Source organism: Peromyscus leucopus, chromosome 8a (assembly GCF_004664715.2).
Source record: "Peromyscus leucopus breed LL Stock chromosome 8a, UCI_PerLeu_2.1, whole genome shotgun sequence".
Classification (NCBI taxonomy): Eukaryota; Metazoa; Chordata; class Mammalia; order Rodentia; family Cricetidae; genus Peromyscus; species Peromyscus leucopus.
The window spans coordinates 56,601,601-56,673,689 of NC_051085.1; the positions used below are offsets into that span (position 1 = coordinate 56,601,601).

A 72,089-nucleotide genomic window follows, 5' to 3' on the forward strand; every position below is an offset into this window, starting at 1 on the left:
GTAAGCCACGAGCCATGTGACAAGGTATAGATTTGTAGAAATGGATTAATTTAAGCTATAAGAACAGTTAGCAAGAAGCCTGCCATGGCCATACAGTTTCTAAGCAATATAAGTCTCTGTATTTACTTGGTTGGGTCTGAGCGGCTGTGGGACTGGCGGGTGACAGAGATTTGTCCTGACTATGGGCAAGGCAGGAAAACTCAAGCTACACACACATGCACATACAAGTAAAATGTACACATGTTAGGAGTACTATCATAACCATCCCCCACACAATAAGGCACACATGTAGGCCACATCCATAAACATTTTCATACATGCGTGTAAAGTACATAAAACAGAGCAGCACATGAACTCATTCATGTACACATACAACCCTGTCTGTATTTCATCTCTGAGTTTACAGAGATTGAAAGAAGCCAAGAACTGTTGCAGGATATTTGATCACACTATGAACCCCAAGATTGCATTACTTACTAGAAAAAAAAAAAACTGCTTCTAGCTGTGGTGTGGCTCATCCCTAGCACACACCTTTAATCCAAGAGCTTTCTGCTTGAATACTGTAAACAGGATTAAATAAAATCAACCATGGGTCAAAATGTGGAGCAAGCAACCAGTTGATAAGAAAAAAACCATAGAGAGTAAGAGGAAGTCAGAGGATGTGGAGAGAGATGTATAGGAAGTAGAAGGGAGTGTCGTGCGTTTGGAGGAGTTTTTTTTATTTCAGATGGTGTAGGAGAAAACTCTCTTTCTGGGACAACAGCCGAGGACATTCAGCTGGGTGCTTTCTCTGCCTTTCTGAGCTAGCAGGTTTACACTCCAGCATCTGGCTCCCAAGTCTTTATTGATAAAATATAATGAAAGAGACTTAACTAAAACAACAACAACAACAACAAAAAAGTCAAGGGAGGAGCCTGGCAGGAGAGTAAAGAAAAGTTATTCTCAGGTAACTGCAGAATCCTCTTCCCTGGCCCAGTGTGCTGGCTAGTCTTATGTTAACTTGACACAAACTAGAGTCCCTTTAGAAGAGTCCATTTTCTCAGTCTTTCAGCTGAGAAAATGTCCCCACCAGGCTTGCCTGTGGGCAAGCCCATGTTGGATTTTTCTCAACTATTGATGTGGGAGGGTCCAGCTCATTGTGGGCAGCACCACATCTGCGCTCGTGATCTTGGGTCCTATAAAAAAGCTAGTAGAATATGCCATGAGGAGCAAATCAGTAAGCAGCACTTTTCCATGGCCCCTGAATTAGCTCCTGCCTCCAGATTTCAGTCCTATCTGAGTTCCTGCCCAGACTTCCTTCAGTGATGGACTGTTACCTGGAAGTGTGTGAAAAAATAAACCCTTTCTTTGCCAAGTTGCTTTTGGTCATGGTGTTTTATCACACAGTAGAAACTGTGACTAAAACTCCCAGTTATGCCTTAAATCTCAGATAATTCTCCCTTAGTCCCAGATATAGTGGCATTCCTGCTGAGCTGCACCTGGCCTGGCTCCAGAGAGTAGCACCTAGCCCTAATCCACCTTTTGTTTAGCAGATGTCTGTCTTGGAGTTTCCCAAGTTTACAAAGGCCTATCCAAAACTTGATTCAGGAAACCCAGAAAACCATGGTACCTGAGAAATCAATGAATTTGCACTTGGCATTGTATTGTTGGGAGCCCCTTTCAGGTTGTTTTGAGCATATGGAAATTAACGGGCTAAACTGTATTGGAGAGAAATAAAACTGCCCTAGGCAAAGGGTTAGTGCTTCAGTTCTTCGAGGCTGGCCCTCCTGCAGCTGTCAATAGGTCAAAAGGCTAAATGCATTCTTAAGATGCCTCTGTGTCTTCATTCCACAGACCCCCGTAAACCCACACATCCATGTAGCTACCACACAGCTACACCCAGACTTGATTCTCTAATATTTTTTTTTTTTTTAAAATAGGGTCTTTCTATGTAGTTCTGGATGTCCTAGACATTCACTATATAGAACAGGCTGGCCTTGAAATCACAGAAATCTACCTGCCTCTGCCTCCTAAGTGCTGGAATTAAAGGTGTGCACCAATATGCCTGTCTGGCTATGATTCTCTAATAGTTTAACTGTAGTGATCTCAGACTTACACCTTTCCAGGGATTGAAATTTCACAAAGACCTGAGTATGAGTTCTCTAATGCCCTCTTGACTTTTTCTGCTTATGGAGACAAACTTTATTACACCAGGAAGCTAAATATATAAAGTATATATTTATATATATAAATAAATAAAGTAGAAACAAAAAACATGGAAGGGATTTGTGTGGGAAAGAACAGAGAGACATCTTTTGATCACCCAAGGAACTGCTTTTTTATTGTTGTTTGTTTTTATAGCTCATTTCAAATCATGTAAATGGGAATTTGTAGTAGTGGATGCATGCCCTAATCCCAGCACTCAGAAGGCAAGCAGGGCAGCCTGGTCTACAGAACAAGTTCCAGGACAACCAGGGATACACAGAGAAATCTTGTCTTAAAAAAAGAAAAAGAAAAGAAAAAAGAAAGTGGGGCTAATCATTTTATACTCTTGAATTTAGAAAAATCAGGGCTGGAGAGATGACTCAGAGGTTAAGAGCACTGGCTGCTCTCCCAGAGGTCCTGAGTTCAATTCCCAGCACCTACATGGTGGCTCACAACCATCTGAAATGAGATCTGGTGCCATCTTATGTATACAGCAAGCAGAATGCTGTATATATAATAAACAAATCTTTAAAAAAGAAAGAAAGAAAATCAGTAAACTTGTCAGAAGTTTTAGTAGAATAAGTGGGAAGGTGTTTAAAGGCTACAGTTGTCTTCCTGTGATTGTTGAGGTGTGGTTTTATTGCTATTGGTTTTCTCATCCTTCTTGAAAAGATAGGGCTTCTCCGCTGTGTGTGTCCTCTGGTGCCTGATGAGGACTGACTTCCATGTAAAGCCCTGCCCACACTCCCTGCAAACATAGGGCTTCTCCCCTGTGTGTGTCCTCTGGTGACAGATGAGGACTGACTTCCATGTAAAGCCCTGCCCACACTCCCTGCAAACATAGGGCTTCTCCCCTGTGTGTGTCCTCTGGTGACAGATGAGGACTGACTTCCGTATAAAGCCCTGCCCACACTCCCTGCAAACATAGGGCTTCTCCCCTGTGTGTGTCCTCTGGTGACAGATGAGGTATGACTTCCGTGTAAAGCCCTGCCCACACTCCCTACAAACATAGGGCTTCTCCCCTGTGTGTGTCCTCTGGTGCCTGATGAGGTGTGACTTCCATGTAAAGCCCTGCCCACACTCCCTGCAAACATAGGGCTTCTCCCCTGTGTGTGTCCTCTGGTGACAGATGAGGACTGACTTCTGTGTAAAGCCCTGCCCACACTCCCTGCAAACATAGGGCTTCTCCCCTGTGTGTGTCCTCTGGTGCCTGATGAGGTCTGACTTCTGTATAAAGCCCTGCCCACACTCCCTGCAAACATAGGGCTTCTCCCCTGTGTGTGTCCTCTGGTGACAGATGAGGACTGACTTCCATGTAAAGCCCTGCCCACACTCCCTGCAAACATAGGGCTTCTCCCCTGTGTGTGTCCTCTGGTGACAGATGAGGTATGACTTCCGTGTAAAGCCCTGCCCACACTCCCTGCAAACATAGGGCTTCTCCTCTGAATGTGTCCTCTGGCTCTCATTGGCATTTGACTTATCACTGAAACGTTGTCCACATTCTGTTTCAATTCTTGAGATTTCTGATCCAATAAGTGATTTGACTGTGTCCTTTGTATTTGTTTTCTGGCCTGTTCTGAGTGCTTCTTCCATAGTTTTCTTACTTTCCTCAGATCTAATTTGTTCTTTGAGTGTGCTGAGAAAGGCTGTTGAAATCTTCTCTCTTGTCCATTTATGCATGGGTTTGGACTTTCCTTTGCACTCTTGACTTCTGGCCTTGTCACTTTCATTGTATGAATCCAAATGTTGCTGTTCCTGAAGTTGATCTGGATGAGGATCCCCTGGTTTGGAGTTTATCCTTGAAGATGCTCTTGAGAAGATTTGAGTTCGATGATTCCATTGCATATGTAGACTAAGGAATTTTGGATTTGAGAAGGCCAAAGAGCACAAAAGACACGGATGGATCTCTGTCCTTAATTCTGTGGAAAGATGAAAATTTGGTTAGAGTGAATATAATAAATTGCCTAGGCATCTGATTTTTCATGTGATCAGGCCTATTCCACTACTCAGTCTTCATGTGTTAACAACACAAACTCAGCTGTGCTTGATGGTTCATGTCTGATCACTTTCAGTTCAAGGACAACCTGGGCTATGGGGTGAAACTTTGTCTCAAGACAAACAATAGCCAACACAAGCTGCAAACAGTGCATTCCCTTATTCCATTTTTGTTTACTATATCTTTTATAGAAATCTATAAAAGCTCACATTGGGTCCCTTTTCTACATGTCAGCCAGACTACAGTTCTCCAAGTAGGATCAGGGACAACTTTACTTCTGGTATAAATAGTGCAGCAGTGAGCATGCCCTACAAACAAGTAACTTCTAGGTTATATCCTACTTTACCCAGCAAACCTAATGCCTCATCCAGTTTCACTTACTCAGATCTCTGAGCACCTTTCCCCACACGCTTTCTGCCTCTATTCATTCTGTTGAGACATAGCAACACTTCCTGACTTAGATGGAATTTCCTTTAATGGTTTTTCCTAAGAAGGGAAAGGGATATGTTAAATTGGAATCCATCCAGCTAGAAGATCAACAGCTATGGGCAACTGGGTAGATAAAGGCAGCACATGTAAGTCTAAATTGTCTTCTCATTCAAAAATGCATATTCAACTGGGGATTCTCCTTAGTAGGATTCAAGTTAGAGAAGGCAGAGTGTTCTGGGTCCTATTGACTGAAAGACCCCGGCTTCTGCTGCCACAACTTGTCTTTCTCAGTGATCCACAAATCTTAAAATGAAAGTTAACTCCTTCCTCAGGTCTCACACAAAGTATTCATGCTTATTTCATTTACTCTTAGCCCATTCCAGATATAACAGAAAACCCTGTTTCAAAACATATCCATAGTCAGATATCATCTCTGACACCTAACCCATTGTATGCCGTCCTCCTTCCCTCTGGAGACTGAAGCAATCTCTAAGGTGATCACACACTGCATTAATTTTCTAACCAAAGCATCATTTTAGAAGAGAACTGAAAACCCCACAATTGTTTCATTCTCCACTGTCCTGGCACCAGTCACAAGCTCTATGTTAACAGGTTTATATGCATTTCTCTGGCATCTGCTTCCTTCCATTAAGTGATTTCAGCCCGTTCTCAAAGGTCCAAACCTTTCATGCCTCAACTACTTCCTCTGTCTGGGACCCTTTGACCAACTGTTTGCCCCTCCCAAATGCTATCTTCCTTCAATATCATTTATATTCACCCCTACTCCACAGGTCTCTAAACACTTTTCCTGGATTAATTTTCTTCAAAGTCGGAGTTACTTCCTGACTCTACACAGGTCTGTACATGTATGCATGTTTCCCTAGCTCATGAGTGTTTTTCCCTCCTAGCACAGAGTCACAATTTACTTGACAACTAATTGATATGATGCATGATGACATATTCATATTATTTACAAATGTGAAGGAAATTAAACAGAATCCAAAAGGATCAGAACAAACCAGTTCAGTAAAAGAGTTGGTGGATACTTGAGGACTCTTCTTTTGCCTCTACACGTATAGCACTATATGTTATATATTTTGCTCATAAAGTATTTAAAAATAAATTTAGGGCTAGAGAGTTGGCTCAGCTGTTAAGAGTATTTGCTGAGCCCAGTGCCACTTTGAGATCTTTGGCAGCAATTAACCATGCAGCTCACACACTATTGAGCCGGTATGATGAGTATTAGGAGACAGGTAATGCCTGGGGGGCACTCACCAAACTAAGACAGAGCGCCTGTGTGGCCTGGGCAGGCATCTCCATGATGGGTAAGGTGACCTGCTGACGTCCCACACAACCCAAGTCAGAAGCTTATTTTTTAATAAAAGGGGGACCTGCAGGGCCCTGGCCCCCGTTTTGGGTAACTGTTGCCTTGCTTGCAGACCTTGACTTTGATATCCTCCCAATGCTAATTCCCTGCCAGGTTCCACTCTCCTGAATGCTTAAGGGAAGTTCCTTGTCTGTGTATCCTGCATAATGGGCGTTAACAGCTTAGATGCAAGATTGTAAAACATCAGTAGTGAACTTCTGCCCTCCAGGGTCCTCCCATTGTGCTGTAAGCCTGTATTTAACCTCCTACCCCCTTCAAGAAATGACATTCAACATTTAAAATTAAAATATACACACACACACACACACACACACACATATACATATACATATATATATAATTGAATGAATACTTCGAATGTAATCTATGAATACGACAAATGTGATTAATATCATGAGTGTAAGTAATGAATATCATGAGTGTAATTTAAAAAATAAAAAAAAAAAGAGTATTTGCTGCTCTTGCAGAGGACTTGGGTTTGGTTTTGGCACCTACATGGTATCTCACAACTGTCTATAACTCTAGTTCCAGGGGATCCAACACTGTCTTCTGGCATCAACAGGCATTGCACACACATACATACATGCAAGCACTCAAATATATAAAATAAATACACAAATTCTTTTTTAAAAGTTAGAATATTTACCATTTTACAATCTGTCTTTGGAAAAAAGTTAGAATATTTAAAAACACATAAAAAATTTTCGGGCTGGTGAGATGGCTTAGTGGTTAAGAGCACTGGCTGCTCTTCCAGAGGTCCTGAGTTCAATTCCCAGCAACCACATGGTGGCTCACAACCATCTGTGGTGAGATCTGGGGCCCTCTTCTGGCCTGCAGGCAGAACACTGTATACATAATAAACAAATAAATCTTTAAAAAAAAATTTTCTACCGTAATTTATTTATTGAGAATTTCAGATCATGTACCCCAATCCGCTTATTTTCCAGTCCCTCCATATCTGCCTCTCACCCCTGTAGCATCACCCCTCAAAAGAAAATTTAAAAAATATTAATTAAAAAAATAAAAACAGCCGGGCGGTGGTGGCGCACGCCTTTAATCCCAGCACTCGGGAGGCAGAGCCAGGCGGATCTCTGTGAGTTCGAGGCCAGCCTGGTCTACAGAGTGAGTCTCAGGAAAGGCGCAAAGCTACATAGAGAAACCCTGTCTCATAAAAGAAAAAACAAAAAAGAAAAAAAAAAGAAAAACAAAACCTTTGTTCTATGTTTTCTGTCTCTTCAAAACCTCATCATTGGTCTTAGTGGCATTAGGAGCTGTGGTGTGTCACACAGTAGAACCTTTTGTTCACTTAGCTTTACTTGCAAGTGTTCATTGCAATGAGTTGTTGGTCTGGTTCAAGGCCTCTGGCTTCTGGAACACCATCATTACTGGACCCTCACCGAAACTCCTCTAGGATATTCTGCTGTTACCCTGAGTCATGGAGATCCTGCAGCTATGGTTCTGCAGGACCAGTCCCTTCACACATTCTGGCAGGTCATAGATGTTGGGGTGGGCCAACTCAAAGCTCTGGATGTGGGTCTGGGTGGTAGCTGATTTTGTCAGTCCTGGCCACTGAGAGCACCTCCCTCAGGTGAGAGGTGGAGCCAGCTTCTCTCTCTCTCTCTCTCTCTCTCTCTCTCTCTCTCTCTCTCTCTCTCTCCTCTCTCTCTCTTTTTCTCTCTCTCTTCTCTCTTTCTCTTCTCTCTTTCTGATTTATTTATTATGTATATAACCTGTATGACTGCAGGCCAGAAGAGGGCACCAAATCTCATTACAGATGATTGTGAGCCACATATGGTTGCTGGGAATTGAACTCAGGACGTCTGGAAGAACAGTCAGTGCTCTTAACCTCTGAGCCATCTCTCCAGCCTAGAGCCAGCTTTTCTATGCCTATACTATCATGGACAGCTCTCCCACACTGGTGGTGAGGGGCCAGGCCATCTCTCCCGAATGTAGAGAAAGCTCTCCTGTGAGGGGTGGGGCCAGCTCTTGTGCTGTAGTGGTCAGTGAGGGGCAGATCCAGTTCAGCAGGGCCGTCAGATTTCAACATGCATGGTTCCTATGGCTCCCTGTGGTAATATGGGCCACAGAGAGCAACATAGACCCCAGCTACAGCAGAACCATAGACTCAGCAGCTTGTGCCTGGATGTTGCCATGGCCTCAATGCAAGCCACCCAGATCAGTATGGCCCCAGTGGCAGCATGGCCCTCAGACACCAACATGGCCACAGGTGGCAGCCCAGACCTTGGCCATCTGCGTGGCCTTTGGTGGCAACACAGGCCACAGACATCTACATGGACCTCAGTTGTAGTAGGAACATGGATTCAGACATGGTCCTGAGCAGCAGCCCAGGCTGAGATGTCACCGTGGCCCCAAGTAGCAGTATGGCCCTCGGACACTAACATGGTCCTAAGTGGCAGGCCAGAACCTGGGCATCCACACAGCCTTCGATGGTAATAGGAGCCATGGACATCAACACAGACGCTGGATGCAGTAGGGCCACGGACCTAGATATGGCCCTTGTTTGGCTGCAGCTCAGACTGGACGTCACTGTGGTCCCCAGTGGCAGTGCAGGCCCCTCAGAAATGTATGGCCCCAGTTGCAGCCTGACCCTCAGCAGGCACTGAATGGACATACACACATGCAAGCAAACACTCATACGTATAAAATAAATACATCAATTCTTTTTTAAAATCATACTATTTAAAAACATAAAAATTTTATAGCACTTAAAAGCACATAAAATAATCTTTAATTTTAGAAGTACTTGAAAATGTACTGAATTTCTATTTTCCTTTCACTCTGCTTAAGAATTGAAACACGCCCGGCCCATCTCCCCCGCTCCCCACCGGTTCCCTGAGGCCCTGCCGGGTTGGGCTGCGGGCGGCCGGGCGCCGACGGCCAGCCGGCTGGGCGCACGCGAGGGTGGGTAGTCGGACGCGCCGAGGGCGCCGGGCACGCACAGCCCAGGCCGGCGCTGCAAGGCCCTCCCGGGAGGGCCGGGGCCGCGCTCAGAATTCTATTTGGCTGCTACTTTGAAATACAAGCCCTAAAGATGCCACCTTGTTTGGACTTAGAGGATGACCTGGATAAGTGATAAAAATTAAGACATTTTGGTTTTCTTATTGTTCACTTTGCATATACTTCTGGAATAATACACCATGGTTTTGGATGACCTCCCAAACTTTGAAGACATCTATACTTCCCTGTGTCCATCAACAATGGAAGACTCAGAGGTGGACTTTGACTCTGGACTAGAAGATGATGACACAAAAAGCGATAGTTTTTTGGAGGATTCCACAATTTTTGTAGCCTTCAAAGGAAATATAGATGATAAAGACTTCAAATGGAAACTGGATGTAATATTAAAGAATGTGCCTAACTTGTTACACATGGAATCCAGCAAGCTAAAGGTGCAGAAAGTGGAGCCCTGGAACAGTGTGCGTGTCACATTCAACATCCCCCGGGAAGCAGCGGAGCGGTTATGGATCCTGGCTCAGAGCAACAACCAGCAGCTTCGGGATCTGGGGATTCTCTCCGTTCAGATTGAAGGGGAAGGTGCTATCAACCTGACTTTGGGTCAGAACCGGAGCCAAGATGTGAGAATGAATGGACCCATGGCATCTGGAAATTCTGTTAGGATGGAGGCAGGATTTCCCATGGCAAGTGGTCCAGGATTAATAAGGATGACGAGGCCTGCCACTGTTATGATGCCCCAGGGTGGGAACATGTCATCTTCCATGATGGCACCAGGCCCCAATCAAGAACTGCAGCCCAGGACTCCTCGCCCTGCTTCTCATTCAGATGCAAAGGATCCACTTCTCTCTGGACTCCATATACAGCAACAGAGTCATCCCTCAGGATCTTTACCTCCAGCACATCACCCAATGCAGCCTGTTCCTGTGAATAGGCAAATGAATCCAGCTAATTTTTCCCAGCTGCAGCAACAGCAGCAGCAACAACAGCAGCAGCAGCAGCAACAGTTGCAGACAAGACCTCCACAGCAACATCAGCAGCAACAGCCACAGGGGATTTGACCACAGTTTACTGCTCCAACTCAGGTGCCTGTTCCTCCAGGCTGGAACCAGTTGCCTTCTGGAGCCCTACAGCCTCCGCCAGCCCAGGGCTCTTTGGGCACAATGACTGCAAATCAAGGGTGGAAGAAGGCTCCCTTGCGTAGCCCAATGCAACAACAACTGCAGGCAAGACCTTCCTTAGCCACCTTCTCACCCTCCCCCTCCTTATCGCTTTGGCAGCCAGCAAGCCTCACAAGCCCATACAAACTTTCCTCAAATGAGCAACCCAGGCTAGTTCACAGCTCCTCAGATGAAGAGTTTGCAGGGAGGGCCCTCCAGGGTCCCAACCCCCCTGCAACAACCCCACCTCACCAACAAGTTTCCTGCCTCCTCACCCTCCTCCTTCCAGCAGGGATACCCTGTATCCTCCCCAACGGTTAACCAAACTCAACAGCAAATGGGACCAAGGCCACCTCAAAATAACCCACTTCCCCAGGGATTTCAGCAGCTTTTCAGCTCTCCAGGTCGGAGTCCCATGGTTCAACAGGGAAATGTGCCACCTAACTTCATGGTGATGCAGCATCAGCCACCAAACCAGGGGCCACAGAGTTTACACCCAGGCCTAGGAGGAATGCCTAAACGCCTCCCACCTGGCTTCTCAGCAGGACAGGCCAATCCGAACTTTATGAAAGGTCAGGTGCCTTCCACTACAGCAACCACCCCTGGGAATTCAGGAGCCCTTCAACTGCAAGCAAATCAAAATGTCCAGCATGCAGGTGGTCAAGGAGCTGGTCCTCCTCAAAACCCGATGTCTCACGGGCCACCAAACATGATGCAACCCAGCCTCATGGGAATTCATGGCAACATAAACAACCAGCAGGCTGGTAGCTCTGGAGTTCCTCAGGTGACCCTGGGCAACATGCAAGGCCAGCCACAGCAGGGCCCACCATCTCAGCTGATGGGCATGCACCAACAGATTGTACCCTCTCAGGGCCAAATGGTCCAGCAATAAGGAACTTTGAACCCTCAAAACTCTATGATCCTTTCAAGGGCCCAGCTTATGCCACAGAGCCAGATGATGGTGAACCCTTAGAACCAAAATCTTGGGCCTTTACCCCAAAGGATGACCCCACCCAAGCAGATGCTTCCCCAGCAGGGCCAACAAATGATGGCACCACATAACCAGATGATGGGGCCTCAGGGGCAAGTTTTGTTCCAGCAGAAACCAATGATAGAGCAAATAATGACCAATCAGATGCAAGGGAATAAGCAGCAATTTAACACTCAGAACCAATCAATGTCATGCCGGGACCAGCACAGATAATGAGGGGACCAACTCCGAACATGCAAGGAAACATGGTGCAATTTACAGGACAGATGTCAGGACAGATGCTGCCTCAGCAAGGGCCTGTAAACAACAGTCCATCTCAGGTTATGGGGATTCAGGGGCAGGTTCTGCGGCCACCAGGGCCCAGCCCACATATGGCCCAGCAGCATGGTGATCCTGCTACTACAGCAAACAGTGATGTCAACTTGTCTCAGATGATGCCTGATGTTAGCATGCAACAAGCCAACATGGTTGCCCCACATGTACAGACCATGCAGGGAAACAGTGCTTCAGGAAACCACTTCTCAGGCCATGCGATGTCTTTCAATGCACCATTCAGTGGTACACCCAATGGAAACCAGATGTCTTGTGGTCAAAATCCAGGCTTCCCAGTCAATAAGGATGTAACATTAACAAGCCCATTGTTGGTCAACTTATTGCAAAGTAACATTTCTGCAGGCCATTTTGGTGTAAACAATAAACAAAATAATACCAATGAAAATAAACCGAAGAAGAAGAAGCCACCTGGGAAAAAGAAAAACTGTCAGCAAGATCTAAACACCCCAGATAATCGTACAGCTGGTCTAGAGGAGGCTGACCAACAGTCATTACCTGGAGAACAAGGAATCAACTTGGACAACACAGGCCCTAAACTGCCAGAATTTTCAAACCGGCCACCAGCGCCTTCACAGACTTTAGTCCCAAAGGAGATTGCAGCCACAGCACTGCAGGGGCCTGTTGCCAGACCAGAACTTGAGGCAAATGCTGCCATAGTCTCTGGACAAAGCAGTGAGCCAAAAGAGATAGTTGAGAAGTCCAAAACCCTGAGCCGAAGAAACTCTCGAACTGAGGAGCCAACTGTGGCTTCTGAGAGCGTGGAAAATGGACATCGAAAATGATCCTCTCGGCCTGCTTCAGCCTCCAGCTCTACAAAAGATATAACTGGTGCAGTGCAATCCAAGCGAAGAAAATCCAAGTAAGCAAGCTGGAAGATGACTTGATACTTGTAAATGTGTGTGAATTTTACAAAGAGCAATTTTCAGCTGTGACTTTTTAAATCTATTTCTGTACAGTTAGTCATTTTAGTAACTCAGTCCTTTTCCTAGTCCCTGAAACCTGTCTCATAAAGTGCAATGGGGAGCAGCCCTTTTGGTGTTGCAAAATGAAGTTCAAGGCTTCTAAAATGTTGCCATGTATTGAAAGGAGCTAATGCCATTATAAATGTTATTAGTTTCACATTTCTTAAGCAGCCTAGTGCTGTGGGATGTTCTGTATGTCCTGTGGGAGCCCTTCTTGGGTTCCTTGTGGCGTTACCCAGCAGGTCCGTATAGAGGATGATTAGGACCATGGGCCTGAGTGCAGGTGTTTGAGATGGTCTGCACTTGGCTGTACTGGGGGATGGTCTGTATGTCAAGTTGTTCTGATTGATCAATAAATAAAACCTGATCGGCTGTGACTAGGCAGGAAGGATAGGCGGGACTAACAGAGAGGAGAAATAAAAGGACAGGAAGGCAGAAGGACTGGCTGCAGCCGCAGCCATGACCAGAGACACTGCAGCCGCAGCCATGACCAGTAGCATGTGAAGACGCTGATAAGCCACCAGCCACGTGGCGAGGTATAGATTTGTAGAAATGCGTTACTTTAAGATATAAGAATAGTTAACAAGAAGCCTGCCACGGCCATACAGTTTGTAAGCTATATAAGTCTCTGTGTTTACTTGGTTGGGTCTGAGCGGCTGTGGGACTGGCGGGTGACAAAGATTTGTCCTGACTGTGGGCAAGGCAGGAAAACTCAAGCTACAGCCTAGAGTACAGGGTGAGCATTTGTAGATCTTCTAATGATATATTGTGCTGTGGAAGTACTGTGTGTGAATAGCAGTAGTGGGGCAAAAAGCAATCCTGTCATTTGGAAATGTAAATAATTTTATTATATAGTGTTTTGGATGTATTTGTTGTAGAAACGGACCAGTGAATAAAGAGAATCTAAGGGTTTGTACAATGTGAAAAAAAAAAAAAAGAATTGAAACACAAGGAGTCCCATGGACTCTGAAACTTCACGTAGCAGACACAGCAGTGACTAGCAGGGTGTCCTGTGATGCCAGAGTGCACCCGCTTTCCTAGGGGATGCAGCTGTCTGCTCCAAAAAGGAGCCTCCTCCCACACCGGCTGTAAAGCCAGCTGCCTAGAGGCCCAGGAAAAGCACTGCTCCTGCTATTCTAATATTTTGAAGGAGCTCATGTGTTTAGGAGGATGTGAGCACACCTTCTGTAGTGATTGTAAAAGTGACTGTGTTGGAACAGGATGCCCAGTGTGTTATATCCCAGCCTGGGTCCTAGACCTTCAGACAAACAGACAATTGGACAACATGATGCACCTGTATAGTAAGCTTCAAAATTTGCTTCATAATAATAAACTTTTAGATCCAAAAGATGACACATCTAGGACAATATTATTTGGTGATGAAGAAAGGAAGTAGAATTCAATAAAAATGTGGTTTAGTCCTTGAAGTAAGAGGGTCAGATATGCTATGAATAAGTGTCAGCACTAACCCAGCCTCAAAAGGCAAAGGATGACAAAGCCCACCAAGGATCAGTGTATGAATTTGTTTCTACAAGTCCTCATGAAGTTGTTTCTAAGAGGGTTAAAACAGCTTTCAGAACATCTGCAAAAAGGCAGAAGAAATCTTTAGCTGAGATCAATGAGGAGTGGAATTTAAGGCCAGGAAAGAAGATAGTTAATTTGATTCCAAAGAGGAACTGAAGGAGAGCCTCCTGTAGCCAATCACCAGTTGTGAGAGTCCACCAGTAAATGGTGAAATAGATTTCTTAGTAAGTGACTCTGCTGCAGAATCTGGATGTTCTGGAAGCTTGACTAAAGTCTCTTTACCATTGGCTGGGCATATAGTGTCTCCAGACACTGTGAGCAAGAGTGAAAAGACTTCTGAGAGGAAGGAAGGTCTATGTAAAAGATCTTCATTCAGCAGGGCATAATGGAAATCTCCAAGGTTGCAGCAGGTCTCCCAATCCTACTTCTAAGTGATGTGGAAGCAACATTCCAAGCACCACCAGAGATTTAGAAGGCCAACAGTGCTTGCAGAAAACATACTGGTGACTGTTCTTCACTGCCTTCGGGCAGACTTCAAGTTGACGTCACACTCAGGAGAAATAGTAACGTATCAGATGACTCCCTTAGTCGTTCACCAGGCACACCCCCACCTCTGCTGCATAGCTCAGCTCACAGACAAATGATGTCAAACCCCCCACACAGTGAAGCTGTCACCCAACATTATGGCCAGGAAAAAAAGTCAGAGGAGAGACTTTGCTTCATATCGCTTCTATGAAGGGCAATATACCTTCTGTTGAATAATACTCTTTTTTTAAAAAATTTGTTTATTCATTATGTATACAGTGGTCTGCCTGCATGTATGTCTGCAGGCCAGAAGAAGGCATCAGATCTCATTATAGATGGTTGTGAGCCACCATGTGGGTGCTGGGAATTGAACTCAGGACCTCTGGAAGAACAGCCAGTGCTCTTAACCTCTGAGCCATCTCTCCAGCCCTGAATAATACTCTTGCAAAATGGAAATGACCCAAATGTTAATGATCATGTGGGATGGACACCATTGTATGAAGCCTGTAGTCATGGTCACTCAAAGGTAGTGGAATTCCTGTCCAGCATAAGGCTTTGGTGAATACCACTGGGCTATCGGAAAAACTCAGCACTCCATGATGCAAAAAGAATGGGAACATGGATATAGTCAAGGTGTTACTGTCCTATAGTGCCTCCAGGAATGCTGTTAACATACTTGGTATGTGGCTCATGGGTTATACAGACTGTCTTAGTCACTGTTCTATTGCTGTGAAGAGACACCATGATCAAGGCAACTCCTACAGAAGAAAGTATTTAACTGGCGGGGGGGGGGGGGGGGGCCTTGCTTACAGTTTTAGAGGTTAGTATATTATCATCACGACAGGGAACATTGTAGCAGGCATGGCAGGCATGGTGCTAGAGAAGTAGTTGAGAGCTACATCTTGATCAGCAGGCAGAGTAAGAGATACTGGGCCTCACATGGGCTTTTGAAACCTCAACGCCCAGCCCCCAGCAACACACTTTTTCTAACAAGGCCACACCTCCCATCCTATCAAAGAGTTCCACTCCTTGATGACTAAGCATTCAAATATGAGAGAATGGGGGCTATTCTTATTCAAAACATCACACAGACAATATGTGATCATTACTGATGCTACCAGAAAATAAGTGATTGGCCATGAATGCTAGGCAACAAAAGAATGGGCCACTGATGCTTACAGGCAGAGTACTTGCTTCAGAACAACAGAAAACGCTCAGCAAACTTGAGAAAGTTTTTTTGTTTGATTGGGGTTTTTTTGTTTTGTTTTTTGAGACAGGATTTCTCTGTGTAGCTTTGGAGCCTGTCCTGGAACTGGCTCTGTAGACCAGGCTGGCCTCAAACTCACAGAGATCAGCCTGCCTCTGCTTCCCAAGTGTTGGGATTAAAGGTGTGTGACACCACCGCCCGGCGGGATTAATTCTTAAGGCGTTTGACAGTACTATAATGCCTGTAATTGTTGCTGATGATGAAGCTCAAAGTACTTTGATGTGTATGTTTGGGATTCTCAAATGGATGCTGGCTCCTGAAGTTTGATTGGGTGAAAGCCTGGCTATAAAGTACATGAACAGGAAGAAAAGTACAAAGTTCCTGAAAGTCCACAGAGGAACAGGCTCAACAGAGAGCCAGAGCTGTTTGATGGATCTTACTTCTTTTGGACAGGAAACCAAACATCATCCACAGAACCACCTCCTTGAGCTCATGGCTGCAGCAGGGGCAAAGGCCTCAGTAGAAGCCCAAGTCAGACTGACACGACTCTGAAACATCAATACAGTTGCATACCATGGGAATCCTGACTCTGATCAGCACCTTTGTACGAAACCATCATCTATGAAGATCTCTTCCATGGTCATTTGGAAAGGGATCAGCAGGGCAAAGTCTGTATGGCTCCTTCATGTGACTCATCAGCTGTGTAATGGCCTTTGAATTGTTTCCTCTTGACAGTTGAATATCATACCAAGTAAACATTTTAATTTAAAGATACATGGTTTGTTAGAACCCAGCCATTGGGGTATGTTTGGTCATTCATATTCTTATGGATAGGTAGAACCATTCACATTTCCCCTCTTTTAATTACAAAATAAAACAACTGATACTAGATTAGGAATTCATTTAGATACCTAAACTGCTTTTAAGACTTTTTTGTTCTCATGAGGGAGGATGGAGCTCATTGGTAGAGTCTTCATGAGCCACAGTTTCCACACTGGGAACTACAAAGATGTTTTCATTTTACAAGTGGTCTTGTGGTTTTTTTTATTGATCATGTGTCCTAGTTAGTGTTACTATTGCTGTGATGAAACACCATGACCAAAACAACATGGGGAGGAAAGGATTTATTTCAGCTTACACTTCCAGGTTAACAGTCCATCACTGAGGGAAGTCAGGGCAGGAACCTAGAGGCAGGAGCTGATGGAGAGGGAGGGCATTGGGAGGAGTGCTACTTACTGGCTTGCTCTATTTGGCTTGCTCAGCCTGTTCTCTTATAGAATCTAGGACCACCAGCTCAGAGGTGACTCCACCCACAATGGACTGGGCCCTCCTGCATCAGTCACTAATTAAGAAAATTCCCTACAGGCTTGCCTGCAACCTGATCTTAGGGAGGCATTTTCTCAATTGAAGCTCTTGCCTCTCTGATGACTCTAGCTTGTGTCAAGTTGACATAAACCTAGCCAGCACATCATGTCTTTCAGTTTTATCAGCATCTATCAGAGATTAATAAGTAAGATGGCATCAGAACTACTTGCTACCTCTGTAAGTGGTCTATTATTAATTTAGCATCCTTTAGTAAACAGAATATCATCAAATGATTTTTTTCTGCCTTTGTTATAATGATAATAGAACATCCATCTAAATGTGCCAGTATAGGTGAAAAGTTCTGTCTGTAGTTATCTTTTTCTCACATTGTGTTTTAGTCCCTTATATTTTCTTGGTCTTCCTTTGTGTTTATTCATTTTTAAAAATCTTGTGTACGTGTTAGGAAATCATGATTTGAACCATTGAATGCCAGTGGCAAAATCAGCAGTAAGCTCATGGTGCATGCTTTTATTGTGCACATTTTCTGTCTAGTGTGTATTTGTGCACACCTCTATTTCCTGTAACATATTTTAGTGTTGCTATTTCTTAGAAGATCTTACCAGTTTAGAAATTTGTCAAACACCAGTTCATCAGATTAGAATCCATCTGTTTAGGGTAAATCTTTCTGGGCATTTCTAAAATATGTAAAGATTTAATCCCCTCTCCATTAGTTTTTCTTTTATTTCTTTCCCTCTCTTTCTCTTTTCCTCACTTTTATTTGCGATATTGGTTATGGAAGTTAGGGTCTTGTGCATGCTAGGCAGTTACCTACCAGGGTATATACCCAGCCAAGTTTTGATTTTTTTTTCTTCTTTTGAGAGTGAGGGATGGGGGCATTGCACATGCCAGGGGCATTGCACATGCCAGGCAACACACATGTATTTATTTTGAGACAGTTTTGTTAAGTTAGCCAGCTTGGCCTTGAACTCACCCAGTTTTAATTTCTTTATAAAGTTGTTAGTTTGGTGGGTAGGCAAAAGTTGGAGACTGCTCAGCTCACAACATTTCACCATATCCTACACAAAGGCCATAAAAGTAAATATAGAGGTGTGAGTGAGAAGAGCTCCCTCTTGATACCGAAGTAGTCAAGGCAGAGCTGGGAGTGAACCACCTGAGCATGTGCACACTGGCAGCTTACCCTGTCTGTCCTACATGTTCTCATTGTGAATGGACAGAGTTATACTTTTAAAATGTTTTTAACAAAGAGGATTGTTTGATGAATCTTCCCAGAAATCAAAGTGTTTGTAGCACTATGATTTGTAGAAGGAGGTGCTGAGAAACCACTGGTTTTGTTGTCAGGAGCAGAACAAGGCAGCTGGACAACCACTGGGTAGAAGTGCCCCAATTCAGAACCCCAGGAGGTTGGGAAACCAATCATTTCAAGTTCTACTTACTAAAAAGTCTGAGATTCTGCTCATCATTGAAAATATACCTTGCACTAATCCTCCCTGACATACTACTTGTTCATGTTAACAGGTATATTATATGAACAAAATGTTTTCCTGACATTGGCCTTTCAGGGTGAACAGTTCTGAATGTCTACAACTCTTATCTGTGTTTTACTCACATTTCATTCTGAATCTGGGGTGGGGTGGAAAGAGTAACATCTGGATGAAAACATGTAAGATCTGGGAATTTGAGTTGTAGGTTTTTTTGTTTTAAAATTTTTTCCACCTCTGAGTTGCTTTCTACTATATTCCTGGTGAAGTTTGTGTCTGTTCCTTGCTGTGGATTCCTGTGTCTAAAAATGCCTTTGAGTATAGCATGAATCTTAGAAGGTCTTATTAATAAAATCAAACCTGAGCCAGGTATTGGGGTGAACTGGAAGATTAGAGAGACAGAACAGGCCACAGCCACCTCACCTCGCCAGTGCCTCAGCTGATCCTGTTTCCTCAGACTGGAAGCCTCTAAGTCCTCATCCAGAATGAATCTCAGCTGAACTGCTGCTCCAAAGCCTGAAACCTTAACCAGCTAAAAGCTTCTAGTTTTTGGCCCTCACGCCTTATATATCTTTCTGCTTTCTACCACCACTCCCTGGAATTAAAGGCTCGCTTTCTGGGATTAAAGGAGTGAGTCACCATGCTTGGCTGTATCCTTGAACAGATGGATTTCTGCCTCTGGAATGCTAGGATTAAAGGCGTGTGCTACCACTGCCTATCCTAAGTATCTAGTGGCTTTTCTGTTCTCTGACCCTAGATAAGTTTATTAGGGTGCACAATATTTTGGGGAACACAATACCACCACATTTGAGGGTTCATGATTATATTTCATTTTTTCCATTTTTTCTTTTTGTTTCCCTTTCTCTCCTTTTCTTACTTTCTTTTTCTTTTTTTTTTTCTTTTCCGAGACAGGGTTTCTCTGTGTAGTCCTGGCTATTCTAGAACTCAATCTGTACACCAGGCTGGCCTCGAACTCAGAGATCTACCTGCCTCTGCCTCCTGAGTGCCAGGATTAAAAGTGTACTCATGTTTCATTTTTTTTTTTTTTTTGCCTCACCCCACCTCTCCCATCCCCCACTTTTCACTACAGTATTACTATTTCTGGGTACTCTGGATGCTGACTTTTATGCAGTTCATTTATGATAAGCTTTTAACACTTGAGGCTGTACTTCCTATAGAGGAGCTTGCAATTTTCATTTTCTCTAATGGATTTAAAACTTCACTTTATTTTAACTATAAATAATTAAAGAACAAAGAGTTGAAACAAAAATTTTCAAGGAGAATTCCTTCTTTTCTTTGTTTTTTAAGGAACCATAGTAGTGCCCACCTTTTCCTGTTGTGAATCCATTCTTCCTCTTGCTTCCCCACTGAATGCCCAGTTCCTGGCCGTACTCATCCCCATACCAGACCAGAAGCTCACAACCTGGTCTGATGACCCGACAGGTTCGATAGAAGATCTGTCTGTGATATTGAAAAGCCACCAGATTCTGCTCCTCATCATCCCGGGCACAGTTCACATACCTAGAGTAGAGACAAAAGGAAGGAAATATCAGGTAAGCAGTTCCATATCTGCATCTAGCTCCTTAATTGTGCCCAGTGCCTCCATGTTCTGATGTTTTCACTCCCCCTCCTACTTTTCAAAAAACATTATGTTCTCATCTATCTTTTTCATAATGTACATCCTAGCTCCAAGTCCTGCTCATCTGTACCAGAGCCCTTTCTTTCCACAAGAGCCCAGTTTTCAAAGCTCTATTTCAGACTTCTAACTTTACTGATGACAAAACAGTGACTTTCTGCTTCATTTATACCTTGGAGTTTGGCACTATTCATATACTCTGTTTCTAGATTCTTATATTTCATCCTATACTGATCCCAAATTTGAAAGTTCTCCACACTACCTGCCCAGTTTACCATAGAAACTTAGAGGTCTCTTAGCCAGACAACACAGAAAAGAGGGCTAAATATATTGTTCAGTTGGAAGAATACCTGCCTAAATACACAAAACTCAGGGCTCTTGCTGTGGGATGTCTTTCTGTATGCTGTGAATATGTGTGGCTCCCATTCGATAATAAATAAAGCTCTTTTGGCCTATGACAAAAGCTTACAGCTAGGTGGGAAATCCAAGCAGAGATACAGAGAGAAGAAGGGCAGAGTCAGGAGAGACACCAGTCCACTGCAAAAGGAGCAACAAGATGTCAGCAGACCAGTAATACCACAGCCACGTGGCAACATATAGATTTATAGAAATGGGTTAATTTAAGATGAAAGAGCTAGCTATCAAGAAGCTGAAGCCATAGGCCATACAGTTTGCAATCAATATAAGCCTCTGAGTGATTATTTTATAAGCAGCTATGGGACAGTGGGTGGGAGAAATTCATCTGGACTGCTGGGCAAGGCAGGACAGGAGAAACTTCCCTCTACAGGCTTCAACCCCAGCACCACATAAAACTGGGTATGGTGGTGGATGCCTATAATCAGGAAATGAGGTCAGGGGGATAATAAATTTAATTTCATCCTCTGCTGCATAGGGAATTTGAGAAGAACTATGTTACCTTGTCTTAAAAAATAAAGACAACAGAAAAAAAATAGTTTATTTATATTTTCTGTCTTTTAATCACAGAAAATACTGTGCACTACAGCCCTCACAGAAAAGGTCCAAACCAGTATCCTTCTAGAACCCAGTATAGATGTCTCTGAAGCTAAGGACATTTCCTGCCCTCACAATCTAAAGGTCGTTTGTAAGTTGTTTCAGCACTGTGTACTTCTCAAAAATAGGAGACTTACAGTCAAACTTTCCTGTAGTAAAATATCTATAACATGCCTCTTGTAAGGACACAAGTTGTATGACCTGCTCAAGTAATCAAATCTGTTTTCTGAACTGGAACACAAAATAAATGCTTCATAAATATTGAATAAATTGTAAACCCAGTGTTTTTCTTTTTCCTCTCTCTCTCTCTCTCTCTCTCTCTCTCTCTCTCTCTCTCTCTTTCTTTTTTTTTTTTTTTGTTGTTGGAACTGAGGACTGAACCCAGGGCCTTGCACTTGCTAGGTAAGCACTCTACCACTGAGCTAAATCCCCAACCACAATCTCAGTGTTTTTAATGAATGTAAGCTCCTTAAGGTTTGCCTCAGTATTTCAATTTTGCTGAGCAGACTTGTGCTTTGATAAAAGTTAATGACAATATTAGTAATTTTATTTTTTGGTTTTTTCGAGACAGGGTTTCTCCATGTAGTTTTGGTGCCTGTCATGGATCTCACTCTGTAGACCAGGCTGGCCTTGAACTCACAGAGGTCCACCTGGCTCTGCCTCCCAAGTGCTGGGATTGAAGGCATACGCCACCACTGCCCGGCCAGTAATTTATTTTTTTCCTGACTGTTCACAATATGAAAAAGTACTATGCAGAGAAAAAGAGAAGCAGAACATATGGGAACCATAGAGGGAGTCATGATGAAAGAGAAAAAGACAAGTCTGTGAGTGGCAGGCTTTCTTAAAACCCAGAGACCTCATGGCCTTACCTCATCCAGTTGGCTTGGGACTCATCCTGCCCATTGACATACTCATAGCAGTTTCTCCCCTTGGTGATCTGAGTTTCAGAAAAAAAATATGTTAAGGCTCTGGGATGACACGAATTAAATGATGTCATTCCACTCTCATCAGTGCCTCCTGAGCTTTGGACTCAGCCACTTACAGTGACCTCATGTGATGGTCTGAGTCATCGTGTACACATGGGTTTTCTTTGTCTCTGTACCACTCTACTCCTACTCACCTTCAGATCTTGAAGCAGGGCTTCCATAATTGTACAAAGACCACTCAGTACACAGAATTAGTCATGTTGCCCCTGTCCATGTCCTAGTATGTCACACCAGAAGCAAAGAAAGGAGGTGGGGAGACAGAGGATGAAGGAAAAGGAGGCATTTCTTACCAGCCAGGAGTATCCACTGTTGGCTGCCTCTTCATCCTCTGTGATCTGGCCTTTATAGGGGCCAAAGTGCAGACCCACTGGCAGGTCAGAGGCTTCATTCCATACTCCAAGTCCAGCCTCAGGGATGCCTGATGAACCAATTCTCAGTCCATGAGGCAGACTGAGGACTGAGTGGTTGGGATGCCCTCTTTCCACCATACTGTCTTTTATGAATATAGGAGGCCCATGATTGGGACAACTGTTGATGAAGAAATTCTGGCACTTCTCACAATCTAAGATAAGAAAGCAGGGATTGGGGAAAGTGTGTGAACATTCCCAGATCTGAAGATCTTCAGAAAGAGCACAGCACCCCTGCCATCCCTCTAAATCTGTACCCAAAGTCACTAGAGTAGATATAATCTAGGCTCCAAATGACCAGATGAGCCTTCTACATGGGAAGGCCCCGATGGACACTTACAGAGATAGTCATCATCCTGGGGCTCGCTGACCTCTTTATATGCAAGGCCCTTTCTCTCTCGCAAACTGTACATCTTCACTTCAACATTCTTTTTCCTGAGTTCTGGATTGGAGAGAAAAGGTGAGTTAAAGTTTGTGACTATGTTTCTTCAGAAAATCTAAAATTTGGGTCTGGAAAGGTGGCTCAGCAGTTAAAAGCACATGCTGGTCTTGTAGAGAACCCAGGTTTGGTTCCCAGCACCCACACAGTGGTCACAACTTCAGTTCTAGGTAATCAAACACTGTCTTCCAGTCTTTGCAGGCATCAGGCGTGCAAATGACACATGCATACATGTGGAAGAAGATGCTCATACACAGATAAAAATAAATTTTTAAAAAACTAAAATTTATTAGAAAATGTGGAATTTACTGCCATAAAATTATCTTATACCATTCCATATACTCTGCTTCCCCTTTAACTTTCTGTTTAAAGAAGCTAAGATTCTGCCTTCAACTGACTGCAAATGCCTAATCCAATTTTAATTTCTAAGTTTTCAGGTTTAATTTCTACTTGCCCACATTTTCTACTCAAAAATGGTTCCTTCACACATATTGATTCATTTAGAGAATATTTGTTGAGGGCATGCTGCAGATTAGGCATTTAGCAAAGCTTTTAGGCTTTCAGAAGCAGTTCAGCTGAGATCCGTTTGGATGAGGACTCAGAGGTTTCCAGTTTGAGGAAACAGAATTGGCTGAGGAGTTGTTGAGGTGAGGTTAGCCATGGCTTATTTTGCTTCTCTGATCTTTCAGAATTCATACCAATACCTGGCTCCTGAGTTTGTTTTTATTAATAAGACCATTTAAGATTCATCTTACACCCTGGTACCTCCATGTGAATAACAGCCCAAGTATATGCCTTTAAAGTCAGTGTCCTGACACAGTACTTAATAGCATGCCCACTACTTGCCACAGCTCAGACAAGGCCAAGCTCAGAACTATCTGAAGTTCGCTACACAGACCATTCTAGACCATTCTCATCAAACTTCCTAGGTAACCTAGAGGGATTAAAGTTCCCAAATTATTTACTCTTACTTGGTTTTTGTCCAGAGTGCTGTCCCGAGGCATTTCCTTCTCCGGGAGAGAACACTGGTTTCTGGGGGTGTTCTGAGCCACTTGTATTCAGCAAATTTTCCATTCCAGACACTTCTTCCACATTAGATTCATTATTTGAGGACATTCTAGGTGCTCCCTTTAATTAGAGGCACATATTAAAAACACAACAGGCATTTTTATAGTTCTTTACGGCTTTCCACACATTTTCACATGAGACTTTAGTTAATGTGTGAAAAATCTTGGGACATGTGTGGACTGTCTGAATAAGAAAGAGAAAAGGAAAAACCTAAATGGGCTGAGAACTAGGGCAAGAGGACATATCCTAGGCTCTCTTCCTTCTGGCTTTTTTTTTTTTTTTAGGCTTGAGGGAGAGATATTTGGGAAGACTAGCTGGAAAGTCAACAAAGTTTTTGAATGAAAACAGTAAGGCTTACAGAGAGAAAGAAGGCATATCTATAAAGTAGGAGATATTTGATGAGATAAGAAATGATGTAGAAAACAAAGTAAAGACAAAACACACCTATAAAAGGCAGTGACAGCAGAACAGTAACTTTGGGAAGAGAATGAGGAGATGGTTGGCAGAAATGTACCTATACAACTAACTAAGCGATGCTAAAATTGCAAATTGGCAAGTTGGAAATAGTTGACTCCAGAATTAAGTTGTTTGTTTGAGACAGGGTCTCATTATCTAGGCTGGCCTCAAATTCATAGGACTCTCCTTAAGTCCTCCTACTTCAGCCTCTCAAGTGCTTGAATTACAGATCTGAGTCATCATGCTTAGGTTGACTCTCTGGAATTAGACTAACTAGTTCTTGTATTAATTTTGCCAGAAAATTCACTAGTTTTCTCATTCATAAATGTGTATACATGCTAATTGTTCATTTTTAAAGATTTATTTTCATATCTCTCTCTCTCTCTCTGTGTGTGTGTGTGTGTGTGTGTGTGTGTGTGTGTGTGTGTGTATACACACACACGCATGTGACACATGTTCACAGGTTCTGTCAGGGTCAGACAAGGGCATTCAAATCTCGGAGTTAGAACTAAAGGCAGCTTTGAACTTCACAACTAGAAACCAAACTCAGGACCTCTGGAAGAATAAGAAGTGCTATCAACCAGTGAACCCTATCTCCAACCTCCATACATGCTAATTCTTTTTGTGATACTGAATATAACATGTGCAACTGAATACATGTGAGATAGTCTCTCCCACAGATGACATTTAAATGGAATAATGTATGCCTATAAGGAAGTCTTATATCATTTTCTCTTCCTCGTTCCAAGACTCACTATATCACTGTGTACCCATGGCTGACTTGGAAATCCTTACGTAGCTTAGGTTGGCCTCAAACTCAGAGCATTCCTTCTGACACTGCTTCCCACATAACTACAAGCATGCACCACCATGCTTGATTAAGTCATTTTCTTATTTATGGATTCCTTGCTATCAAACTTGAATCTTCTTAGGGCTGAGAGCTGCTCTTTCCTATAATAATGAGTCTCTATGAGGGGAGGATCATATCTCCTTTATCTGTGCTATCCAAAGTAAAATCCTCTTCATATTTGTAAACTACCCTTAGAGTATATTAGTGTATTTCTCACTTGACATAGCAGAAAAAAAAATGAGGTACAAACACTCAGGTGAGTGATGTAAAATGGCTAATGCTATGACTTTACAATACAATAAGAACTTATACATGATTCAGAGAAAGAATTTTGGAATTGACTACACCACTGCTTGCTATGATCTTAGGTATAATTACTGGACATTTCAATTCCTTATCTATAAAGTGGTTATAATTTACTACCTGTCTCATAGTGTTTATTAATATAAAATGCTTATGATCTGAAATATTGTAAAAATAAAACAAGTCCAGTTACTATTGTTGATGGTCTCATTAATTCAAATGATGATGAGGATGAGAGAAGATGCAGAAGAGACTGGGAAGGCAGTGTTCCCAGGGTGCTCTATGCCTTCTTCTTATCTGTGCTTAGAGGCATAGGAAAGTTTTCATGTCTGTAGGATTTGAAAAGGACTTACCTTCTGTTGTTTAGTGTGCTTCACTCTGAAAGGCACCCAAGAAGGACTACCTGAAAAGTGATGAGTAATCAGTGTTTTGGTTGGTACATATTTTTACATGTGGGATTCTCAGCAAGAACAGAGAATTCTGAATAATTGAGTGAAGACTTCAAGGATGACCTAAGGGTGATATGAAAATTGTTTCTGAAATTTATCAACCCTATCTTTCTATTGGGGGCATTGCTGACTTTAAGTTTATTCAAAAACAGACAAAACTCATCTTCTCTTTATCTTGTGTTTGTAAGATATCTATTGCATTTATTTTCAAGTAAATAAGTCAATCGACCTGTGATGAGGGAAAAAAAAAAAAACCTAGATAAACCAAGAACAAGAAGAAATTATGTACACCTAAAAAAGTCATGCAGTAAAAGATCATTTTCAGTATCATTCTCAATAGTGAAAAATTGTAAGTCTTTCCCCTAAGGTCACAATAGGCATGCAAGAATTCTCATTCTTGCTATTTTTACTTAACATAATACCAAAAGTCCTGGTTAGAATAAGTAGGCCAAAATAAGAAGTACAAGTCATCTTAACTTGGAAACAAAGAAGTCATTTTATAAATTTTATACACAGAAATCCCTTAAGGTTCCACAAAAGTTGCAGGACATAAAATAACCACTTAAAAATCAGTTGTGTTTTTATACACCCACAGTAAACAATCCAGGAAGGAAAAAATTTTTAAAGTACATCTACAAAGATTATAGGAATAAAATATTTAGTAGTAAAGTTATCCAAGGATTTAAAAGATTTGGACACCAAAAAATGACAAAATACTACTAAAAGAAACTGAAGACTCAAAGAAACAGGAAAAATAGTCTGTGTTCATGGCTTATACAACAATATTATAAAAGTTTATATTATCTCAAATGACCCACAGATAAAATGTATTCACTATCAAAATGACAATGCCATATTTTGCTGATTTAAAAAAATATCAAAATTAATACAGGATCTTAAGGGAATCAGAACAGCCCAGTGAATCCAAACAAACAAAAAAAAAAACAAACTTAAGATATATCAACATGGATTAAAGAACTATACTTAAGGTATAATACTATATAAAACCATTAGAAGAAAACTAGACAAAATCTTCATAACATTGGAAACATAATTGATTTCTTGGATATAATACCAAAAACAGAGAAGTAAGATCACATTAATCATAAAAGCATCAAACAAAACAACTGAATGAAAATGAAACCTAATGAATAGAAGAAAGTATCTGCAAAGCATATATATAATAAGGGGTTAATTTCTAGAATACAAAAAGGACTCCTACAACTCTGTAACCACAATATCAACACAAAATAACTCAAAAATAGGTGATTAGACTCCAGCTTGTTTTCCCCAAAATCAATTATTTTTGTATTTAAGTTCTATTTCCTAATATCATATTTGGAAACAGAACCTTTGGAAGTTAATTATGACAAAGTGACACCTGCAAATGTGGCCCCATAATGAAATTAGTTCTTTCATAGATAGAGATTCTTCTCACTTCTACCTGCTCCCCCTCCACCCACCATGAACACAGAGTCCATGTGAATACACTATGGAGATCTCTCACACACAAAGAAAGCCATTGTTGAAGCCTGACCAGGGTAGCACCCTCATTTTGGATTTCTAGCCTCCAGAACTGTAAGAAATATATTTCTGCTTAAAAACTTAGTGCATGATATTTTGTTATGACTAATTATTAGCAAAGGGCTTGAACATACATTTCTACAGATATATAAGTGGCCAATAACCATAGAAAAAGGTGATAAACACAATTAATTATCGGAGAAATGAAAATTAAAATCCCAGTGACATATCTATATTCTTTAGGATGCCTGCTTATTTAAAAAAAAAAAAAAAAACTTGCAAGAAGTAATGGCAAGGACAAGATAAAGATAAAATAGGAATGCTTGATCACCTTTGGTGGGAATATAAAATGTTGCAACTCAGAAATAGTAAGTCCCTATAAAATTAAAATAGAATTATTTTATGATTCGATCCTGACTTCTTTATGTACATATAAAAAGTGAAGCTGGGTGGCGGCGGCGGCGGCGGCGGCGCACACATTTAATCCCAGCACTCAGGAGGCAGAGGCAGTCGGATCTCTATGAGTTTGAGGCCAGCCTGGGCTACAGAGTGAGTTACAGAAAAAATGCAAAGCTACACAGAGAAACCCTGTCTCGGGGGAAAAAAAAAAAAAAGTGAAAACAAGATCTTGAAGAGACATTTTCACATCCATGGTCATATTAGCATTATTCTTAACGAGCAAGAAGTAGACTAGACACTAGGTAAGGTGTTTATGCTAACTGTTCTGGGTTTGACATTTCTTGTTTATGCCCAGATTTGTATATATTTCATACTTGTTGTATATATAAATAGTATACAATTTTTGGATATTTTAAAATGTACAGGAATAACTTCTTACTGTATATTGGCTTGTTTTTGTTTTTGTTTTCTGACCTTTGAGGCTTGATGGGGAAAAAAAAACCCTCAGTTTTCAGAAGTTAATTCTAAAACATTTCTGAAACCTAAATCTGGCCTGGTTTCAAATGGGTACTTCTAAATCTTCCTGACCTCTCACCTTACTTCTAAATTCTCCTAGCCCCTCACCTTGCTGCTTAGGTGTCCATTCTTCATCAGAATCCTCACTGTCATCTATCTGGGGCTTGATTCGTTGCCTTTGGTAACACATGAAAGCTGGCCTAGGGGCTCTGAGACCTGAAAAGAAGCAAAATATTCCTCTTAAAAAGGAAGCAGGCCCTAGAGGAAGGGAAAAAAAGAAAAGTATCACAAAGCCAGGTGGGTTCTGGGAGAGGAGATGGGATCTTAGTATGGCCAGTGTTGTGCTGGCATTCAGCCCTGGACACACACACACACACACACACACACACACACACACACACACACACACACACAGAGTTTACTCTAAACTTGTCTCCATGGGAATTGGAGACTTGGGTTTTGCCTAGGCTGATCTGACCCAAGACTTCTTGTTACCTATAGAAATCAGCATTTTATAGTTCCTTTTCACGTTCCTATAGCGAATTTTCTCCCACTCTCCCATCTCTGCCCATTCTTCTTTGGAGAAGTACATGGAAATATCTTTGAACTCATCTTTGACCTGGAGGAAAAAAATAAGAACAAAAACCAGAATGTGCAGGGCAGAGCATGGGACCCTGGGGTGCTCTCAGTGATGAAGATTTTTTTTCCCATTCCCAGAGGCCTCTTTAAGCAAACACTGGATGTTCCTGTTAATAAGGCAGTTGATAATGAGCCTTTCGTCTCTCACAAAGCAGGACCCACCATCCTGTCATTGGAAAACCAATATGGTAGTGTAGGGCAGGAGTCTGCGGTCCCAAAGGCCATCCGTTTGCCTCTGTACACCCTATGATTCTCCTGACTCTAGGACCTTTTTTTTTTTTTTGGTTTTTCGAGACAGAGTTTCTCTGTGTAGCTTTGCGCCTTTTCCTGGAACTCACTTGGTAGCCCAGGCTGGCCTCGAACTCACAGAGATCCGCCTGGCTCTGCCTCCCGAGTGCTGGGATTAAAGGCGTGCGCCACCACCGCCCGGCTAGGACAACCTTTTTGTACCTTGGGCTTCCACTCAAGTCTCCCTGCATCTCCCTCTGGACTATTCTCTTCCAGCTTGTTGGTGCTCATGGTGCAGGACATTTCCCTGGGGAGGTCCAGGATCCTATGGTCCTACGGAGGGAGAAGTAACTAAGGCTCATAGGCGAGCAGGGAGGCCCACCAACACAAGGGAAGGAACTGGAGTCTGGCAATCCATGCAGCCAACACAGCTGTTTTTTCGGCCGCTGTGGTCTAGAGCGCTGGTGAAGGCGCAGTAGTTGGGGACTGAGCCCTAGGCGGCTGGCCTGCATCCGGGTTAGGGCCTGTGTTAGCAAGTGGAGGAGGATTCTTCTCGCCGCATGGGGTTCCAGTCCTGCCCCTGCCACCTGCCATCTGGACCAAGGAGTCAGGGCAGAGCACTTGGGCCTCTGACTGACCATGTTGGGTTTGGAGAGATGTTTTCATGTTACTGGATTCGGGAATCCTGGAGACAAGGGATTGGAGTGCCCCTGATGAGGATTTAAGGACCCTTTGGCTGAGACTTTTAATTTAGAGTACCTCAGGTTAAGGACTGTGGTTTGTCCGGTTGAGGGAATTGGGATTTGTAGGGGGCGGGGGTGTCTCTCAGGCTGTGAGCATTTGGGGTTCTTCAAGGTCTGGGGACTTTCAGACTGAGGAGATTTGACATGCTTGTGCCAAGAAGATTTGGGGTTTGTCATGTTGTAGGTATCTAGAGTCCCGCTGGATGAGAGCATTTAGGACCTTGGAAGCTGATTTTAAGGAGTGACAGGAGAGATGGCTCAGAGGTTAACAGCACTGGCTGTTCTAAAGGTCCTGAGTTCAATTCCCACAACCACGCGGTGGCTCACAACCATCTGGCCTGTAGAGATACGTGCAGGCAGAACACTATATATGATAAATAAACCTTAAAAGAGTGACAGGTCATCGGTACTAAGGGTTCTGGGGGTCTCTGGGACTTAGGAGAGTCTCTACACCGAGAGTCCAGGTTTCCAGTCTGGAAACTTGGCCTCTCTGTGGCGAGCTACCCAGGTTCCCCAGGTTCCTCAGGCAGAGGGTGGGTTGGTTCCACTCAGGTGCATTTGGGACTAAACCGAAGGGCATTTGGGGTTCCCGAGAAGCTGAGGGGTGTGTGTGCGTGTGCGTGTGAGAGAGAGAGAAGCTGAGGGGTGTGTGTGCGTGTGTGTGTGTGTGTGAGAGAGAGAGAGACAGAGAAGCTGAGGGGTGTGTGTGCGTGTGTGTGTGTGTGTGTGTGTGTGAGAGAGAGAGAAGCTGAGGGGCGTGTGTGTGTGTGAGAGAGAGAGAGAGAGAGCGCGTGTGTGTGTGAGAGAGAGAGAAGCTGAGGGGCGTGTGTGTGTGTGTGTGTGTGAGAGAGAGAGAGAGAGAGAGAGCGCGTGTGTGTGTGAGAGAGAGAGAAGCTGAGGGGCGTGTGTGTGTGTGTGTGTGAGAGAGAGAGAGAGAGAGAGAGCGTGTGTGTGTGAGAGAGAGAGAAGCTGAGGGGCGTGTGTGTGTGTGTGTGTGAGAGAGAGAGAGAGAGAGAGCGCGTGTGTGTGTGAGAGAGAGAGAAGCTGAGGGGTGTGTGTGCGTGTGTGTGTGTGTGTGAGAGAGAGAGAGAGAGAGAAGCTGAGGGGTGTGTGTGCGTGTGTGTGTGTGTGTGTGAGAGAGAGAGAGAGAGAGAAGCTGAGGGTGAGAGAGGCTGAGGGGTGTGTGCGTGTGCGTGAGAGAGAGAAGCTGAGGGGCGTGTGTGTGTGTGTGTGTGTGTGAGAGAGAGAGAGAGAAGCTGAGGGGTGTGTGCGCGTGCGTCCCGCTGAGGGACCCGAACCTCCGTTAGCGGAAGGGGTCCCTCAAAGCCGAGGGGCCGTGGGGTCTCACGGGCTGAACCGAGAAAGTGCCGCTGGCTCCCGAGGGCGTCGCCGCTGCTGCAGGCCCGGGATGCGGTCGGCCTCGCGCGCCCGCCGCCGCCGCCGCTGTCCTCTGAGGAAGCCGGAGCTGACTGACACGCACGGCCGGCCGAGGGGCGGGAGCAGGGGGAGGGGGCGGAGCTCTGCCTGTCAGTCACGGGGCTCTCCTCCGGCCGCCCCGCCCCTCGCTGGGATGGGCGCCAGGGCCCGAACGGGCGGTGTCCAGTGCGCAGGCGCGGTCTCGTCCTCCGCGCGGCGTCAGGTTTCTTGTTTTTTTCTGGTCGGGCTAGGTTGCCTGAGCTGTGTCCGGTCTGCAAAGGGTGCTTCGGCGCTCAGTCCTGCGCTAGCGCCGCGGTTCTTTCACTCAGTCTCCGGCTGGAGCTTGACACTGGGAAGCCAGTGGTTGGGTTGGAAATCTCTGGGGCCGGAAGTCCAGCTTCGGCAGGAGTACAGTGAGCTCCAGTCCAGCCTGAGATAAGTAGCTAGTCTCAACTATGTAAACAAAATCAAATAAAACAAACCTGGGTCTCCTGAAAAGAGCCTAAAAATCTATCAAGCTGTGAAAGGTTTTTGATACCTACAGAGCCACCAGTTTAACAATAAATTTGAAAAATATGCACATAGGTTTATTAAAAATTTCGTGAAGTGTTAAAAGAGTGCCTTGTTTAACATAAATCGTGATTAGAGCCTGGAGAGATGGCTCAGCGCCTAAGAGCACCGGCTGCTCCTCCAGAGGTCCTGAGTTCAGGTCCCCGCAACAACCATCTGTAGTGGGATCTGATGCCCTCTTCTGGTATAAAGACGTACATGCAGATAGAGCACTCATACACATAAATGAATAAATGAATCTTTAAAAAAAATGGATCATGATTAATTAATAGACATTAGTTTATAAGAGGGTGGGGAGACGGCGCAGTGGTTAAGAGCACTTGTTACTCTAGCAGCTCACAACCTCCAACCCCTGTAACTCTAGTTCCAGGGGATCAGACTTTATGGGTACCTACACTTATGTGGTGCACACACATACACTCAGACATACATAAATACACATAAAATAAATAAATCTTTTTATATAAATAGATTTTTAAAAAGAAATTATAACTTCTAATGACAATACAAACTGCCTGCTGCTAGACAAAATAAACAGGCTCCCTTCCCAACCTGCTCTAGTTTGACTTCCCTTCAATTCTGCTAAGCAGAATTAGACTTTTAAAAAATATATAGTTTGCCGGGCAGTGGTGGCACATGCCTCTAGTCCCAGTACTTGGGAGGCAGAGGCAGGCCGACCTCTGTGAGTTTGAGGCCAGCCTGGTCTACAAAGCAAGTTCCAGGAAAGGCGCAAAGCTATACAGAGAAACCCTGTCTCAGAAAAAACAAAAAAACCAAAAAAAACCTATATATATATATATATATATATATATATATATATATATATATATATTTCATGAAGAGATTTAAAATTTTTGACAGTTCTATGAAAGCACTGTTTATTGGCTGTCATAAGTTTGAAATAAGTAGACATAATCAGCTTAAATCTATGACTCTGACTTCTGAGTTTGTCCCTTATTACCTTGTTGATCTAAAACTTTCAGAGATTGTCTGGGCTAAATCTATTTAAGGAACTGTAACTGTAGATGTAAAATCTAAACAAATTAGGAGCCTGACCACCCACATAATGATGGAGGGAATGTTGACTCCACAAAGTTGTCCTCTGACCTGTATACATGCACTGTGTTGTACAGGAGGATGGACACACACACACACACACACACACACACACACACACACACGCGCGCGCGCGCGCGCGCACATGCAAATTAATCTTCCTAAAGGACTACTATCTGCCCATAGACCAATTGGTGCATTTGCTTATAATCAATATAACTATAACAAAGCAGTCTGTGTAGCAGAAGCCACGTTCAGGATGATTGACTCTCTAGCAAAACATAGTAGCTCAATCCTTAAAATACTGACAGGCAGCAAACTGAGAACAGCCATGGAAAGAAGCAGATGGACAGTTCGTACTTGTCTGTTTTTTTTTTTTGTTTGTTTGTTTGTTTTTTGGGTTCTTTTTTTTTGGGGGGGGGTTTGGTTTTTCAAGACAGGGTTTCTCTATGTAGCTTTGCGCCTTTCCTGGAACTCTCTGTAGTCAAGGCTGGTCTCGAACTCACAGAGATCCACCTGGATCTGCCTTCCTGAGTGCTAGGATTAAAGGCATGCGCCGCCGCCGCCGCCGCCGCCGCCGCCGCCGCCGCCGCCGCCACCACCACCAGCACCACCACCAGCCTTACTTGCCTGTTAGACAGTTCACATATGTCAGAAAATAGTAACTACAAATACAAGGGAATTGGGCAATTCTTAAAACTCAAATGAAGCTCTACCAAAAAAAAAAAAAAAAAAAAAAAAAAAAAAAGAAAGAAAGAAATCTGAGATTGATCAATTGATAATAAAAGCAAAGTTTCGGAACTCTGACTTCCTGCAGTGGGACACAAATCCATAGACAGGGCTCTAAAATTCACTTTAAGAATAGACAAGCTCAGCTGGACCTGCTGGCACAAGCCTGTGCTGTAGATTCTTGGTAGATCGAAGAAGGACTGAAATTACAAGGGCATCATGTACCACTTAGTGAGACTCTGTCTCAAAATAAAAAGGAGGGCTGAGAATGTAGCTCAGCAGTAAAGAGGTTTGTAGCCTGTCCGAAGCTCTTAAGTTCAATCCTTAGTACTACACACACAAAGAGCTAACCTCCAGAAAATTAGACTCTCTGTTGAAATAGGTCTGCTATGCCAGGGGAAGAGTCCTGGTTGGAAAGCAGAGTTAGCCGAAGTATTCACTGGAATGCATCACAGCAGGACTCTGTGCTTTCCTATTTCCATGTTGATCCCCCAAATAGTCTTAGTTAATGTCGTACACATTCTTCTTCCTTTCTTAAATACTTAACTATCAGCATATACTGGTGTAGAAGAAACTCTAAGTAATAGAATTTACGTTATACAGCATTTGTTAATAGATTTGCTTAGGAGACATTAAATCAGAAAAAGTAGAATTTAGCTAAGAGAGCACTGCCCCCACCAACACCCCAAGATAAGTAATGCTACCTCGGCCTGTTAGAGATAAGCAAAATTAACCATTCTAGGATGTAGGTGTTTGTTTAGCAGGATTGACCAGCCGTTAGGCCCATTCCCAAAGAACATACTCTGACAGGCAGCTTACAGTTCACAGCCATCAGTAAGTTCTGGTCTGCCATTAAGTTCCCTGTGCTCTTATCAAGAAAACATAATTCTTCCATGTTTTCCCTGGATAACAGCTTTTTGAAAAGAACAATAGTGGTGTGCTTAAGAAATAATTCTAGCAATATATTTGCTGTATAAATCTTCCATCTGCCCAAGTGGCCAGACTTAGGGCCCCCAGTTTCTGTTCAGAGTGTTCAAAATGCAACATGGGTCCAGGACCTAAAAGATATTTAAAGATGACAACATATGTAAAATACATAAGCCTATGGAGTTTATATAGTAGTGAAATCTCCTATTCAAGACTGGATCTTCCTCTAGCCTTAGCCAAAAGCTGGACAAGCACCATTAAAGAGCTATCCCTTCATCTCTAAGTACAGATTTGTTAGGATAGGTGAAGCTATTTTATGTAAAATATTTTGTGTGACTTGGGATAACGTAATGCTTCCAAGATGTGTTAAGGAGCCAAGCACTAGGCAACTTCCATATGAGCCAAGTCTAAGGCAGGCTCTGATGTGTTAATGAACCAACATTAAGCTGTGAGCCCTGATAGTGCAATGGCCACTGGAACAATACAAAAACTCCTAGGATCTCACTGCTGTGCTCCACGCCTGCCTTGTCAGTGTTTGCCAGTGGCTGACACCCTCATGGATCTTCTGGAACTTGTAACAGCTGCATCCTCCCAGCCTGCCACAGCTGAAGAGCCTCCCTGAGGATGGCAGTCAAGGTTGCTCCTGAAGCACCTTTACTGGAGAGGATTCCCCAGTGACAGCCTGTAGCATTTCCTGCCAGACGTTTCCCCACTTGGTGAGACCACTGTTTACATGGGATTACCGTAATCTTTATAATAGCACGGACAAAACCAGCATATTTGAAAGGCAAATCTCATGGGACAGCCTAATTTCTGAATGCCTCACAGCCCACCAGCTCAGCTCATCACAGCAGTGATTTCTCACTGGGAAGGCATATTAGTTCTATTACAGTAGTATGTGTAAGAATTATGCAAGCTTACAAAAAGTACTGTGTGTTGTTGTGAGTTAGATACACACTTTAAAAATATAAACTAGATCTTGGAATGACCAATTTGATGTTAAAGGTATCTCTGAGGAGGAAAAGAGGGGACATGGATCAGGAAGACTACACAGAGACTGTTTTCATATCTGTGACATGGTGTTTATTTTAAAATAAGATGAGAGAAGTAAAGAATGATGAGGAATGATGAGGAAGAGAGAAGAAGGAAGGGAAGGAAGGATAAATATATAGTACAGCAAAATGCCAACCGAGAAATTTGAATAGTGACTGCTTAAATATAGTAGAAGTAAAATGGCAGTGGTTGGTTCCTAAGGGAAGCTAGTAAGGGTCCCATCCAAGGGGTTTATCAGGATGGAAATGCCTTAAGACCATGATAGGGTCTCTACATGGAAAGGAGACCCTAGACAGAAACAATACAATCTATGGAAATATCTAAACAAACGATACCTTGGTGAGAAGATGAGGCTTCCCTTTAAAGCACATAGGGGAGCTTCTTTAACAGTGAGAATAAGAAAGAGATAAGGAAAGTGTGTGGGAGATTGCTGTGAAAGGGATGATGTGGGAAAATAAAAAGAACCTCTTCAGAGAACAACCTTCATCTCTGGACCAAATCTCCAGCAGTCTCCCTGATGCATCTCAGACCAGTCCATTTAGGAAAGGAAAGATCTGGGTTTTTTTTATTACCTTTGAGGAGTGGCAGAAAGTTTCCCCTCATGTAATCTAGTTCAACGTAGAGTATATGACAGGGAGCAAGAAGTCAGGTAACATAAACTGAGAACTATCAAGTAGCAATAGCAACTGCTTCTTAAAATCCAAGTTCAATCCCCAGGACTACACAAATAAAAATCAACTCTAGTGTATCAGGGTTCATAAAGGAACAGAACTGATAGGATGAAAATAAAGGGTGGGGGTGGGTGGGTGGGTTAGAGTGGTTTATAGACTGTGGTCCTGCTACAGTGGCTGTCTCCTGATGGGATAATCCAATACTCGTTCAGACCATGAGATTGAACGTCTCAGCAGTCCCAATCTGGTGCCGGAGTCCAGAGGATTCCTATGAGCTTTTGGTCTTCAGTCCATATTGGAATCCTGAAGGAGTAGGTTCTAATATGAAAGAATGCTTCAGCAACAAGACAGAGGAACTTTTCAGCAAGAGCACAATCAGGGGGAAAACAAAAAAAGCAAGAGCGTCCTTCTTCTGTGTCATTTCATGTGCGCTGACACCAGAAGCTGTGGCCCATATTTTAGGGCGGATCTTCCCACCTCAAATAATTCATCCAAGAAAATCCCTCACAAGCATGCCTAGCTTCTTGGGTTTTAGTTGAATACACATGTAGTCAAGTTAACAACCAAGATTATATCCAGTAAGAGATTCAGTTAGGCGTTGGTGGCGCACGCCTTTAATCTCAGCATTCGGGAGGCAGAGACAAGTAGATCTCACTGAGTTCGAGGCCAGCCTGGGCTACACAGTGAGTTCCAGGAAAGGCTCCAAAGCTACATAGAGAAACTCTGTCTCAAAAATAAAATAAAATAAAAAAAAGACAGAGAGATTCAATTAGATGTGTCTCAGTTCAGACTATAAGGCCTAATGTTCCAGCAGTGGCTACACTGTTGTATGTTATTTTCTTTATATTTGTCTTTATACTAAAAGTCTCTCAACTTTAAAGTGAGGAAATGCCCAATATTAAAACCATATTAAGCATCTCAGATGGCAAGGACTTAGGAAGTGCTAGATCATGGCCTGGTTCTTTAAGAAGCCTGATCCCATAGGCTGAAGAAATCAGGTCACATCCCTGTAGTTTTTTTTCTGGGGCAGAGTTAAAAACCTGTGCTGCAGTTAAAAATTTTCTAATTTGTGGTCTAACTTGTAGGTACCTGTCTCCTCCACGTTCTTTTTTATATGTCCTATGTTGAATTAAGTCATGTGATGTAAAACTTCCTGCCAGCCCCCCAAAACTTAGAAAAGCCACATTTATTTATTTATGTTTTTGTCCAGAGGACTTTCTCTGACGGCTCTCTCCTCTGGGCCTCTCATCATCATCCTCTTCACAGCGGCTGTCTCTCTTACTTTCAAAGCTCTCTCTCTCTCTCTCTCTTTTTTTTTAACTTATTTATTCTTATCTCATGTGTGTGCATTGGTGCTTTGCCATGGGTGTCGGTTCTGAAACTGGAGTCAGACAGCTGTGAGCCACCATGTGGTTGCTGGGAATTGAAGCCGGGTCCTCTGGAAGAGCAGTCAGTGCTCTTAGCCTCTGAGCCATCTCTCCAGCGCCCAAGCCATTTCTCTTAATGAAGATCCTTTCTTAGTTTTAAACAGTGGTTCTCAACCTTTCTAATACTTGTTACCCTTTAATATGATCCCTCATGTTGTGGTGACTCCCACTATAAAATCATTTTTGTTGCTACTTCATAACTGTAATTTTGCTGCTGTTATAAATCATAATGTAACTGTCTGTGTTTTCCAATGGTCTTTGGTGACCCCTGTGAAAAGGTTATTCATCCCCAAAGGTGTTGTGATCCACATGTTGAGAACTGCTGTTTTTAAAGTGGAGTATCGCCGGGCGGTGGTGGCACACGCCTTTAATCCCAGCACTCGGGAGGCAGAGCCATGTGGATCTCTGTGAGTTCGAGGCCAGCCTGGTCTACAGAGTGAGTTCCAGGACAGGCGCAAAGCTACACAGAGAAACCCTGTCTCGAAAAACCAAAAAAAAAAAAAAAAAAAAAAAAAAGTGAAGTATCTTCTTCCCTTTAAGAACCTGTTATGCTTTTAAAAATATAATTGCGGTTGGAGAGATGGCTCAGAGGTTAAGAGCACTGGCTGGTCTTCCAGAGGTCCTGAGTTCAATTCCCAGCAGCCACATGGTGGCTCACAACTGTCTGAATTGAGATTTGGTGCCCTCTTCTGGCCTGCAGGCACACATGCAGGCAGAACACTATACAAAAATGAATAAATCTTAAATATATATATATATATATATATATATATATATATATATATATATATATATATATATATTTGCCCTGTTTCTTTCCAGCATTCTCCTGCCTCAAGGCCTGAGTCATGGTCTTGAGGCCCCTTTCTCCTTATAAAGCTGATTCCTGAAAAGTAATTAAGAGTCAGCTCCTTTCTTGCCAACAGGTGCCGTCTCATTCTTATATCTAAGAAAGTACATATGACTTCTAACTTACAATGTTTTTATTTTCTTGTAGTTCAAAACCAATATGCCTTCAATAGAAACTGCAACAGATTTTAAATTCTGATGGTTTTCCAGCCCAACAAAATGCAATGCGATACACTCTAGCGTTGACGCAAAGCTTTGCAGTAGCTGAAATTTGGAGGCCCCAGTCAATCTGCTCCATGATAGAAAGGGTCGACAACCAATAACCTACAGCTCATGATAATCTTCATTTATGCCATTTTAACTTTACACTGAGGTTGTTGGGACATAATCCTATCCTAAATCAGTAACAACTGCACAGAACCCTCAACTTAACAAACGCTAGGCCCTGCTCCCTAACCCGTAGCGGTCAAGAGACTTGAATATATACATATATGCACATGACAAAAAAAATTAATGGAAAAAGAGACCCTGGATTTGAAAGAAAGCAAGGGGAAATACAGGGTATAAGAGAGTTTGAAGGAAGGAAAAGAAGGTAGATATGATGTAATTGTCTCAAAGAAACCCACATGACCATTGTGGATGCAGAAAAGGCTTTTGACACAATCCAACATCCCTTTCTGTCTACCTGACCCAGCCAGCAAGGCTAACTCTCTGCTGATTGTAGTCGGAAGTTTTCCTGTGTCCCACCTGGTCCTGCAGCAGCTTGGTCCCAAGTAAAAACACAGAGGCTTATTATTAATTACAAACTGTATGGCCTACGGCTTTAGCTTCTTGCTAGCTAGCTCTTTCATCTTAAATTAACACATTCCCATTAATCTACATGTTGCCACATGGCCTTGGCATTACCAGTCTGTTGGCATCTAGTTGCTCCTTTGGTGGTAGGTTGGCATCTCCTCAACTCCACCCTTATTTTTTTTTGTTTTGTTTTGTTTTGTTTTTCGAGACAGGGTTTCTCTGTGTAACAGTCCTAGCTGTCCTGGAACTCACTGAGATCTGCCTGCTTCTGCCTCCCAAGTGCTGAGATTAAAGGTGTGCGCTACCACCGCCCTTCTTTTTTCACTGTCTCTTTTGGATTTTCCTGCCTGGCTCCATCCTGCCCTCCCATAGGTCAATGCAGCTTTATTTATTATCCAATGAGAGTCACACATATTCACAAAGTGCTTCTCATTTTTATTACTAAAGCAAGCTAAACATAAGGTGTTGTTTATAGTTACCTTAGGCAATTACAAGTACAATGAGAGAATATTTGTGGTGTTATTGTCTCATCGTCTTTGGTCATGTGAAAAAGAGCCAAGAGTATTCCTCTCAAGCCTTTGCCTTTCCCACAGAGATAACGTGGACATGCCAGAGTATTCCCTTGCTTTCAAGAGAATTCACTCAGCGTAGCTGATACAGTTCTTTCTAGAAGGCCACCTTGTGGAAAGAGCATTCTGCACTCTGCCCCATCCACAGCTCTCAGTAAGTTCACAGCTTTCTTACTGTGTTTCAGTCACTTCTCTATTGCTGTGAGGAGACAACTTTTATAAAGTATTTAATTGGGGCTGGCTTACAGTTTCAAAGGTTAGTCATTATCATCATGGGGGAAGCATGGCAGGAGGCATGGAGGTATGGCGGGCATGGTAATTGAAGGGTCCAGGAATATAAAAATATAAATTTATAAACTTAAAAAATAAAAACTGTCAGTCCTCAGCTCTAAAGGTTAATGCTAACAATGGTTGCCTGCTTACAGTCAGCTCCTCTGTCCACAGCCAGGGGTGAACTTTTAACCCCCTTGCCCCTTATAGCCAACAACTGCCTGAACCAAAGTTAACTTTTTTTTTTTTTTTTTTTTTTTTTGGATTTTCGAGACAGGGTTTCTCTGCATAACTTTGCGCCTTTCCTGGAGCTCACTTGGTAGCCCAGGCTGGCCTCGAACTCACAGAGATCCGCCTGGCTCTGCCTCCCGAGTGCTGGGATTAAAGGCGTGCGCCACCACCGCCCGGCAAAAGTTAACTTTTAATAGTTGTTTCTACGTGACTTCGAGCATGCATCCCATGCCTGATGGTCCTACATGAATCCTAGCATGCACCCCATGCCTAATACTATAAAAAGGGGGCCAGTAACCACCTCCATGGCCACAGCCCCAGAATTCCAACATTGGCTGTGGTCTCACCTAGCTGATAAGCTTTTGTGCCCTGCAGTATTTTATTTTTATTTTAATTTATTTTTATTTTTCTGGAATAAAGTTTCTTCTGGTTTAATAGACTTTGGTGGTCTGTCCCCCATTATTGCAAGACCCCAGACCCAACAGTAATGGAAAAATAGTTGAAAGCTATATCCTAATATGCAGGCAGAGGGGGAGAGAAAAAGAAGGGGGGCCGCAAACATAGCATGGGCTTTTTGAAACCTCAAACCGTGTTCCCAGTAACACAATTCCTCTAAAATTGTAGATTAGGCCACACCTCCTGACCCTCCTAATCCTGTCAAAAGTTCCATTCCCTGGTTCCTAAGCATTTGTCTCAGGGTTTCTATTATTGTGAAGAGACACCATGACCACAGCAACTCTTTTTTTTTTTTTTTTTTTTTTTTTTTTTGGTTTTTCAAGACAGGGTTTCTCTGTAGCTTTGAAGTCCTGGAACTCACTCTGTAGACCAGGCTGGTCTTGAACTCACAGAGATCCGCCTGGCTCTGCCTCCCAAGTGCTACGATTACAGGCGTGCGCCGCCGCCGCCGCCGCCGCCGCCGCCGCCGCCGCCGCCACCACCACCACCACCCCCTGGCAAGCAACTCTTATAAAAGAAAACATTTAATTGGAGTGACTTACAGTTTCAGAGGTTTAGTCTATTATTATGGCAGGAAGCAAGGCGGCATGCAGACAGATGTGGTATTTGAGTGGTAGCTGAGAGTTCTATATCTTGATCAGTAGGCAACAGGAAGCAGCTGTGTGTCACATTGGGCATAGCTTGAGCAATAAGACCTCAAAGCCCACTTCTACAGTGACACACTTCCTCCAACAAGGCCACACCAACTCCAAGGCCACAGCTCCTAATAGTGCCACTCCCTATGGGCCAAGCATTCAAACACATGAGTCCCTGGAGGCCATACCTATTCAAACCACCACAGCATTAAAATATTTGCACCTATAGGGGCCATTCTTATTCAAATCACTGCATACAGGTTTCCACACCTTTCATGATGTTTGACCAGACTTCCTACCTTGTTTGAACAAAGTTTTCCTCAGTATATTCTTCCTAGAGTTTTCCATTATTCAATGTAACTTGGTTTAAAAGTAAAAACATTAGTCTGACAGTTACCTATTTTGTATCTTCTAAAAGGAACTTCACATTGGGAGTATCTTTATTTTAAATCCAGAGTCCTAAATCCCCAAATAATAAAAGTTCTTCCTAGTAAGAAAAAAGAGAGAATAAAAACTAGGCCCAACTTGTTGTCTTACTATGCAGCTATTTATATTAAAAACCTCAACATGTAACAAAATATTCAAAATTCTGCCTACCTTGGAGTAAATTTGATATATTCATTCATGTTTATGATACATGGAGGTTTTGAGTTGACTTCTCTTATTCAAATCATCGAGAGAAAAAAAATCAGTCTCCAATGAGAGAACATTAATATTGTTTTTTGGGTTTTTTTTTTTAATCAAAATTGGCCAAATGCTAGGGCCAAACTGATATCATCAGAGGTAAAAATATGTGCCCAAGAATATGAATTCTAGCTACACTACTAAAAATGTTTTTTAATTTATTATTATTTCATTTTTAATTTTATGCATCTGAGTGTTTTGTCTGTATGTGTACATGTGCATCATGTGTGTGCAGTACTCACAGAGACCAGAAGGGGCATCAGTTCTATAGCTGGAGGGAAGATTGTTGTTAGCCCATGTGGGTTCTGGGAATCAAACCTGGGTCCTCTGCAGCAGCAGCAGCGAGTGTTTCTAACTGCCGAAACACCTCTCCAGCATCCCTAAAATAACTTCTAAAGGGAATACCTTAGAAAAGGGTTTATGTTTAGAAAGAGGACCTATAGAGAAAGTGTCATTTCAAAATATAGTAAAGGGAAAAAATTGTAACCTGATCGTGTACCCTAATAGCTCACATTTTCCAATTAAATGAGTATTCAAAGCATCCCATTGTATAGTTAACCAAGATTTTAAAAAATGCTAGATAATGGTTTTTGTTGTTGAAAAATAAATGACAATACTGAAATGAATGGCAAAATGAAACTCCTATTTGAGTTTTATTTCCTTCTTTATTATAAAATAAACAACAGACCATAGTTATGCCTATAAATTATTTCCCACAGTTATGCCTACAAGTTATTTCCCACAAGTCTGATATTTTGTTTTTACTGCTGTCACTAATAAAAATTGGCATGTTGGGGAAAGGCAATTTTTATTACAAAGAAAAAAAAACTATACTAGATTGTTATTATGTTTCTTCAATATGTAAGTATTCACTTCCTTCTGCCAAAATCAGAATATAGCAAAAGATAGCCTGGAGTCAGGCATAGCAACAAGATAACAATACCAACCAAATTATTATTCACAAATAAGAATTACTCCAATTTAGTTATTGAGTGCTAACCTTTCATAAGATTATAACTAACCACATGACATGATGTTATGGCAATGGACTCCAATTGGTCAGTAAAAAATAGAAACAAAACTTAATTAAAAGCTAAGAAATTCTTTCAATAACTCTTAGGGTTTCTATTGCTGCGATGAAACACCATGACCAAAAAGCAAGTTGGGGAAGAAAGGATTATTTGGCTTATACTTCCAGATCATAGTCCATCACAGGAGAAAGTCAGGACAGAAACTCAAGCAGGGCTGGAACCCAGAAGCAGGAGCTGATGCAGAGACCATGGAGGGTGCTGCTTACTGGCTTGTTCCCCATGGCTTGCTTTCTTATAGAACCCAGGACCACCAGCCCAGGGGTGGCACCACCCACCATGGACTGGGCTCTCCCTCATTGATCACTAATTGAGAAAATGCCTTATAGCTGGATTTCATGGAGGCATTTCCTCAACTGAGCTTCCTTCCTCTCTGATGACTCTAGCTTGTGTTGACACACAAAACCACTCAGTACATTCTCATTGTAGTGGGCAGAATGATAGTCTCAAAGGTATTTCAAATACTTCAAATAATACTCCACAAGACTATTTGCAATCTTGTAAGAATCCTGTTTTACAGGGGAGACACTCCATTGTTCCAAACTTAAAGGGATATAGAAAAACAGGGAATGGGGGGCAGGGCTGTAGATTCTTCCTTAGTTGCTTCCTGCTGAGGAACGTCATTGTTGGGGTGGGGTAGTTCTGGATCTGTTGAAAAGGGGTGTCCTCTGGCCACCTAGCAGGAGGAGAGTTTTAACTTTGGCTGCAATGGATCATGTGATTGTCACCCTGCATTCCTGGAGAGACCAAAGGGGGTAAGAGTTGGATGGTCCATGGCTCATTGGTTTTCTTTTCAGAGGTCACCCCAACTGTTTTCAGGGGCTTGAGGCACCAATCTTCTTTAACTGCTTCAGGCTAACAAAAAATTGATGAGGAGATGAAGGGAGCAGTAGCTAGAGTGCCCCAGAAGAGGGTCCATCCAAGGGGCCATGATAAACTGTAACAGATGGCAAAGATCTAGAACATAAGTCAGGAGGTGACTGTACAAGTTTTTTGTTGTTTTTTTTTTTGTTGTTGTTTGTTTGTTTTTTCGAGACAGGGTTTCTCTGTGTAGCTTTGCACCTTTCCTAGAACTCACTTGGTAGCCCAGGTTGGCCTTGAACTCACAGAGATCCTCCTGGCTCTGCCTCCCAAGTGCTGGGATTAAAGGCGTGCGCCAACAACGCCTGGCATTTTTTTGTTTTTTCGAGACAGGGTTTCTCTGTAGCTTTGGAGCCTGTCCTGGACTAGCTCTGTAGACCAGGCCAGCCTCGAACTCACAGAGATCCGCCTGGCTCTGCCTCCCAAGTGCTGGGATTGAAGGCATGCGCCACCACCACCCAGCGACTGTACAAGTTTGTAGTGAATATTTAGGAGACAAAGTTAATGAGGAAAAATTTTATACCAAGATTAACATAAATAATATAAGAGTAAATACAAAGTTAGCACAAAGTTAAATGTAATTGTACAAATGACTGGACCATGTACTAGAGTTCTGTAGCAGAATAAAGTAATTGTACTAGCTGTTTGTTTACATCAGACTCCTGCATAAGGAACAAGCACCTGGAAGCTTTGTAAAAAGAAGTCAGTTAAATTCAGCATCTAGCTGACAATTTAAACGAGAAAAAGAATCCTGCTGAGGCACTTTTATAGGATTGTCCAGCAAACTTCCAAAGATACTACTTGGGTATTCTGAATAACTTTCCAAAACTGGGTTTGATGACAGTGTCTGGCAACCTCTTTTAATCAGTGTGGACCCTAGAATTAGCTTTTGCTAGGAGGAAGACTTGAAAGCCAGGGTAAAGGGCATGGCCCATTGAACCAGCATGAAGGTCACCTACCAGTCAGGTGGTAGGCTTAGGTACAAGGTTTCTATGTTCACAGCATCCTCATATGTCAGTTCTGGAGACATTGAGGGCAAAGGACTTGCTTCTCTCTCTCTCTCTCTCTCTCTCTCTCTCTCTCTCTCTCTCTCTCTCTCTCTCGTTTTAGAGATTTAGGATGCAGACTCTAAGATCCTCCATTGGGCAAGAGAAACCACCTCCCTCTCATGTGACACATGAAGAGTAGGTCATTTTTCTACATATTTTCTGTAGACAAGGAGGAAGCTTTTCTGGTTTGGCCTGCGCGGCTGCTGCTGGTCATACCTACACAGCTGGGGGCAGAGCAGCAGATTTTTGGCAGGTCTTGTCTCTCTGGGCATCCCTATCCTGAAATGTGCATCCTCTTCTGTAGTGCAACCTGCTCTGGTAGAACTGAGATCCAACCAAGGGAACCACTTGGGGACCTCCTGCCATGCAAGTGTATTATAAATTTAACTCATTTTACTCATCATTCAATTCTTCATAACCATTTTTAAAAATATATCTGATTTTGAATATTATTTAACATTAAACAAACTTTAACTTTGCTTTAACTTGTTTTGAGTTATTTGTTTTAGGCTCAATTTTTAAAAAAATACAAAAGACTATATGATGAGAGATATAAATTGGTTTTTCCCTCCAAGCTTGGCTCTGTAAATGAATTACATTTGTACTTACCATGACTACAAACAGTTCTGAGCACATTCAAGAATCTATTTTTAAAGTGACTGACCATTAACTCTTTATTTGTTTTTGTTTTTGTTTTTTGAGACAGGGTTTCTCCGTATAACAGTCTTGGCTGTCCTGGAACTCACTCTGTAGACCAGGCTGGCCTCAAACTCATTGCCTCCAGAGTGCTGGGATTAAAGGTGTGAGCCGCCGCCACCCGGCAGACCATTAACTCTTAAGTCTTACATATATTTAACCATTTGCAATAAGTAACTTTTAAAAGATTAGCATTTCATAATTTTGTTATGAGGAACCCACCAGAGATGACCACTCAGACGGAGTTTTTAGCCAATCGAAAGTCTTTATTCCTCCTCCCCTCCCCCTCAGCCACCTACGGCAGGCAGGAGAGCTCAGCCTGTGCCTCCAGAAAGCAGCCCCTGTATTTCTTCTGGGCAGCGCAGTAGAGCTGAGCCTGTTGATTCGGGCAAGGGTGAGCCAGCCACAAGGACGTGAGAAGGTGAGACCCAGCTCTCATCTGCCATATGGCGGCGTAGGCGAAGGAGAGATACTGCCCCCCCCAACACACCCCTCACTGCCTATGGCAGGTGGGGGAGCTGGTCCTACCCCTCACGGGCTGCAGCACTCGGGAGCGGAAGTCCTACACCTCACCTGGGCAGCACAGTAGAGCTGACCCTGTTGGCAGGGACACAAGTGAGCTGGCCCTGAGGGCATGAGAGTGGGAGAGCTGGCCCTGCCCTCCTCATCTGCCATGTGGTGGTGTGGCAAGGGAAAGAGGCCCTACCCCCCTCACCCCTTTCCACCTAGAGCAGGTGGGAGAGCTGGCCTGGGGGGAGTGGGCATGAGAATGGAAGAACTGGCCCCTGTACTTTGCCTGGGTAACACAGTAGAGCTGGCCCTGGTGGTGTAGGCGCAAGTTAGTTGGCCCTGAGTGCATGATTAAGAAAGTTGGCATGAGCCGGTCGGTGGTGGCACACACCTTTAATCCCAGCACTTGGGAGGCAGAGGCAGGCGGATCTCTGTGAGTTTGAGGCCAGCCTGGTCTACAAAACGAGTTCCAGGAAAGGCACAAAGCTACACAGAGAAATCCTCTCTCGAAAAACCAAAAAGAAAAGAAAAAGAAAGAAAGAAAGAGAGAGAGAAAGGAAGGAAGGAAGGAAGGAAGGAAGGAAGGGAGAGAGAGAGAGAGAGAGAGAGAGAGAGAGAGAGAGAGAGAGAGAGAGAAAGAAAGAAAGAAAGAAAGAAAGAAAGAAAGAAAGAAAGAAAGAAAGAAAGAAAGAAAGAAAGAAAGAAAGAAAGAAAGAAAGAAAGAAATTTGCCATTTAGGGCTGGAGAGATGGGTCAGAGGTTAAGAGCACTGGCTGCTCTTCCAGAGGTCCTGAGTTCAATTCCCAGCAACCACATGGTGGCTCACAACCATCTGTAATGAGATCTGGTGCCCTCTTCTGGCCTGCAGTCATATGTGCAGGCAGAACACTATACATGATAAATAAATAAATCTTAAGAAAAGAAAAGAAAAGAAAGTTGGCATTTAACAATCAGGAGAGATACAGAACGGAGTGGCGCCTGTTTTCCTCTTTCTACTTCCTCTGTCTATGGCTACCATGCATAACAAAAGCTGGGGGCTGAGACCACAGGATGTCTTACTTTTTACATTTCTATTTGACTGGGTGGTTCGGCTCCAGGTGGTGTTAAGCGGCATCTCTCATATGGATTCACTCAATGGGAAACTTGACCGGAGCAGTTTGGTATTCTCCCAAGTGACCTCCGTCTCCGCACATTTTCCCACACCACCCCTGCTCTACATGATTTCTCTCAAGCAATGGCACATTTTACAGTTCTGTGATATTTGGATTCCCACTTGGAAGTTTTCAAGAAAGTACCTTGAATATGTAAGCCCTTGGGAAACCTTGCTTGTCATGTGACCAGTCCCATCATCATAAAGACATTAATATGGAGAGACAAAGTTTGGGAGCAGCAAGACACGCCAGCCTGCCACACATGCTGATTCGCATCCCTGTATAAACCTCCTTCGGAACGAGTAAGATGATACCCAATAAATGACTCGACAGAGGGCATCTTCAGTCCCGTGAATGACAAAAGCAGAACCTGACTTTGCGTTCCCAACAGTCCCATGCTGAGTCAGCTGTACACAGCCCTGTCTGACAGAGTTCAGAGACAATAGCAACCAGTTTAAAGAGCACAGGAAACATAAATAAACCGTGATCTCAGAAGTACCAATTTCTGTCAACCTCGAAGTCCTGGGAAACTGTCACAGATTATGACGATCACTCCTCTAATGACAGAGCAGTGACGTCCTCATCACTGGGACAAGTGTATACTCATTACATTTTATTGCCATTTCCCCCATGAAATTGCCATTTGAAAGTCAATGGTAATTTTATTTTTATATCAGTTCTGACTATGAATGACTCAACTATGTGTATTTGGTTTCTGAAGTGCATTCTTCTGACGAGACTTAAGCAGTTTTCCTTTTTATCTTTTCAGACAGGATCTTATCTGTAGTAGCCCCAAGTATCCTGAAACTCACTATGTAGTCCAAATTGGTTCAAACTCACAAGAGATCTACTTGCCTCTGCCTCCCAGGTGCAGGGATTAAAGGTGAACACCACTAGGTCCAGCAGTTTCCACTTATTTCTCTAGCTTTCACCCACCCTTCTTAAGATGAAAAAGAAGAGTCATTTTGAAATGAGATCATTGTATAAAAACCAAATTATATGTAATATTCAATTAAGCTGCCCTGAAATCTTTGTTGCAAGTTTGTGAATTAAGGATACCTTACTTATCATTCATGGACAGTTTACATGCTCACAATATAAATATTTACAGCTAATTTTGGAAAAAAAATTTCCCCTCCAAGACAGGGTTTCTCTGTGTAGTTATGACTGTCCTGGAACTAGCACTGTAGACCAGGCTGGTCTCGAACTCACAGAGTTCCACGTGCCTCTGCCTCCCGAGTACTGGGATTAAAGGTGTGTGCCACCACTGCCCCGATTTTGGAAAATTTTATACACATTAACTCTACTAGTAATAAAGTACATTAATAACTTTGTACTAGTAAGATGTATCTATTTTTATTTTATATGTATGACTATTCTGCCTGTGTGTAGATATGTGCACCAGTTGCATGCCCGGTGCCCTCAGAGGCTCAAAGAGGGTGCCAGATGCCTAGGAACTGTGGTTACGGATGGTGGCAAGTCATCATGTGTGTTCTAAGATTTACCCTGAGTCCTCTGCAAGAGCAATAAGTACTCTAAACCACTGAGACAAACTTCTAGCTCCCTAAATCGGAATTTTTAAGTGGGCAAAGGGAGAGAGAGATGTTGCACTGCTGTGGAAGCCAGAAGTATATATTTTGGGGTTTCTTGTTTACCCAAGGCCTTTCCAAGGCTATATTCATATGACAAAACAGTTTTCTGCAATTCAATAAATATATATTTTATCTTAAGATCTCTTTCCATTCTGAATTTTCCTCTATTGCATATCTCTTCCAGGAGAGTGACATGGGTGTAGCTATGGCATTTTCAGATCTGGTAAGAAAGAGTTAACTCAAAGACACATTCATTTTGAGCTTTACAGGGTATGTTTGTGTAAGTTTCTGTCACCTCAATATATTGAGGTTATTACCAATCATTCCCGTATAAGAGAGGCTTTCAAAAATGCATCTTTGAGTCTGGTATGGTAGTATTTTCAGCACCTGGGAGCCTGAGTCAGGAGGATCACCAAGAGTTTGAGGCCAACTTGAACTGTGTATCTACCTAGAGTTTGTATCAAAAACAAAACAAAACTGCATCTTTGCCAGCTACGGCAAAGGTGATATACACCTATCATCCCAGCACTTGGATGACATAGCAAGATGTCACCATCTCAAAACAACAACAAAAAAGTTAATCTTGCCAGGCAGTGTTGGCACACACCTTTAATCTCAGCACTCAGGAGGCAGAGGCAGGAGGATCTCTATGAGTTTGAGGCCAGCCTGGGCTACAGAGTGAGTTCTAGGAAAGGCTCCAAAGGTACACAGAGAAACCCTGTCTCAAAAAGACAAAAAAAAGAAAGAAAGAAAGAAAGAAAGAAAGAAAGAAAGAAAGAAAGAAAGAAAGAAAGAAAGAAATAAGGAAAGAAGGAAAGAAAAGAAAAGTTAATCTCATTTAAAATGTCTGCAAAAGAAACTTTAAACCTGGTGTATGTAGCTGAAGAGCTCTTGATGGTTTCCAGGGGAAGGAAAGTTAGTTTTCTTTAAAAGTGTGTCCCTGTTAGGTCAGCCATTCTCCAGTGGATGGCCCCACGTCAATAAGTATATGGGCAGCAGAAAGTGGAATCCCATGGACTATTAAAAAAGAGGAGCCAAGCGACGGTGGCACACTCCTTTACTCCCAGCACTCGGGAGGTAGAGACAAGTTCCAGGGCAGGTTCCAAAAAGCTACAGAGAAACCCTGTCTCAAAAAACAAAAACAGCAAGGCAGTGGTGGTGTACGCCTTTAATCCCAGCACTCAGGAGGCAGAGGCAGGCGGATATCTGTGAGTTCGAGGCCAGCCAGGTCTACAGAGTGAGTTCCAGGAAAGGCTCCAAAGGTACACAGAGAAACCCTGCCTCAAAAAACAAAAACAAACAAACAAAAAAAGAGGACATAAAGTTGGGAAAGGATGGAGTAGATCTGGGAGTTAGAGTGAGGAGTAGGAGGTAAATATAATCAAAATACAAGGCATATATTGCCAGTGGTCATGTCAGAGGAGCAGCAGATGGCAGTTGACTTCAGGGTGTCAGCCTACCAGGAGGTGAATCCCTAATGGGTAAATTTCAAATATGCAAGGCCCCAAGACCACAGACTCCAGAATGTCTTTTGCTTCTGCTGTGTCTTCACATGTTTGCTGCTGCCATCTTTCTCTGGTATCTGGCATGGTGTGAATGGGTGTGGGAGATCCCCACTGCCTGTGATGTAGTGTGTTTATCTCGTGGAAATATCCCGTTCTACTGGGCATTTTTACCTGTGGGTTATTATTATGAAGATGATTTCTTCTTAAGCTGTGCTGCCTAATTGATAATAATGATAGCTTATACAAAGTTTTGATGAATAAATTTAAACAAGGAAGCATCACACAGCTAGAACACATGAGTTTCTATTGAGGAGTCATATAGACTGTGGCTTAGGTTAATGATTAAGAAAGACAATGGAGTCCCAGTAGCCCAGCTAGCTTAAATTCTTTTAACCTTAATGTTGGGAGATGTGTTTACAAGTTTTGGAGTGCATCATAGCTGAAACAAAGCTTTGAAAATAACTTAAAGTTAGACTAAGACATTTTGTCAAATAGCTTTGAGGTGAAAAACCCAAGAAGACAATCTAAAGTTTTAGAAAGGCACATAGTTGAATGAGGAACTTGTTAAGATCAAGGATCAAGAACAAAGCAGCACAATTAACTTTAGCTGACATGCCTTTCTTGCTAGGATTGTTTGATAACCAAAGGTGATGATTAATTCCTTACACTCATTTCTGCCCTCAATCTCCTGATATAAAAAACTATTGATGAGTTGGTATGTACCCTAAAGATTTAAAGTAGAGCTGACATTGTTTTTCATATACAAAAGTTTAGATTTGTAATTCTTTTTAAGATTTCTTATAAGATTACCTTTCGAGATAAGTAATAAAGTGATTGGTCCTTTCTTCGTAACTGCAAAATACAGCCTGCCAGTAAAAGAACTGACCAAGAAGAATATCTTGCGTGCTTACACTGTTAATCTATAGCAAGTTGCTTGGGTATGAATGTATGTGGGTTCTTGAGATAATTTGCTTTTCATCTGTAATATGCAAACTGTTTAATCATGTTAGGGGATATGGAAATTATACTGTTTTTTTTTTTACTTGTATTCATTGTAATCATTCATTTGAAAAATAGAATGTAACCACATTATAATTTTCATATTGCCTGGTTTTGCTGGGGTATATAACCTGTAAGGGAAAGAACAAAGATAGAGTTAAAATGAGTTAAAGGAAAACATGAAGAATGAGAGAGTTAGGGCTGGAGAGATGGCTCAGTCGTTAAAGGCTAGGCTCACAACCAAAAAATATAAGAGAGAGTTAGGAAGAAAACATCAGGAAAATAAAGAATAGAGACTGAAAAAGAAAAAGAAAAAGGAAAGGTCTGAAGAAAACCATCAAGAGAGTGTGTGAGTGTCTTTCCCCCTAACCCCTCAGATAAAAAAGTCATAGTACGTGCTGACTCTGTGGATTCCCTTTGAGCCCTGTGATGCTGGAGGCTGGCCCCCAAGACATCAAAAATGCATTTATTAAATTCTTGCGGGGCGGTGGTGGTGGTGGTGGCGGCGGCGGCGGCGGCGGCGGCGGCGGCGGCGGCGGCGGCGGCGGCGCACGCCTTTAATCCCAGCACTTGGGAAGCAGAGCCAGGAGGATCTCTGTGAGTTCAAGGACAGCCTGGTAACCCTGTCTTGAAAAACAAAAAACAAACAAACAAACAAAAATTCTCAAAAAATACTATTTTAGACATACTATCTAGATCCTGTGGCCAAATCAAGTTGAACATAAAAGTATACATCATCTTGAACACAACACATATGCTACATCTTAGTCTTTTGTAGAGGATAAATCTTATGAAACTGCATGCCAAAATTAATCAATTAGAGACTAGGCGACACAAACTTCATCAGGTGGGAGAACTTCAAACCAAGCCTTGGCTCTAGACACAGAACATAAAGAGAATTTGCCTCTGCCATTTCCCTCCCTTCCCCTAGACACATAGCCCTGGTAGGATGAGCATGTTCTGAGGTCACAGACGAGATCACAGTTCCACAGTGAACAATGTGTGAACACCTATTCACCCACAGCCCTGAGCACCACACTCTTTCTGGGTGCAAAGGGAATTGTGGGAGACAATCAAGGAAGTAGGCTGGAGATATAGATCAGTGAGAGAGTGCTTGCCTAGTGTGCATGAAGCCTTAGGTTCAATCCCAACTTGAGAGGAAAGGGAGGAGATGGCAGGGAATGAGGAGAGGAGAGGAGAGAAGATTGAAACCAAACAGTGGGAATTAAGTTGGGGCCCAGCTGAGGAAGAATCCTGAGAATGGTGAGATTTTGGCTGGGTCATTTTACAAAATACAAAAAAAAAAAAAAAAAAAAAAAAAAAAGGAAAGATGTGATTTAGAACTCTATTTTTCCAACTCTGTAGAAAATTCCGGAAAAGCAAAGTCATCACAACCATCTGAGCCTATTTCCTGATAGCCCTGTATTCCATAGCCCTATTTTATGCCATTGAGATTTAGGGAAAAGCTCATGAACTAGGAAAAGCTTTGATAGATCTTAGTAGATGACAAACTGTAATTAGTATCTCAGCAAAAGGTATTACTAAGCACAAACTGCCACTCCCAACCCCAATATTCTTGTTACAACAACCATGAGCCTTTAGTTTAGGTTCCTTCTGATAAACTTTTGTCACGTGACTCAAGAGTGCCGTCTTCTCTATCCATCTTGCCTGCAGACTGCACGCCTCCTGCTGGACTTGTCAGAAACAGGGTTTCTCTGTGTAGCTTTGGTGCCTGTCCTGGATCTCGCTCTGTAGACCAGGCTGGCCTGAACTCACAGAGATCCACCTGCCTCTGCCTCCCGAGTGCTGGGATTAAAGGCGTGCGCATTCACCACCTGGCTTTCATTTTTTTTTATTTTCTTTTTAATTAATTTTTCAAAAAGACAAGCAAACATAAACTAGGGGTGTAGTTCTATTGGAAGTGTGTTTGCCTACCTCGCATGACGCCCTGGATTTGATGTCCAGCATCACATAAATCAGATAATGTGGTGCACACCTGTCATTCCCACACTTGAGAAGCTGAAGGAAGAGGGGCAGAAGTTCATGATCATCCTCAGATACATAGTAAGTTCAAGGACAGCCTGGGCTAAGTGAAGCCATGTCTCAAAAATAAATAATAAACAAAATAAACAGAAATGTGTGTTGCTGGAGGGCTTCTCTCCAGGTTCCACCAAGCCCCGCAGTCCCACAATCCACGTATAAAATAATCACTCAGACGCTTATATTACTTATAAACTGTATGGCTGTGGCAGGCTTCTTGTTAACTGTTCTTTTATCTTAAATTAACCCATTTTTATACATCTATACCTTGCCACGTGGCTGGTGGCTTACCGGCGTCTTTACTTGTTGTTTGTCCTGGTGGTGGCTGCAGTGTCTCTCCTCCTTCTTCCTGTTTCCCCAATTCTCCTCTCTCTTTGTCCCGCCTATACTTCCTGCCTGGTCACTGGCCATCAGTGTTTTATTTATATAGAGTGATATCCACAGCACTTCCCCTTTTCTTCTTTTTATAAAAAGGAAGGTTTTAACTTTAACATAGTAAAATTACATATAACAAAACAATTATCAAGCAAGAATTACAGTTACAATATTAAAGATGTCCTATCTATCTTATATTTGTGAGTTTAAGGTTTTATATCTAACTTATCTTTTATCATAACTGAGGAAATTACAACTATCTAGTTTTCAACCACATCAAAGACCTGAGAAGGAACATAATGGTACCTGAGAAATGGTAGATGGATGCAAGCAACTTTCGGGAATCTTGCAAGAGTAGACAAAGACAGCTGGCAGCCTGGACAGTCACCTAATGTTTCTCAGCATTGTTGGTGCATTCAAATTGGCTACAGGCCTAGAGTATCTGACAGACCATTTTCAGAAGCAGGAATTCTGAAAGACCATCTTACCCTGTCTTGGCAGAATACAGTGGTCGCTTTCCTTGTGTCCCGCTTGTCCAGGAAGGACAGCATTGCATTCGTACTGTCAGCCGTCAAGGCAAGGGCAGTTCTTTGCCCAGTAGGCCATTTTGTGCCAAGAAGACAAACTTCCAAATGGAAATGTCTTAGAAGCCCAACATTCTCTCGGGATCAAATTGGTGCAGCCAGGAGCAATTGTGTCTCATGTCAACAGAATTCTAAGTTATTTAAATGCCATATTCTCTAGGTCTATGAAGTGTTTGAAGATTACCTATCTATCTGAAATATATCTATGTATACCTAGAAGACTTAACTAACATGGCTACAAATATGATTATCATAGATGACTAGTTATTAATCTATTTTTAATTATCCATTACAATTTTAAATGAGTTAAACATAATACCTCAAACAAGAATAGAAATATATATATATACAGTATAACAAAATTAACTTCAAGTTTGTATCAATAAACTAAAATTTATACCAATGTAAAACATTTTAAACAAGTTGTTCTTTAAAAGTAGGTTCATTAATCTACCCTTTTATCTTATCATCTCCATATCCTCCTATATATTTATATCATATCCCCTTTTCTTTTTTAGAAAGAGATCACATTTATAATCAACCTGTTTTAAATAAAAATATTGGTTTTTCTCTGTCCCACACCAGAGGGCTCTTCTGATTTGGGACACAAGAATCTCTTAACCATTTTTTTTTTTAAAGCAATATGTCTGGGTTTAGAGGGGGAGTGAGCCAATTCCACCCCTAAAGCCAGCTTGGTATATTTGGGAATTTGGGCATAGCATCTCTTACTACTTCCTGCTGGAGGGGGGCGCTGTATCTTATGGGGACGCAAAGAAAATTTTAGGCCTATGGGGTAGTCCGTGAGGCTGTATTGTGTGAACCAGTTGCCTTGAAACCGCTCTGGATGTTGGATCATCTGGGCCATGGTGTCATCAGAGACCTTTCAGGGGGTCTTGGCTGGTGAAACCTGATGTATCTTAATCTGGAACAAATCCACAGCCTCTGGCTTTCTGTGGAAACAAAAGCAGAACCTCTTTTCCAAAGCAACATATCCTTATAGCCAAATTTTGAAGTCAAGGTACCTTTAAAATATACATTTTGGCATAACTCAACAGCTTTTGCAATCAAATGTTTTTCTTCAGTTACGAATATCAAAGACAACATAATCCAGATTCTCTGTGTGGTAGCCATCTTTACATGGCTTATTTTTTATATTACCTTGAGCCTATTGCTTTAAACTGCACCATTCTAAGACTGAAAAGGCGCTGTGGCTGCTGGCTCCGCCCACTTCAGCTTCTCAACATGGCAGTGGTACGTTTTCCGCCAGCTCTGGGAGTCATCAAGTCTCAGAAATAGTGGGTCTAAGCTTTTATCAAAGCAGTGTGTAGCCCAGAAACCTCTTTTTTTTTTTTTTTTAATACTAGTAAAAACTAAATCTACCACACAGCTTAATGTGCCGCTGGCAGATGCCTCATTTCCGCCATACTGCCGGTCAAACGCAAACGCCAGGACCTGCCAGTAGCTCAAACCTGCATTTTGTGGTGTCTAGCTGCCCTTATGAGACATGAAGCAGGAACCTGTTTTTGGCTCTATTTAGAATTGGTTATTAAATATTCTCAGGTTTAAGGTGGAAACTCGAGCCGTTGGGCGCCATTTGTTGCTGGAGGGCTTCTCTCCAGGTTCCACCAAGCCCCGCAGTCCCACAATCCACGTATAAAATAATCACTCAGATGCTTACATTACTTACAAACTGTATGGCTGTGGCAGGCTTCTTGTTAACTGTTCTTTTATCTTAAATTAACCCATTTTTATAAATCTATACCTTGCCACGTGGCTGGTGGCTTACCGGCATCTTTACATGTTGTTTGTCCTGGCGGTGGCTGCAGTGTCTCTCCTCCTTCTTCCTGTTTCCCCAATTCTCCTCTCTCTTTGTCCTGCCTATACTTCCTGCCTGGTCACTGGCCATCAGTGTTTTATTTATATAGAGCGATATCCACAGCAAATGTGAACAAGTTTTTTTGGTTTGCTTAACTCAAGGCTGGAGTTTTTTTCAAATGCATAGACTACAGCATCTTGTGTTTACTCCAAACCACTGTTCACCTTACTGGCATATCTGAGATGCTTAGGTTGTAGCATTGATATTTCCATGGTGCCTTTCACATTTGATCGCCCACTCTCTGTCCTAGCTGCTGACTTTTGATCTTCTGGTATCACCTTCCTTGTTCCGTGTAGGTGACTCTGTTTATAAACTCTAGAGTGAGTACGACATGGAAAGTGTCTCCAAAGGGGACTTGTAGTCAGGATCAGGAAGAAACTGTTAGTCCAGATAAGGAAAACCTAGGGAGGTCAAGAAATACCAGTAGAGATACATGATGACACCCAAAATTTTACAAGATCCCATTCACCTTATCTTAGCATTGCACAAGGAAAATGGGAGTTATGTGTAGGTGACCCTTAATTAACTCAGACTGTCTGCACTAATACATACATCACAATAGAAATTAATTCTAGGTAAAGAAAATTAAAATTGTGTTTCTTGTACATCTGTGTTTCTGAGGCATGTACTGGTTGGGTTTGTGTGTGTGTGTGTGTGTGTGTGTGTGTGTGTGTGTGTGTGTGTGTGTCTACTTGACACAAGCTAGAGTCTTCAGAGAGGAAGCATACTCAGCTGAGGAAATACCTCCATGAGATCCAGCTGTAAGAATCTCAATAAGTGATCAGTGTGGGAAGGACCAGCCAACTGTGGGTGGTACCAGCCCTGGGCTAGTGGTCCTGGGTTCTATAAGAAAGCAGGCTGAGCAAGCTGTGAGGAACAAGCCAGTAAGCAGCTCCCTTCATAGCCTCTGCATCAGCTCCTGGCTCCAGGATCCTGCCCTGCTTGAGTTCCCGTCCTGACTTCCTTCAGTGTGGACTGTGATGTGGAAGTGTAAGCCAGATAACCTATGCTCCCCAACTTCCTTCTTGGCCATGGTACTTCACTGCAGCAATAGAAACCCTAACTAAGACAGCAACAATAGCACCCCTATATTCGAGGGGGAACAAAACCTAGGGCTGAAGAGACAGTTCAGTGGGAAAAGGAACCTGACACCAAGCCTCACAATCTGAGTGTAAAGAGCCTTTGGACAAAGAAAGAGTGGCCAAGCCATGTTTTTCACTTAATGAGAATATCCTGGGTAAAAAGCACGAGTCAAAACTCAAATCAAATGTGCCTCACTGCCCTGCGATGCCCCTTTGTTCTCTGACTGTTCTTCCTCTTCCCCAGGAGATCTGGGACCTGAAGTTATTGGAGTAATTTGTTTCTCTTAATTTTCAAGCTCCAACTTGTTGTGAGGGGATAAGAGTATCAAAATAAAACAAGTGTCATATTCAAAGATACATTCCTTGAGACTCAGTATCATATTACCAAAGCCAAGAGAAACCTAGCTTTTCTCTTACTTGGTTTCTCCTTCCCCATAATAAGACTGTATCTCAGTTCCTCGAATCTGCGACTGAGCCAAGAAGTGAGTCACAGTATTGTAGAAATGCAAATCATCCTGTATAAATACACAGGGAAATGATTCATTTGTTTCAGATGTCCTTAAAGGAACCACAAGGTGCCACCAGCAAGATTAAGCACCCATAACGTTTATCCACCAGAGGGCGCAAGAAGCTAATGTTTTAAAATGCCATTTGTGGCGCCCTATTGGCTCAGTATGGTGAGATTGTGGAAGGTGCCAGATAAAAAGAAATGGGTGTGATCTGATTGGTGTTGATTGTAGCTAATGTTTAGGTCTCCATAGTGGTTCAGAATGCTAACTCTGTAAACAGCTGCATCTGAACGAGAGAGTCAGCGGTGTCGTTCTGTTTGAAATTGCTTGCTAAACGCCTCTCTCTCTCTCTCTCTCTCTCTCTCTCTCTCTCTCTCTCTCTCTCTCTCTCTCTTCCCAGGCTTCCATTATTAAAATCATTGAAATTGCCAACATTTTACATAAAAAGTTTGGTGTGCTAATCGGCTGTAATGTAGAATACAAAGGAGGTCTTAGAACACGCTGTTATAAAAAGAACTTTTTCCCCAATGTTCTCGTGTGTGAGTGAGTGTGTGTGAGTGAGTGTGTGTGAGTGAGTGTGTGTGAGTGAGTGTGTGTGTGTGAGTGTGTGTGTGTGAGTGTGTGTGTGTGTGTGTGTGTGTGTGTGTGTAAGTGAGTGTGTGTCAGGCATGCTCATGCCACAGCGCTCACTGTTGAGGTCAAAGGACAACTCTCAGGGATCAGCTCTCTCTGCTACCTAGTGGGATGGGTTTTTAAACTCAGGTTGTCACAAGTGTGCACAAGCACCTCTACCCACTGAGCCACCCCACCAACCCTATAAACAGAGCTTAAAAACAAAACAAAACCAAAAAAAAAAAAGAAAACTTCTTTTAAAGGGGGGAGGAGGAGGCAAAATATGGCGGCAAATTACAACACAAATGGATTTAAATAAACATTTTTAACAGCAAAATAAAATGCCAGTGGCATTGGGGAACTATTTTCAGCAGGAAAATATGGAACTGGCAAGTCTTAGAGCAAATGTGTGGAGTCTAATTTCATTCAGTTTCAGTCTCTTGTAATTGCATTTAGTTGGGTTTATATGTGAATGGTGCTAATGAATAGAACATTGTGTCTTGTAATTTTTCTTTCAACACATAAAACTGAAACTTGAACACCACACCCCTTGTTATAGACAGGTGAGGTAGTAAAGTCTATAGTCCTAAAGTCCTACTGTGAACAAACCAAGCAGGTACATGGAACTGAAAACAATAAACAAATTGCTCAGGTTTGAGCCACTGCAGAATTCTCACAACTGGGAGATCTTAGAGAAGATTCTTTTTTTAATTTATTTCTCCATGTGCTAATTTTCCTTTGGCATAACTCATTACCCCCAACACATGGTGACTTAAAGCAGCAAAGATGGATGATCTCGTGGTTTGTTAGGCTGAAGGTATCTCATAAGACTTTAGGGTACCCTTCAGGATTGGCATCTGAAGGCTTGCCTGAGGCTAAACCCACCTCAAGCTTTTTTTGAACGTGGATATTGGAAGGTCTCAGGTCTTTGCTTGTCAACTCGTAGGGTAGCTTGAGGATCCCCACACCAAAGAAACAGACTGCTCCAGGCATGAAGTTCCAATGGACCCGAAGGAGAGGCTTATGTTTTATAACACATCATATCCACTTGGCAGCCCAGGCCAGCACTTCCAGTGTTGGAGACTATGTAAGAAGCATCAGTGTCAGGTAGTTCGAACCACTGAGGGCCCCACATCAAACTCCTCCAGTGTTTGAGGTATTATAGCATTTCCACAGGGCCAGCCTAAACACAAGCAGGAAATTCTCCACCAGACGGCCTTTGATCTCCTCCCTCCTACAGTAGCAGCCTCTGCAGCCTTCTCTATATTCTCTTCCTCGTTCTTCCGTGTTGCTTTGATGAAGTGTATGATGGAGACAAGTCAGGGGAGGAAGGACTTATCTGAAAATTTCAGAAGTGACTGTCTGCCATGGGGGGACATGACTGGGCAGGGCTCTTCAGTCATGCCGGCTAGGAAATAAGAGGGGATACAGGGAGGAACCCGGGGAAGCTGCATCCCCAAGGAATACCAGTGACATGCTTCTCCCACTGAACTCACTTCCTACCTTTTGCCACCTCCCTATTATGCTCTGGTGACTTGATTATCTGCCCACATGCCTTGACAGACACACCCAGGAGGCTTGGCAAGTCCCCTGTGTTTCTCAGTCCAATCACGATATCGACATATAATATTAACCATCACAATCCTTATTCTCCCTATCATCCCACTCCATCTGTTGGTGTCTTCTCTAGTTCCCCACACGCCATTGCCACGCTGCTCCAGAGATTTTTCAGTTGCTAAGGGCAGAAGAAGAGGAAAAGTTCCTTCATGATATGGGTCTCTAATTCTCAATACAAAGCCACTACCATCTCATAATACCAAGATTGACATCTTTTCACTTATCTCTGGCACATTATTATTGTAAAGTATTTCTATCTTAGGCTAGCAAGGTGGCTCAGTGGGGACAGGCACTTGTTGCCAAGCCTGACAACCTGAGTTCCATCCCCAGAACACATATGGTGGAAGAACCAATTACTGAAAGTTGTCCTCTGACCCACACAACTGTATCATGGTGCACATGGTGCTCACACACATACTCACAAAATTAATAATATTAAAAAGCCCTATGTTTGGGCTGTAGCTATAGCTCAATTGGCAGAGAATTTACCTACCATGCATGAGCACTGGGTCTAATCCCCAGGACTGAGTAAACTGGGCATGATAGCACACACACACATCCCAGTGCTCCAGCGCTAGGGTCAGAAGTTCAAGGCCATCCTTGGTGACATAGCATGTTCAAAGTAAGCCTGGGCTACTTGAGACCTTCTTTTGAAAAGAAAAATAATACTCTTCTCCTTTAGTTAAATTTCCCAAAACCTCATTTCTTGGTCCTTAGTATGAGTTAAATTTCAGGTAAGACCAAAGTCTCCAGTGAACATTTACATGATTTTGCTGCTCAGTCAGCTTCTGCCTATAGAATGACATCAGCAGAAAACCTTGATACCTTTGTGTGATCTTCTTAGGGCCTCTATGTAGCTTGCTTTTGGGGTTCATTTATCTCCCTTTTCACAGAGCAGATTAAGTAGGAGTCTATGACACTGGTCCTGAGACTCATTTCAAAGCTGTCTTGTCTTCAATACGCCTATCTATGTTGTCAATCTCTGAATTTGTGTCTGAATCATCATTCATTAGACATGATACACTGTGGAGACCCACAAAGGTTTCCTAGTGAGATCTGAACTTGCTTTACCCAGCAGGGCTGCATTAGAGGATTGCCTGACATGTGCATGGTTACTAGGTGATTGGAAAGGTCTGCACTTGGCCGTGCACTGGGTCCTTTGCGCCATCCCTTGGCATTCCTATAAATAGCCCTTTAGAAGAGATAGAAGGGGCTGGTGGCTAATGATCCAGGCCCTCCCGAGGCTATCCTGTGTTTCTATCTGTTTCTCTCCCCTCTATCCTTCCATCTAAATCTCTTATCCCTCACTCCTCAAGAGTATCCTGGGGTAAAATATAGGAACCTGTCTCCCAGCTGGTCTCCCACAATACACACAAATAGAATAATCCACAACTAATTTAGCAACATGTAAATGTTCATTAGAGCATGAAGGAAAGGTCTGTGCTGCCAGGTATACGGAAGTATACGTGAAGGTACAGCCTGGGGCCAGATTGGGGACTCAAAGGAATCTGTGAGCAAGGAACACCCAGTACAGCCCCAAATGACAGAGCGAGGATTGCCATCGGTGAAGCTAGCAATGAGTAGTCTGCACTTCCCGCGTTGAAATGGGTCTGGATGCACAAGTTTTGCCATTTTCGTCTGTCTGCCTGCTAGGAAATCAAAGCTCATGAGTGCCAGGGTAAGAGGTGAGACTGGGAAGCATCAATCAACAACTATATTGCAAACACAGGGAAATTACTGTGAATAAGTCCCTGTGGGTGGAAAGGAAGCAAAATTGTCCCAGGAAAGAGAACTGGCAGTGGACTTCTGCCAAAGTATAGAGCCCAGCACTTAAGAGGTGGAGGCAGGAGGATCAGAAGTTCATAGCCATATTTAGCTATATAGTCCCTTCTGGGCCAGCCTAGTCTACAAAATATTTTGTCTTTAAAAAACAAAACAAAAGGGCTAGGGTTGTCACATAATAGTGGAGCATTTGCCTAACATGTGTGGAGCCCTGAACTAATTCATTTAATATTCATAACCATAAATCTTTGTCAAGATAAAGTTATAATTGAGTATTTGTAGGTGAGGAAAATTCACTCTGCTCTTTTAAGAAAACTCCTGAAACTTGTTGTTAGTGGGGGATCTAAGCCTAGGTTTGAATGTTGTTTTTCCCCAAAGACCTGTGTGTCCAAAGCTTGGTCCTAGCCCATGGTATTGAAACTTTGAGGAAGTAATTTTGTGGAAAGAAGTAAGATCATTGGGACTATGTCCTTGAAGGGGATATTGGGACCCTCACCATTCCTCTATCTTGCTTTATTGATCACCATGAGGTAAATAGGCACCACCACCACATCCATTCTTATTGTAATATACGATGCCACCAGGGCTCGGAGGCAACAAGACCAAGTAACCATGGATTGAATTTTTGAAAATGAATAAAAAAAAAATAAAACTCTCAGGACTGGAGAGATGGCTCAGAGGTTAAGAGCACTCACTGGCTGTTCTTCCAGAGGTCCTGAGTTCAATTCTCAGCAACCACATGGTGGCTCACAACCATCAATAATGAGATCTGGTGCCCTCTTCTGGCTTGCAGGCATAACACTGTATACATAATAAATAAATAAATCTTTAAAAAATAAAAATTAAAAAAAACTCTCTTCCTTTTAAATCAGATTTCTCTGGTATTCTGTTATATCCACAGAAAGCTCGCCTACCAATTATCTAATTCCAGAGTCCATGATTCCACACAGTGTCCTTTTCTTTCTCCTCCCATTTGAACACTGAACCTCTCACATGGCCCCAACACACCCAGTCAGTGGGGAGGCAAGACACAGCAGCATCCAGGAAGTGGAAGAGGATTTGAAATAAGATTAAAGTTAACATCTTCCCCGACCAGCACATGGCATGAATCTCCAAAACCGGGGCCAGAGCTTAAAGGGGGGAAAGATGCTGAATTGGAGGAGACAGGGTTAGAATATTGGTTTACAATGAACCTTTGACTCTTGCTTCATAACCATTTAAAATACTAACACACAGCGGTGACAGTACAGTCTAAAGACCAAGGGCAGGGCAGAGTAGCAGGAGAGAGCTGCTTCCTGATGTGTGTTACTGACTCTAACACGAGTTTTGCTATTCTGGCTATGCTTAGTAATTTGAAATTGACAAAGCTGTTCTTACCTCTCAGCTTTATATGACAATAAACTCACAAAAGCAGAGTCAAGGTTAATTTTAGTCATAAGTTTATCAAATTATATGAAGACAATGCTAGCTTTTTGATATAACAATAAATGCTAGGCTGCACCTCCTGAAATTTTAATTTCTTATTCATTTTAAATGAACGTAGATATTAATGTGTTTATACAATTGTGTGTGTGTGCATGTGCGTGTGTGCGTGTGTGTGTGCGCGCGCGTAGTGTGTTAGAGGGTTTTTGCGAGAAGTTTTCACTTTATAACCAAGAGTTGTTCACAAACTTGTTCTGTAGCCCAGGCTACAGAACTGAAGATGCTCCTGTGTCAGACTCCCAAGTACTAGAATCAGTGACCCAATGCTACCGAATCCCAGCTGCTGCTTTCTAAACTGTCTCTTCACGATGAGAATTGTGGCCCCGACCCCTTTACCTATACAAGTGTGGCTCAACATTTCTTTTCCAAAAGACCCTAATATCAAGTCAAAGTGACTAGGAAGATGCATCTCTCTTGTAAAGCGTCCTGTTAAAATGTTGCCTTGAATGATCCAACATTCCTGCAATTCTACAAACTATACTGTTTCCTGGGCATTTACTATGCTTTTCCTGGTGTGATAAATGACTGTGGATCAAGTTTTTTAAAAAATAAATGGTCCTAAAGGCTATTTTAAAATCATTAACATTTTTGTTAACACTAAGTATATATTGAGCATGTCCTGAAACTGAAATTAAGTCATTGTTTTTATTTCAAGTGATCCTCATTACAAATTTATCTACTGTTCTTTGCCATGGGACTTTTGTATTCAGAGGCACTCGTATTTATGATGTCTATCCCACTGTAGTTTGCCATTGCTTTAAAAAAAAAAACCCAGTTGGCATTTATTCTGCTGCCTTACTTGACATAGGCCTGGCTTTTTCTAGAGAGCCCGGAAGCCAACATCATCCAGGACTCTGGGTCTGCACAGCAAAGTCTACTGCCACATTGTCACCTAAGCTGTTCATAACTATTTCAACCAGATCTCACTTGGTGAGATCAGAAAACAATTCCTTCTCTAATTACCACGTGACTTAGTCCGCTGAGTGATGATGGCCAAGAAAGCCATGGACCTGAGCAGGAAAGATAATATCTCATTTTTTAAGTATGAGGGTGCTGTTTGATTAATAAAACCATTCAGCTTTTTACCCACCTGTGTTAACATTAACATAGTATGTTATATATACACACGGGTGCACTTTATTCCACAAAAAGAAACCCCACACTTACTAATCAGTAGTTACATTTTCATCCATGTGTTTTCTCCTTCTCGTGCATGTTTAAGAGGCAAACCATTCTTTTTCTTTTGTTCGTTTGGCTGGTTGGCTGGTTTTGTTTTGGTACTGAAATCAAGCCCTGGCCCTCAAACACAAGTGCTCTACCACTGATCGACAGCCCCTGTCCCAGAACTTCCATCTTTTATGGATTGGGAAGCTAAGGATCACAAATATTTAATGATTTTTTTTCAGTGTCAGACACAAATGGTAGAAGCAAGACTAACTCTTATATTTCTAATTCTTTCTTCCCTTTAACGTAGGCATTAGCACATACTTATCAAGTGCAGACTCTGCCTCTTGGTAACAGTAAGATCAAGTCCCATGATGGTGCAAACAGTGCCAAGCATGACCTCTGGGAACTTAACTGGTTATATGTTGTTAAATCTCTAAATCAGTTCCTATTAAATTTTCAGTTCTTACCATTTTTTGTTTGTTTGTTTTGGTTTAGTTTTGGTTTTTCGAGACAGGGTTTCCCTGTGTAGTTCTGGCTATCCTAGATCTCACTTTGTAAACCAGGCTAGCCTCGAACTCACAGAGATCCACCTGCCTCTGCCTCCCAAGTGCTGAGATTAAAGGTGTGAACTACCATGTCTGGTTGGCTTCTTGCCATTTTTTTAAGTTATGATTTTCAGTAATGCTATGGCAGATAGACTCTACCGTATTTTCAGTCACAAATAGAAATGTGGGTGATACCATCAAGTTTGAGATCAATTTGCTTCAGAGGATGGAGTTAGAACAAAGAAAAATAAAAGGAGTAGGGAGATAGAACACAGATTTAAGAAGTATTAAGAAAGACATGAGCCAAATTTAATGTTTAGATGTTAATTTGAATATACCTGACAGAAGGCAAACATTGACAGAGAACTCAATGCTAGCAAGGAATCATTGGTCTTTTCCTTGGGAAGCAATAATGGAATATTAATAATGTTTTAAAAATAGTCCTCAAATTTTGGAGATGAAGTCAGAAGAGGGGCAACCACTTAATAATATCTAATATTTATTGAACATGTCATATATTCCAAAGACTATGCTAACTGTATTACAAATATTATTTAAAATACATTACACTAGCCGGGCAGTGGTGGTGCACACCTTTAATCCCAGCACTTGGGAGGCAGAGCCAGGCGGATCTCTATGAGTTCAAGGTCAGCCTGGTCTACAGAGTGAGGTCCAGGACAGGCACCAAAACTACACGCAGAAACCCTGTCTCAAAAAAAAAAAATACATTACACTAAACATTGTGTTTTGTTTTAGGGATGAAACACTGAAGAGCAATACCCAAACTCATACAACTAGCAAATGTCTCAGCTAATGTTTGAATCCAGATCTGTCTCATTACTGCATTACTAAGAGCATGCCTGAGGCATGCTGCCTGTAGATAATTGTGTTTTATCTCCCAAAGAGCTGTAAACTAGATTTTAAAGGTCAAGGGGACAAGGAAAGCCTGTAGCGGTCTTGTTGCAACTTTTACTGGGTGTATAAGAGATATCTTATACGGAGCAGGACGTGTTTTCTTTTCATTGATGTAAGGAATTTGAGGAATTTCTTAGGAAAGGCAGATTGTTCAACTCCTAAACTGGTTGTATAAATTGGGAAAGCGAGTGGACACACTGGACAAGCAGGCGATACAGCTGGAGTCATTTAAATCATCTCAACTATGAAATGCTCTGTGCTGCCTAAGGCCTTCCAGACACTAAGCTGGCAGCCAATGAGGTCTAAACCAGAACATTTTGAGGAATATTTCCCAGAATGCTTATCAGAAGCACTGCTTCATTAAACAGAACAAATTTGGTCCAAACATGTATTTGAAGGCAGATGTACTAACACGTGTAGTCACAAATGTAGTGAATACAAGTTTTAGGAAATAAGTGGATTGGGAAAGCCTGAGAGGCAGTAAGATTAGGGTTGGAGAGATGATACCCAGAGATACAGAAACAGCAGTGTCTCTAAGGTGAACCTGTTTCTCCTGCTGCCTCTACTACAAGGAAGAGCTGTATGAGCTCACATCAATGCATTTTAAAAGTAGAAGGCAAAAAACAAAACAAAACAAACAACAACAACAAAAAATAACTATTGCTAGGTCCCCATTCAACTTACCTCTCTACATTTATGTCAAACTATATACTGTCCAGTACAGAGATGCTGTGTAAATGTGAAACAGTGTACTTGTAAAATATATGCAAGGAAAGAGCTGGCAGAACTTCATATCCCTTCTGTGGACCCAGCTACTGGCTATTATCTGCATCTCCAGCAAAAGATGAGTTTTCAGGTAAAAGGAACTATTTCTCCTCCTAGTTCTCTCTTCAAATAACACAATTTAGAATCAAGATATGGTGGGGCACACCTGTAATCCCAGATACTCTGGAAGTTGAGGTTGGGAAGGCTATAGTTTCAGCCCACTGTGAAGATCATAGCAAGACTTTAATATTAGATCTATCACCAAAGATTCATAGAAAAGTAGAATTTGAAATGTTAGAGATGATCTAGTCAAATTATCTTGTCTTGTATATCGAGAACCTCATTGCATGCGTATGTATGTTCAGTTGACTGTGAATACATCTTGTATTTTCATATTTCTTGTCAAAAATTTTGAAAATTATTAGTTAAATTATTTGCCTAATACAATAACAGATATGGATCAGGAAAAACTTGAACTGGAAATAAAACATCTTTACCATCCCATGCTATCCTTGTAGTGCTTTGATATTAATAAACAAATAATTTTGTTAGCTTTAAAAATTCATTTTGGCCAAGCATGATAGCACATACACTTAATCTCAGCATTTAGAAGGGGCTGGCGAACCTCTGAATTTGAGATGAGCCTGGTCTACACAGCAAATTCTAGGCCAGCCAAGACTATGTAGTAAGACATTGTCTTAAAAATAAATAAACCAATAAAAATAATAATCATTTTGACTACATAGCTGTTTTAAAGCAACAATATTGATGTGTTAGGGTGGAATGTTGTACTGAACAAAGTATGTACCAACGATATTGTAGAGTCAACTTAATACAGATAAAAGAATTAGTATTTATCTTCATGTTCTAGGCAGAGCTAACATTTTGAAGACTATTCAGAACCCTTCCAAAGATAGCTTCTTCTAGCTTCAATTACCTCCATCTTAGTCACCAAAGCATTTATTCGTCGATACAGTAGGTATTAAGAAATACTTTGTGTGAACAAAATGAATTTACTACAAAATACTTTTGAAGCATACTGGTGCTGAATTCTGTGGCTATGACGCCGTATCTGACTTGTATGAACTTTCTACTCAAGTCAAATGGCTCAGAAAACTAAACTTCACTAAGAGACAAGCTGTGAAGCCTACTGATATCTTCATGCTAATAAATGTCCCTTACATTTCAAAATTCTGTCTGAGGCATACTTCACTTCTTTCCACCATAACAGATCATCCATACTTAAGTTATGAGGAAAGAGACACAGTCTCCACCTGAACCTAATTATCTGAAGTTGGAAGCCACCTTACTCCCACAGAAAACCCATGATGAGGGAGCAGCACTGCTAACCTCAGTCTGCAATAGACTAATGGAATCCCACAGGCAGCCATGTCAGGCCCATACATGTATAATCACTGTACTGAGTATAAGACTTTGGCGTTGGTCAGACAGAATTATCCTAGAGTTCACATTACATAAAGACAAAACTCAAGACCACAAAATTTCTGTCTATCTCTAATTTAAAAGGTCTCCCAGAAACAACTACTGTAGTCTTACTTAGTCTTGTACACAAAAGTATATCTGAATAAGTATTTCAAACCAAACTCTAGTCCTTAATGCAACCAGTTAATTTCAATCCCTTTGACTTTTTATTAAAACAACAACAACAACAACAAAGCAAGGCAAATGCTCTCCCTAAAATAGATTCTTGGTATCTTTTTGTTTTTTATCATAGAAAGCATATTTATGCTTCTTCTTTTAATCTAATCATGAAGCATATTAAACCTATAATTCCTTCCAAAGGGAAAAGCAAAGGATTTTTTGGGGAGGTGGGGCGGTGGTTCCTCTTACACAAATCACTGTGTGCCACTGAATGAGGTTGAGACAAAAGTCTGGGGTCCATGGTTCAAAAAAACCTTCCTGGTCCAGAAGCTTGCCAGAGGTAAGTCTCAGCTGGGCAGGAGGGGAAAAGGACCAAGAAGCTGCAGGATATTAGATTCCAGTCCTGACACTCTCACACAGAGAGCAACATAGTTTTAAAATCAAAGGTCAAATGTCAAAGCTTTCTGCCAAGCCATAATTTATTTTAAGATTCCTGGACACAAGTTATCAAGACTCTGTGGCTTCCAGTGTTTCCTACTACTAAAGCCTCATGCATGGAGTGATTTATACAGGTAAGCAGTATGTATGACAGCTTATTTTAATTTAGAAAAAATTGTATACAAATTTTTAATGCAAATATAAACCTATTTATGTAATATATCTACTACTTTTAAAAAGTCTAAATATCAAATATTTTAACTTTACTGGGAGTTTTTACTTAATGTCATTCTGATATTACCATGAATAAATTGTTATATAAAATAAAAGTCTTTTATACCACATTATAGATGCCATAGGGTATTAACTTTACTTCTAAACTTATGTCAAGTATCTCTAGAATTTCTGAAGAAGGTACAAGCTGGGTATGCGGCTCATTCCTTTAGTAGCAGCACTCCAGAGACTGGAGGAGGAGAATTGCTCTGAGCTCCCAGACAACCTAGAGTACATAGTCAATTCTAGACCAGCCTGATTTATAAAGTAACTCTTGTCTCCAAAAACAAAAACAAACAAACAAAACAACAGAAAGCTCACTCTTTCAGCATTTGTAGACTTTGGTAAAACTGATAAACTACTGTTTTATTTTTTTCTATGACCCTCCCAAAGATATAGTTGGTAAGAGTTCAACTGGAAAAAAGTTAACATATTTCCTTTAATACAGAACTGAACTCATGCCTGTTTTTTCTACAAGTGAAGGTGACGTTTGAGATTTGACCATGTCATTAAGCTTTTCTCCAGAACTGAGAAAGCTAAAGTGGCTTTCAGACCACACAAGTATTCCTATTGTGTTATAACTTTCTTTGCCTACAAAGTAAATTCTAAATATTAACATTTCACCTAGGCATGGTGGTGCATGCTTATAATCCCAGCACTTGAGAGGCTGAGGCAGGGTATTAAGAACTGAAGGCCAGCCTGGGGTAAATTGTGAGTTCTAGGTAAGCCTGGGCTACAACACAGGATTCCATCTCAGAAACAAATATTTTCAAGAATAAACTATGAAACGCTATTTCAAGTAACACAGAAGAGCAAATGTCTCATCTGTTTATGTAACTATACAAAATGCCATGAACTAAATGCATATAATCAACACATTTGTTTCTTGAGGTTCCAGAGGCTGGGCAGTAGCAGAGTTTGGCTCTTGTGAAGGTCATCTCCTTCATTCGTGGAAAGAGCACCAACTAGCTGTGGCAGATTGGGCATGCCATCTTCTCTAAGGTCTCTGTAAGTGCACTAACATCATCATGAAGGCTCTCCTGTCATGGTCTAATTGCCTCCTCAAAGCCTCATGTCTTCACAGCATGTCTGTGGAAATTAGGATTTCAACACAAATGGTAGGGCACACACAATCATTTGACTGTAACAGTAGGTAAAGTTTTCCAGTATCACTATGTTTAAAGTAGATAGCAGCTGTTTTAACCTTTGTTTTAAAACTGCTTTAATCAATTCCAGAAGACTCCTTCCTTTTGGCAGCTGGTGGTGTCAACTGCAGTCTTACTAAATTACTCTCAGCACAGATCCCTTGTATTTAACTAGCTCGTAATTCTCAGGAATGCCAAGACCCTGCCTAGGACTTCCCTTAAAAAAAAAAAAAAGCCACAACAATTCAAGTACACCTTTAATCCCAGCACTCAGGAGGCAGAGACAGGCAGATCTTTGAGTTCAAGAACTCTGATTTCTATGGACTACAGAGTGAGTTCCGGGACGACCAGGGCTACGCAGAGAAGCCCTGGAAGTATTTCTCTCTCCTTGGCTGAGTCCTGTCCTCTACAACTACAAAGGGTTATGTACCTGGCTGAAAACCTGCCAGACATTTATTCCTTTGTTGTAATTCGTGGAGAGTTATGTCTGACAATAGTTACACACCGACTTTACTTCTGAGCCTTCCTGGTCAGTTAAGACTCCATTTTTACTACTCTGCCTTCTTCTGTAGAGAAGCTAGATTTAAAAAAAACAAAAACAAAACAAAATACATCTTTTCTCTTGTTGTTTGTGTAAGTGTGAATGCAAGCATGTGTGTGCAAGTTGCACTCATTCAAGTAGACCAAGCGGGAGACTGTTAACACACTTTGCATCATAGTTTTAATTTTCATTTATTTATTTACCTTGTTTGTATGTATGAAAGAGAGAAGACACACTAGCATGTGGTATGACATGCATGTGGCGGTCTGTTCTCTCTTTCCGTCCTGTGAATTCTGGAGGCCAAAGTCAAGTAGTCAGGCTTGGTAGCGAGCACCTTTACCCGATGAACCATCTTACCGGCTCTGTCATAGTATTTCTAATTATAAGAGCCATAAATCTGAAGAAAATTAGGGGAAAAGCCCACTCATTCTTCTGTGAGCCAAAGAGTAACAAGATTATGTTATCTATCATCCAAGTTTCTAATGCTTACTAAAAAGATCACTATCCATCCCAGCACTAGGGAGGCAGAGGCAGAAGGATCTGTACAGGTCCAAGGCTAACCTGGCTACGTGGTAAGACCCTGTCTCCAGAAACAAAACAAACAAGCAAAAAACAAAAACCCCAAACAAAACAAAAAAACTATATATTAAAAAATAAAGGTCCATTGTGCTGTAAGCCTGTATTTAAGACCTCTTCCCTCCTTCAATAAACAGCATTCGGCATTTAAAAAACAAAAACAAAAAAAACAATACCCTGTCTCAAGAAAAAAACCAAAAAACAACAAAACTTTTTGAGCTGTAATATTACCAGGATTGGCTTTT

The 72,089-nt window shown here is 42.2% G+C and overlaps 1 protein-coding gene and 2 pseudogenes across 1 annotated transcript; 2 read left to right on the forward strand and 1 right to left on the reverse strand.

Annotated features, from left to right (window-relative positions):
* Window positions 1–2,664: 2,664 nt before the first annotated feature.
* On the reverse strand, window positions 2,665–31,582 carry Prdm9 (PR/SET domain 9). Its single transcript, XM_028866574.2, has 11 exons — window positions 31,428–31,582; window positions 29,609–29,719; window positions 29,015–29,138; window positions 28,628–28,735; window positions 25,985–26,034; window positions 23,926–24,082; window positions 22,856–22,957; window positions 22,399–22,670; window positions 21,992–22,059; window positions 19,803–19,996; window positions 2,665–4,103 (listed from the first exon to the last, which is right to left on the reverse strand). Exons 2-11 carry the CDS (start codon window positions 29,687–29,689, stop codon window positions 2,779–2,781), a joined length of 2,481 nt encoding a protein of 826 aa, XP_028722407.1. The 5' UTR covers window positions 29,690–29,719; window positions 31,428–31,582; the 3' UTR covers window positions 2,665–2,778.
* LOC114691323 lies at window positions 8,934–12,585 on the forward strand (annotated as a pseudogene).
* Window positions 13,431–16,378, forward strand: LOC114691401 (annotated as a pseudogene).
* Window positions 31,583–72,089: the final 40,507 nt, after the last annotated feature.

What these genes read in the sequence shown, in the direction of transcription:
- Prdm9 (XM_028866574.2), bottom strand. Translation starts at nt 29,689, where the DNA reads ATGTCCTGCACCATGAGCACCAACAAGCTGGAAGAGAATAGTCCAGAG. An exon ending in GACTTGAGTGGAAGCCCAAG is followed by an intron (nt 29,139 to 29,608) that starts GTACAAAAAGGT and finishes TTTTTCCTCCAG; the next exon opens with GTCAAAGATGAGTTCAAAGA. An exon ending in ACAGTGGATACTCCTGGCTG is followed by an intron (nt 22,060 to 22,398) that starts GTAAGAAATGCC and finishes TCTGAAACTCAG; the next exon opens with ATCACCAAGGGGAGAAACTG.